Source organism: Podarcis tiliguerta, assembly GCF_965153285.1.
Source record: "Podarcis tiliguerta genome assembly, chromosome: 3".
Classification (NCBI taxonomy): Eukaryota; Metazoa; Chordata; class Lepidosauria; order Squamata; family Lacertidae; genus Podarcis; species Podarcis tiliguerta.
The window spans coordinates 20540436-20612341 of NC_139536.1; the positions used below are offsets into that span (position 1 = coordinate 20540436).

Genomic DNA, 71906 nt, shown 5'->3' on the forward strand with positions numbered 1-71906 from the left:
CCCCTTAACCCGTGGATTTGCGCCCCCTAACCCTAACCCCCAGATGTTGCGCCCGGTGCGGCCGGCCCCCCCTGCACCCCCCACGCTACGCCACTGGGTTGGAATAGATGATCCTCAGGGACCCTTCGAACTCCTATGTCATTTTTTAAAAAAACGTAATGCCCCACCTGCATTAAAGCAGTGGTAATCTCCATTCTGCCACCTCTTTCTGAGGCGTGCATGTGGTTCCCAAGTAAGGGAGGCTGACTCGGGGAGCTTCGCACACATTCTCAAGTCAAAGAGCGGGTCATCTAACCACACCTTGGATCACGCAGGCAGTACCAAGCCGCTCTGGCTGAAGGTTGTGATTTTTGCAACGAATCTGGTCCTAAAAAGACCGGGCAAGATAGCAGATAGGCGTTTCCCGTCCCTCTGCAGTCCCGGTGATGCGTACTCGTGTGAATGTAACAGGAAGCCGACGGTGCTTCGTGTTACCTCGCCCTGCTGCGGAGATAAGGCGAGCCTCGCCTGTCTCTCTAATCATACGATTGAAATGTTCAGGCTTGGTGGGTTTGCTCATTCCAGCCTCGCCCCCCGCCCCATCTCGCTCGCTCGCTCGCTCCCTCCCTCCCTCCCTGGTTGGTAATCCGGCCTTTGCATGCGGAGCACACCCCCATCCCTCTAGACCGCCTCGCCAAAACAGAGCGTAAACTCTCTAATTAGCAACGTGTTCCATCATTAAGGAGCCCTGCTGAGAATTTCTATTTAATAATGGTCTTAAATTAGTTATGATGGTAAATACTCATCGGAAAATTCAACATCTAAAACCATCTACGATCTGGAAAGGCTCCAGCCCGTAATCTCCTGGAACTCACAAACGACCCCAAAGCTGAGCATTTTTTTAAAAAAAGAAAAACCCGACACTCCCCCCCCCCCCACGCCTCGCCCCCGCTCTTTTTGCGCCAGGGATTGCGCAGACGATTCGCGCTGGATGAGCTGGGGGAAGGGGGGGGTGTTAATTAGGTTAGCCTCTAAACTGACTGCCTTGGCAAATATTTAGAAATAAACAAGAGCAGGGGGCAGAGTTGTCGAAGGGAGATGTTAAATGCGCGGAACAAAGGGCGGAGAGTGAAGGTACAGGGGTGATACCCCAAATCTTGCGAGAAACATCTTGCTTCTTGCCACTGTTTGTGGTGGGAGGAATATTTCTCCCCCTCCCGCTAAAAAAGAAACACACCAGGACGCAGTTCGTTGATCCTGGCCTTAGTCTCAGAAGCAGATCTGGGCGCGAAATCCTTTCAGCCATCTGAGCATGTGCAGAGTTTATTTTTCTCTTCCCGCCCCCGCCGTTGAAAAATATCACAGCCAGCCTATCCAATAGCACTGGGGGGGGGGCGGGGGTAGAGGGATTCAGATGAACAAAGGAACACAGGAAAGCTGCCTCTCAGACAGAGTCAGAACATTGGCCCATCTAGCTCAATATGCTTTACACGGACTGGCAGCGGCTCTCCAGGGTTCTCTCTCTGCCCCCGCCGAAATCACCGCGGATTGAACGTGGAGCGGGTGTTCTACCGCTAAAGATGGTTGTGACCCCAGGCATCTCTCTCCTTACATTCATTGAGACCTTGATTGGTCGTGGGTGTTGTGGATAAAGGGTTGCGCTTCCATAGGAAGAGACTCTGCCTCATACATTCCCTTAGCTATGAAGTCTCCGGGGCCTACTTTGTCACTGCAGTGTGTGGCCAGCCTGCCCGGGCAAAACTTTTATAACTGAACCTCCACGCAAAAATAACTCCGTTTGCATAGAAAGCGAAGGGCTTAAGCCCTACTTAGAGTAGACCCATTGAAATGAATGAACCCAATTTGGTCGTGTCCGAAATCTTCAGTGGGTCTACTCTGAGTAGGGCTAGCGCTGAATAACAGAATAAGAGCGCAGATATAACACGTGTCTACTCAAAAGTAATCTCCACCGAGTTCAATAAGACTTATTCCCCAGGAAAATGTTCTAGGGTTGCAGATTCTGTCTTCAGAGATTTGTGATCATTACCATTTGGCTGCATTTAGGCTGCGATCCTATCCACATCTCCCTGGGCGCGAACTCGATGGGTCTTACTTTTCGAGTGGAGGCACGCGTGGAGAAGCGCAACCGCTAAGGAAAATCGTGATGAAAATGCTATAAAGATAAACAAAACCTTTGCCAGGCTTAGGCGTCATCAGCGTTGAAACAATACAGAGCGCACCCAAACCCTCTGTGCATTTCTGCCCTGCAAGATGTCGACTGTGAAAATGATCGCTTTTCTTTCGGGAGATTAGGATTTCTCGTCTTTGACTTTTGAAGGCGGGCACCTTAGGGATGGCACTCTCTTTTTCACGCAGGAAATTCTGCTAGGCGTGTCGTCCCACTGCAATGAAACGCATCACCTGCCTCCACCGCGCAAGGAAGACGCCGAGTTTCTTCTGGTTCAGCTCCCAAGCCGTTTCAGAGAGGGAGGCCGTTGTGCAAGAACACTGCCCGGTGGATCGGGCGAATTACTTGCAAGCGAACACTGGAGAAGAACCTTACTGGAGGCAACGCATCATTACTAGCACAGAGGTGAGGTGGAAGCTTTGTTTACTAAAGACAAGTAAAATAAATGCGCTAAATTAGATCACTTCCCGTCCCCCGGGCAAAATTTCCACTCTGGACCAGCGATTATAACCTGCGGACTTCCAGATGTTGGTCCACGGCTCTCATGCTGGCTGGAGCTGATGAGAGGTGGAGCCCATCAACATCTGCAGGGCCACAGGTTCCCCATCCCTGGCTTCCATTCAGCCTCCTCTTGTTTATTTCATCTCCTTCCCTTCCTCCCAGGAACACCAAGCGGATCTCACAGTTCTGCCTCGCTCAATTTCTTCCCCAGAAGAACCCCATGATGTGGGTTAGGCTAGGGAAGCTGGCCCAAGCAAGGCCACCTAGTGAAGTTCATCATAGGGGTTTGAACCCCTGTCTTCTCCAGTCCTAGTCTGCTTACTATTCCACACTAGTTCTACACAAGCTTACGTCCAAGGCTGTTGATTATCCTCAAAACATCAGAGTGTTGAGTAGACACCATACAGTTAAAGCTTATAGCTTTCCCCAAAGGATCCAAAGCTTGGAGTTCCCAGCACCCTGCGCAAACGACAGCCCCCAAGTCAGATTCTTTAAGGAAAGTCAGGTATCCCGAGCCTGCTTTTAAATTTATGGTGTGTCTGACCATCGCCTCTGAAGATGGAAGTTCAATCAGCCGTGTCTAGGCCTATCCTCCAGGAGTTTGCTCCCTCTAATTTCTCCCTGACCTTTCCAGCTAGTGACCACAGTCAACCATCATGACCATAACAGCCAACACCCAATAAAATATTTGAGGGGGCCGGGACACACACACACCCCAGGTTGATGGGCATTGCCATTCATATTGTGTCATGTGATCGATTATGCACCTCTGGGCTTACCTGCCCCCTCACCCCAATATTTCATTCGGGTTGGCACCCCTGATCCTGACTACATCCGAACCCGCGAGACTTTCCTCGGAGTAGACACACCTGAGAGAGGATGGCACAACTGGGAGTTGTGGACCAGGTTGTTTCAGGACCAGCGAGTCATCACTTTGCTTTGATGCGACAGGGGCATGGAAGAAGCGACACTCGCGTGAAAGATGCAGAGATAAAACACGGAGGCAAACAAAAACCAGGGTATAAGTCATCTCCGTGGAGGTCCCAGCCGGAGTTATTTATAATAGCAGCCGAAAAGCAGTAAGCGAGACAGTTGGAAGGGAGGTGTGCGATGGAAGGGGGGGGGAAGAGAGAATATTCCGGCTTCCACCTAAACGTCTAAACGTTTCTCCTCTCTTGCACTAACCTTTCATGTTTAATGAATGAATCTGCATTGCAGTCTCTCTCTCTCTCTCTCTCCTTCCCCCCTCCCTTTCCCGGGCCGGCTAGTTTTAAATCTGCAAGCATCATATAAAGAGGCCGTGATCCCATCTGCCTATGATTCCAAATTAAAGTTCAAACGGCCGGCTTACACGCTGCTGATCCTGTATCATAGCCTCTCGCGACCCTTCAATTACTATTTAATAGAATTACAGTTTTAAATCCCAATAGTCTTAAAGAATGTTTTTTTTTTTATCACACAGACTGAAGAGAGAAAGAGAGAGAGAGAGAGAGAGAGAATGTATACAGGCACCTTCAATGTTATTGAACTATTGCAGTTGACCCAGTTTAGACTTTCAAAAGAATGTTGGGTGTTCAAACAAGATATTACAAGAGGTACTTGTAATCTTCACGTAGTGGTGTGTGGGTGGGGGGGTGTCTGTCTATATGCGCAACAAGCCTGTTAGGCACTAGTCCGCAACTCATATATAGCGGAGAAATCATGAGAGACTTCAATAAGAACGGTGCGGAGTAAATAGGTCACACACACACAGACCCCGTAGATGACAGCAAATCCTGCAAAGCAAACCAAGCATAGTCCATTTGAACCGACTGACTAAAGAGCCGATCTAGTCCCACGGATCTGAATCAGCTGAAATGCAAGTACGGCTCTTTGCCCGGATGTCGGCTTGATCTGAGAGGCCTTATTACAATGTGGGTAAGATTTGCTAGGAGAGGACCCGTCGGAACAAAAATATAATGCCCGCTATTTAAATCTGATGCATCTTCCCTCAAGAAGTTGGAAGCAGAAGCCAAGTCCCCATTTATGTTCATTTGGAAGCAAGTTCTGTGTGTTCAACATCTCCGTCGTGCGTCCGCCTACTCAGAAGGAAGTCCCATTCCTCCTCGCTCCCAGGGAAATGGGCACAGGATTGGAACCCAGATTGCCTTTCTGACCTGCCTTTCAAGGGCCTGTTTTCTGAAGGAAAAGTTGCTTTGCAAGCTGTTCTTTGTGCCAAGGCTGGTGTGGCCACTTCACCGCCATTCTTAAAATCCCATTCCTCATCCCCCGACCCCCCTGCTTGGAATACAACCCTTTAGGGCCTCTTCCTCAAAGAAAACTCATAAGAGTCTGCTGGATGAGGCCCATGGCCCATCTAGTCCAGCATCCTGTACCCACAGTGGCCAACTAGATGCCCGTGAGAAACCCACAAGCAAGATCGGAGCACAAAAGCCCTCTCCCGTCCTGTGGTCTCCAGCAACTGGTATTCCGAAGCCTTGCTCCCTCCAGATGCTTAAAGCAGCTTTCCGCACAAAGTCCAGCTCCGACTTCCTTCCAGAAGCGTTTGGATCTATGTCTGCTGGTGTTTGACTGCTGCTTTCTGGAGTTGCGCTCCCCGAGGTAACATTTGTCCTGGAATAATATTCCTCAACAACTCCTCTCTCTCTCTCTCTTCCCCAGTTAATCTGTGGGTGCTGCTGGGTTATTCCACCGCCCCAGCCGGACCCCCTTTCTACATTTGCTAACTTCTTTCTAATTGGTCTCGCGTGGGTGGGTGGACAACGCGGGTGGAGAGGAGGTGCGGAAGGCCGAGGCTTCCACGGTGCGCGTGAAGTGGGCCTCTGAGTTTGCGTTGGGCGCACGAAGTCGAGAGGGCTAAGTGAGCGCCATACATTTAAAGCACATTCTGAGGCCCACCCCCAGCATGAGGCGTAAACTAGAGTTCCCAGGATTATTGGGAGGCTGGTTTAAGGGTGTGTGAGAATGAGTGAGTGAGATATGGGTGGATGATGTGGTATTTGGGAGGGACAGGGCTGTGTGAGCTTGGGTCTACTTGCATGGTATAAGCCTTTGTGTTTGGGGTAGTCGGCTGGGGGGTGGAATACAGGGGTACCTCGGGTTAAGTACTTAATTCGTTCCGGAGGTTCGTACTTAACCTGAAACTGTTCTTAACCTGAAGCACCACTTTAGCTAATGGAGCCTCCTGCTGCTGCCGCGCCACCGGAGCACAATTTCTGTTCTCATCCTGAAGCAAAGTTCTTAACCTGAAGCAATATTTCTGGGTTAGCGGAGTCTGTAACCTGAAGCGTATGTAACCTGAGGTACCACTGTACTGATATAATGGGACAGGCGTGGGGGAGAAGGAAAAGGGGGTTCTCCTTGCTATAACGTGGGGTGTGTGTAGGAGAGAGGGGATCTATGCGTGGTGTCTGTGTGTGTGTGTGTGTGTGTGTGTGTGTGTGTGTCTGTGTTTGTGTGTGTGTGTGTGTGTGTGTGTGTGTGTGTGTTTTCCCCAGCGTTTGCTGCGGCTGCGCTTCCCCTCTCCTTCCCCACACGCTGAATCCAGGGCAGCGCAGCGCGGTGTGGAGCTCAATGAGGGCCTGCATGAATAAACACGAATAGAAAAGTTGTGCTCAGCTAACCGAGGAAATCAGAGCCATGCCAGGGCACCAACGTCCCCGTTTCTTTTCACTGCAGCAGGCCGAGGCTCTAACCTTCCTCGGCGAGGCTGGAGACGGAGGGAGCCAAAACGGGCAAGGCGAGGCCAGCTCCGTCGCAACAGCCAGATGTAATTGATCAGGCCGAGAGAGGGAGAGGATCGAAAACCGATCCTGAGCCGGAAGCGCGGCCGCCCCCCCCCCACGTCAATAGGGAGTGGATGGGGGTTGGGGTGTGTGCGCGGAGGCCGGATAGAGGCACACAAAGAGAGCTCCTAACGCGGCTGGGGGGAATTCAAGGGGGAGGGGGGCTTTCCAGGTGACACCCACGCTCGCCAAACAAAGGGCTTTACATATCTACTTGGATAGGTGTGCATACACAACGCACCGCTAGCACCTACCCGGACACCTGCATTAATCTGCCTGCTTAAATAAAGACCTTCATAAGAACAAAACAAAAAAAAGGCATCGCCCATTGAAGTGCGAAGAAAAGCTCCCATTGAGCTTGAACGATGGAGAATTTACTGTAACACTAACAAACACACACACGAATGGAGCTGGCTCGGGGGCAGACAGAAGAACTGGCCCTGAAGCGGATTCTCTCCCTCAACCTGTTGGGAAAAGCCGAAGATGGGGAAAATAATAAAGATGATGATGATGATGATGATGATGATGATGGTTTCCCTGGGCACCAGCCCGCTGTGATCCTGTTTTCTCTGCCATTAGGTCTGACCTAATCTCGGGTTTGGGTTTCTTCATCTTGACGTTATTGCTCGACACCCCCCACACACACTTCTTCAACCGTCACTCCTAAGTCAGTATTAAATGGTGAAAGAAAGAAATCCCGACCCAAACGGCAAGATGGCGGAACAGTGGTTGAAGCAGTGAAGCCCAAAGCAGGTAGTGGTTCCTGAAGTTCGCCTGAGAATATTTTTGTGTATTCTAAAATTTGAAACCATCAACCCTTTCTGAAGCGGAAAGGCGGTATGCAATGGAGAAGTAAGTTGCCAATAAATTTTCGACCAAGCACCGTCGAAAATTTCTCATACGTTCGCCTTAGGTAGACCATGTCGCCTTAAAGCCCCCACCCCATACAAAGCAGCAAGATTTTGAGTCAGTGGGGCAACATCGACTTAAATCCACATACTCATGCTTAACTTTCTTGGGCGTAGGAGAACCTTGAGCCATCTGAGAGACCAAGCGGGGAGATCGTATAGACCTGACAACCGAATCCAGCCGAAGTCTGGACTTTTAATAAAATTAAAATTAAAATCCTATCCTATGCATTTTCAATTCCACAAGTCATCTCCAAGTAAGTGCATATAGAAATCTATAGCCATAAACCGGTGTAATCAACTAGTTTGGTGGAGACATTTGATGTCAGTCCAGACATGGGCACGTGCCTTCGCGAGCGGAGCGGGTTTTTTCCCGACGCAGCAACAGAAATCACACTCCACACTGTCACACGTAGGAACCCAGACCCAAATTCCCAAGCCCGGAAACCTAGACTTCCGTCTAAGTCGTCCCCACCCCTCTCTGCAGCGCCCCCTAGTGCTTTTCTGCCGCTCTGCCCCGTCGGGGCTTTCTGGCGCTGCGCGCCTTGTCTGCCATCTGGCGCGCTAGGTCTTGTGGCTTCTCTCTTGCCTATTGATCAAACGCACTTCAGCTTCCGAGTAATTTCATCTTAATCAACAGTCCAGCTTGTCCCGGATAATAAACTAATATAGGAGAAGGGGTTTGTCGATAACGATCGGCCAAATCAAGGAGATGCGGGGAGGGGGGGAAGAGGTAAGCCCCCCAGTTTGGAGTTTTTCGATAGGCCCTATCTTCCCAGGGCAGATGGCTTTAGTTGGGGGTGGGGAGAGCAAAGCGGGGGCCGGAGAGAGAAGGGCTTTAATGCAGATTTTCATAGATTTACACCTCAATCAACCATTTAGGTTTCGAATGCAAATCCTAAAGCAACTTCGTTTATCAGCTTGGTGGGGGGAAATGCTCATTAACTTGAGCGTTGTCTGGGATCGGGGGCTAAAAAGCACCCAAATCCTCCAGGCCGCACTTGGTGGTGCTACTTCGGAGTAAGGCGCTTGTGTCTTGCAAGAAGCAGGGAAGGAAGAAAAAAGCGAGCGAGCGAAGAAAGAAGAAGACGCAGCCTAGCAACCCAGTCCTAAGTGCATTTACCTGGAAGTAAGTTACATCGATTTCAAGAGCATTTGCTTCCTTCCAGCCATCCAGCTATCCCCGAGCAAGGTTTGGACTCCAAGGCGGCCTTGCTTTGGACTAAGCCACGGTGAACACAGTGGGGCTTACTTCCGAGTAAACACGCAGAGGCTTGGGGCTCGGTGGGAAACCTTTGCGCGGCCTCTGCATCCAACGGCACAAAGCAACAAAGAAAACAGAAATTCGTTTCTGAAAGGCAACTCAAAACAACAATTCCGTCGCTTCTGAGAAAGGAGCCGGCGGCTGTAATACTGGCAAGAGGACTCCAGATGGTTGTTCTGTCTGCGGAGGGGCTCTGCTTTTAGGGCACAGAGTCACCGCCTGAACTATTATTCTTAAATAATAATTTATATCCCGCCTGATGGTGAAAACAGAATAGGCGACTCACAATAAAATGGGGAGGGAAACATTTCGCACTATCTTGCCTGGTCCTAAGACTGTTCCAGAGATGGAAATGGTTTCCGTGCGCCGAAATACATATTTTTTAAAAAAAAGGGGGGGGGGACGGCGTTAGTCTAGAAACGTAAACTCTGTTTAATAAAATTACCTCCAAACGCACCAGGGAAAATAATTCCTGGCAACAGGAGGGGTAGGTCCTAATTAAGACCCATTACGTAAACATGCTTTGATTCGCATTAACTTTCTTTGGATTCCAAATGTGCTTCGGATCAAGCACCCGGTTGGCTAAAAGGCGCCTAAACATCCATACCTGGAAGGAAGCCAGAGACTGACTTCAAGACAAACGTGGTTAGTCTCAGGCCGCAGACCCCAAACATCCGAAATAAAACGTGAGAACAGGATCTCTGCGATCCGAGGAGGACCCCTTTCACATCTTGTGATGATTTCAAGCTACTTCTCACGCAAAAAATCACGAGGCTTCCAGTAGCGAAAGCAAAATCTCAGGACGCCCCCACAAAGAAGTTTGGGGCAAGGCACTAGTCTTGCGGGTTTGACTCCCGCAAATGCCCAAATTTGTTAAAACGTTGTGGGACCCAGAAAATCGCCATCCCTTGCGACTCCCCCCCCCCCTTTGATGAGACTGCAGGGGTCGGAGCCCTTCGCCTCGCCCTCCGATTTCTCCTGGTCTTCGGGGCTACTTGAGGGACAAAGCGAGGTGCCCCCAACTTACTTCAGTGGGTTCACTCTTGGAAACGGGAGAAATAAAATCCTGTGCCTGAAATGTGGCGGCCCTGACTGGTTCGGCCAACACATTTAACACAGACCTTGCCCTTGGCTTGCGAGCTGGTATGATCTCAGCCTCCGCTTTTCCTACAACGAACATAAGAGGCGGCGAGGAGAGGAGGGTGCGGTAAGTGATCCTGACCTGACTTTAGCTCAAGTTTACCGTCTCAATTCAGAACCCAGCTAAGGGCCAGCAGCAAATCCATTTCGGCTTATTTAGTCCCCTGGAAGTGAATGCGACCCAAGGCTACACTTCCGCGCGCTTACATTGAAGTCAATGGGACGGACTTCCCAGGCATAAGGTCGCTGTTTTTCGGGCTGTTGTTCTACTTGTACTTACCTGGGAGTAAGTCCCATGGAACACAGAGAGATTTAAGCATGCGTGGATCGGGAGCCCTCCTAGCTTACGCCAATGTCTGGGGGCAGGGGGAAGCATCGTTACATCCGAGAGCTTGGATTTGACCCTATCCTGAGCACACGGACAGAATCGCTTTCCAAGGAGAAGCATTTAGGATCAAGGGGTTACTAGTCCCTGCTGCTGGTTCTAACCTGTTTGAACTGCAGGTAATTCGATTTAACCGGGAAAATGGGTATCTGTTGTGGTTTTACCAAAACAAAACAAAACAAAACAAAAAACATGCAACTCTAAACCAGTTTGATAGTGGAAGAGGACTTTGGACGAACCACTGCAAGGTGGCGATAGGCTGAAATACACCTTCATAAGCATCATGCACTTAGCGGATAGCTTCCTGTTTTAACATTTTAACATCCAGGGTCCAAATCTTTCAAGGACCAGAGTTATTCTGCCTCTCGCCTGGTTCCTCCCCCTCTCTCAATATTCCAATAAGTTTCCTGAATTGCTTTACTATTTCTGCAACATACCAGCTTTTCTGTCTTTTAGAAACCTTTCCTATCTCGGTTAAGCTCGAAATCATGATATTCCTAACAAACGGATAAGTCAATCAAAGTAAGTAGGTTTCTCTCTCCCCTTTCTCTCTGTCTTGGATAGTCCTGTTTAAAAACCACGTTTACGTAAGGCCCACATAAAACAGGGTCACGATCCAGACCAAGTCCCGTCAAAGAAAGAAGGAAGCACGTGCCTCTTCTGCTGGAAATTAGTGGGGCTTTCACGTCGGGTGGATCAAGTGCCAAGCCTGATCCCACGACCCCTTTCTTAAAAGTAAGTCCATCGGGGCTTACTCCCAAGCAAGCGGGCATAGGCTTGCAAGCCTTAATTTCGCGTGCAAGGTGGCGAGGGTCGGGGTTTCACTAGGAATGCGGTTTACATCCCACGATCAAACACGCACAAACGCTCCGCATTCTGCTTAGCAAGAAGAAGAAAATTCCCCAAATGAAAAAGTCCCATTTACACGCACACGCACTCGCTTCCCCACCCCCTTCGTCCGTTCACAACAAGCCACGGGAGCAATGTAATTCGGAAATCCCAAACGAGTTTGGAAATGGTCAAGAAAAATTCCAGGCACGTTGCTCCTTAATCCCAATCAAAGTTTCAAAATTGTATTTTCAAGTAAAAACAAGCTTAGAATTCACCTCTTCTTAATTCACGCCTGACTAACCTGCCCCGGGGCCAAGCGAAAACTTTTGAATGCGCCAAAGGTGACGCGGGACCCCTGTTCGCGAGGGCAGAGAAAGGCTCTTTTCAACACATTAACCATCTACTTAGGACTCGAGGGGAGGAGCCGACAACTGATTAGGGAAGAAGGGGTTTGTGAGGTGGCTTCGGACGGCTGCTTGGTTGTCATGTTTGCATTTAAAGCTACAGACACCCCTCATCCCCCCCCCAAACCCCCACCATCACCCCACACCCCAAAATACCCAAGCACCCTAAAGTGTCCTAAACTGCACTCTGGAGTTTACTTAAGCAAAACAAATTAAAAAGTCGTCAAACTGATTTGGGAGGCGGGGAGGGAGAAGGAAATAAACACGATGGGGAAACCGTGTTGGAAAGCCATTTCCTAATGGTGCAGAATTCAAGAGAGAAGTTCTGCCGATGATTCGAGGTCAATGCCCACTTTCCAGCCCAAGCGCCTCAGCAGAACCTCTCGACCCGTGCTTCCTCCGAAGTAAGGACCGCCAGTTAGGTCGATGCCACTTACTTGCAGGAAAATTGATTTGGTGTCACACAGTGAGGAAGAGTATCCGAGCAGCCCAGAGTTAGAAGGGAGCGCGGGCTAGGAATTATACGCACGCACATATGCCTACGTTTACGCACGCACTTCAGACCCTGCAAACCTCAGGTTATATTTTTGTCCGGAACGTGGGGCGTCCCAACGTTTTCTCACAGGTTCTTCATCAGAGAGCAACATGCCACACAGGAGAGAAAACACCAAGTAACCCCTCGCTTCGACTCACCCATCTACAGTGGTGCAGGCACCCGATTGTCTGGGTACAAACGTACATGCCCACTCTGCGCAATTTCGCACCCAGCACCTCAAGAATATTGACTAAGAAGAAAGCCTCACGGATTGCGATGGGGTTCTAGCGGGCTGCAAGCCTAACACCACTGACCAACTAGTAAGCCCCATTGTATGCATAGGACTTACTTCTAAGTAGACATGATTAGGGTTGCACTGTATAACAAGTAGCCTTGCAGGCTTGCATCCCGATCCTTAAACTTACACTCCTTTGGAAGAAATTACCATGGAAGTCAATGGAATTTATTTCCAAGTAAATTTGCATGAGGTTGCAGGTTCGGGCAGCTTTCTTAGCCCTGTGCAAACCACAGGCACACTATATGGTCGACCAAGCTAGGCTCAGGGGCTTAACCTTTGCAGCTCAGAGAAGTCCTACCGGACTTAACGGGACTTACTTCAGAGAAAGCTCTTTTTTCTTTTTTGAGAAGTTAAGGGAGCCAAAATTGGCTTAACTCCGAGTGCTTCGGCTTAACGGGCTTGCTAGCTTGCATAAAGGGGTGGAATCACTGAATCAACACGAGAAGTGATTTTTAAAAAACGAAACAGCATTGCTTTGCGGCTGTTTCTGCGTGCAGCAGAGGAAAAACACCAACGTCACTGAATAGATAAGAAAAATGGAATACTGTATTTGATTTTTTTTTTTAAGAAAGTTTGTACATATAGATAAACACGCAGTAAGGGAAACAGTGGTATAAGTGTCCTACGTGGAGTTTTAGAAGAGACCCCCAAAGCTGCTATTTAAATACTCAAAAATGCTTTTGCATAAGAGGAGGACAGTGGCACTCTAAGCCTCGTTTCGTCTACCGTTGAGGTCCCTTTTGAAAACCTAGTCCATCACCTCTTGACAACTAAGTTTGTGCAAGGAACTCAAGTCAGGGAAAATGTTTTTCTTTAAAAAAAAAAAAAGAGGAGGAGGAGGAAGAAGAAGAAGAAGACGGAGGAGGGGAAGAAGAAAGAGAAGAAGAAAGGGAAAGAAAGAAAGAAAGAAAGAAAGAAAGAAAGAAAGAAAGAAAGAAAGAAAGAAAGAAAGGCAAGGGAGAAGAAGGCAAAGGGACAGAGAGAAGAAAAGTCAAAGAGAAGAGCAAATATAATATACAAGCAATTTTCTACACATATATTACAAACTGGGGGAAATGACCGCATCATTAAGATATACATAATTCATATAAAATTTTGAAATAAAAATAAAAATCTGTTACAGTCATAACTATTCTTTTTCCACATTTATAACCAGTACCCACACAGGCAGTGACAGACGTGTAGAAAAAAAGGTGCTTACGAAGAAAATGATTGTCTGTTGAACAAAAGAATAAAAATTCTTAAAAAATAAAAATAAAATAAAAACAACGACGGAGGGGGAGAAAAGGAGGAGGCGGAGCAGGAGAGGGGGGATGCATCTAGATTAGACCATCGCTTGGACTTTGAGGGGGGGGTTGGGATTACAGATCCAGAGAGACAAAGATTGATAAAAACCCAACAAAAAAGGCGATAAACATTTGTTATTTCCCTCTTCAAAGAGTTCCTTTAAATGTTTTTCTTTTTAAAAAGCATCTCTCTCTCTCTCTCTTTGTACAAATTTGATCGGAGTTTTCCTCCCGTCCCACACCCCAGTCTTTTTTTTCCTTTTTGTTCATTTATTATAGAGAATAGCATATCCCCCCCCCTTTTCCCCAGATACAAATTGAATCATCGTCATGCAAAATGGGTGAGATGCTGTCCATGGGAAAGCGCGAACAATAAAATCAAAACGAGGAAAAGAAAAGTAGAGCTGGAACGTGCTTTCGTCCTACAAAGAATACAAATGTCACCTTTCTTTCTTCCTTTCGCCATAATAATATTTATAATAGCAAAGTATGAGCATTAGCATTATTTCTCCCCCCCGCTCCAGAATCAGCAACTGTCCAACTTCTGGTTTTGCTCCTTTATGTTTTTATTTTTTATTGTTTTTGCCTAAGTGGATGCTTTGTTTCTTATTTCAATCATTTGCTTGGTAAAGGTTTGGGTTTTTAATTCCTTTTTTTTTTAAACAACAACAACAACTCTTTTAAAGGTCTTTTTGTAATTTTCTCTCTCGTTGTTTCGCTGCTCTGCCTACGAGTGTTCTGAAAGCGGCTCGTTGTTGCTTTCTTTCCTCGGAGGCCGGGGCAGTTCGGAGAGGGGGGCGGCTGCTCTCGCTCGCTCGGGGTAGGTAGGTGGGTGGGTGGAGAAAGGGGGGGCTTATTTTTGCCTTTTTTCCTGATTGGTTTATTATTATTATTATTATTTATTTATTTCCTCCTTTAAGGGTTTGTGTTTTTTTCCTCCTTTTTTATTTGTTATTTTTTTTGTAGCATTCTGTTTTGTTTTTTGTTCCGTTATCATACATCACATTCTGAGTCGCTGGAGGTTACCGAGAGGATGGACGTGCCCGTCTCGGCTCGTTCCGTCAGGCTGGAGACGCTTGTGGTGGGGCTGGCCGCCGTGGACGGAGACTCCGCCGAGCTGTGGGTAGGGCAGCCCGGTTCTGACAAGGACCGCATGCCGCTCTGTCCGATCGCCTGGTGCTGGAGCCTGCAGGACGCGGGGTTTGGGGGTTGGGGGTTGGTGGGGAGACAAAGGAAGAGCACACAGATCCTTGCTCAGAAAGGAAAGCCACACAGAAAGGGAAAGAGGCGAGACTCCCCGAAAACCCGGCCCTCGAACGCAGCAATCCAGGCGCGTAAAAGCGCATGGCTAGGGAGGGGACCCGGATCCCGAAGGCGCTTGCCAAGAGGGCGCAACAATCCGGAGACACCTTTCCTTTTTCTCCAGCAAACCCTTCCCTCAAACAACCGCTTAGCCTGGTTCATCGAGAATCCTTCCTTCCTCCCCTCTCTCTCTCTTTCTCTCTTTTCTTTCGGCCTGATCTCAGGCCAGCCACGGGGCCCGCTGCCGCCTTCTCTTTGCTGCCCAGCGCGGCGCTGCAAGCCAGCTTCCTGCCTGCAATGGCCCTCTCTCCCTCCGCAAAAAGTGTTTCAAATCAAAGGAGAGGGGGTGGGGGGGTTGTGGTTGGGGGGGGGGAGAGTTAAAAGCAAGCAAAGGGACTTCGGAGAGAACAGGTCGCTTGGAAAGCACAGAGTAAAAGAAACGCTGTAATTATATTTTTAAAAAGAGCGGGGTGGAGAAGACAGAGGGTTTGCGTAGGAAAGCAATTGGCACGTTCAGAAATGCACACACAGAGAGAGACGCCAAGGCAGGAACATAAACGCACGAACGGGCCGCTATCGTGTCGGTTTGCAAAATATTAGTCGGCTTCAAGCTAACGCTCCCCTTACTCACACTATCTCTATCCCTGTGGCCGGTTTCACTTGCGAGGAGCGGCCATCTGTGGGCCTCGATCTAACCTCTAGCGCATTTGCCGCCGCCCCCATTGAGTGACAGTCCAGCCCTAACAACAAACGTGGACAGTCACAAACGGTGGTCTGTAGAAGCAAAGGGTGGCGCCTTCCCAGATAGCCCCCGTGAATCACTTAAATAAATGCGTACCTATATACAGACATACATACACACTTGCAACACTTAAAAAAAACACCCCATAAAATAAACAAGCACCCAAACCAACTGAGGACACTGTTTTGTGGGGAGAGGGTGTCCACAGAGCAGCATTTCCCAAGTCATCTGCATGCTCAGACTTCTCTCTCTTACACACACACACACACACACCCGCACCAGTGTATTTTCCAGCAATGCATTTATAGTTTTATTTATTTATTGTTTTTCTTGGGGCCGACGGCAGAATTCTCAGACTGCCTTTGGAAACATACAGACCGCCAAGAGACAAAGGAATCTCGGCCGCTGCTCTTTATAACAGTCAACAACTAAGTGGATTTCTATAGGGTGGGTGGCTGGGGAAACCAAGCCCAGCGAAAAAAAACAATCTGCAACCGCAGCAGAATATTCTGAATACTAACACGCAAGGCGCTGGACGATTATGAACTCTTGAGCCGTTCAGATCAAGAGAGCTGGGGGTGGGGGGCGCTGAGTAGACTGAGAAGTTGATTGCATACCCCCAAAGGCCAGTGCATTTTTTTTAAAAAAAGTGTAGGATCAGAGGCAAAAGAAAATAGCCAACAAATAAACAAAACAAACATTGTGCCGAGCCCTGAAATCCTTTGTAAAATGTTTTGAAAGACAGCCTTCGGGCAACTGGATCTTGTAAGATTTTAATCCCCCTCTTCACCTCCGCAGTGAACTGATTTTAAATATATTACATATTTCAATTGCGTTTCTGCACTTTTTATTTCCATACTGTTTACTTATTTTCCCCCCTCCCGTCCCTCCACCGCTGCCTTACAGTTCCTAGACTGACAACTCGGTGAGTCAACCCAAACCTTTAGCAACTTTCCGGCTTCTCTGTTATGAGTCGATCTATTCTCCCTCCATTGATGAAGCTGAAAGGTGTTTTTTTTATTTTTATGCTTTGTTGCTTCCCCCTCAACCCCCTGCTCTACATTTCAGATTAAACTTTACCAAAATATACATTGCTATATAAACTGGGAAAGTCCAATTGGAGGAGGTAAAGTGCCACCCTTTGTTTATATTTTCTGGATTGTTTCATGGGACCCTTAAAATTCTTTGTGATCTTATTTATTTTCAAAGCTATTATTTAAACCCCAACATTCTTAAAGCCACGTTGAGCAATAAGGAATGGCAAGAAGATTCTGCGTGGCACACCGACACAATAAAATCACGCCTGCTCACACAAACCCTTGCATATTTATTTACATACTCATAAACATACATAACTCAAACTAATGACATCCGGAAACAGAGATAGGAGAGGGCGGATAGCTTAAAAATAAATGCTTTCCCTTCATTTTATTTTGATTCCCGCACCCCCGCACCCCCACCCTCTCGCCTCTCTTTCGGCAAATGAATTTGTTTTGTTTTTTTATATAATTAAGAAGAACAATAGAGGAACAGCTGCCTTATTTTCGCTCTGTGGAAGAACGCTACGCATTATGATGTTTGTTTAAACTGTTTATAGCTTGGGCGGAGGGGAGAAAAGTTAAGTTGCCAAATACAGCTTTCACGGCACAAATGTTAAAAAAAATACATCTAATCCGCACTCCTTCTGCATTTCGCTGCGAGGACTTGTCCCTGTTGTTATTGTTGATGTAGCAATAACAATCATGGCGGTAAAAATAATAGGCAATCTATGAACAAAAAGAAAGAGGACGTGCGAAAAGGAGAATGAAATTTTTAATTAAATTAAGAGCTCCATCCAGCTAAGAGGGTTTCTCTCAGTTGGTTCCACTGAGTGTGGTGACTCGGCTGAAGATAAAGTCCCTTTATTTTGTGGTTTTTGGATCCCTAGTTAGAGTAGGCACACACGCGCACGCATACACACACAGACATACATTCTGCGTTCAGAAAACTGCAAAGCATTTTACTGAGAGACGGGGTGTCCTATTTAGAACTGTGAAGGAGAGGGACGGAGTTTGGAAAGAATGTGAAACTTTGAACGGGTGGCGGAATCGAGTTGCTTCTGTTGAGCAGCCCATTCGGGAACGGGAAGCGAGCCCTGTCTTTGGCTGTGTGAGGAGCGTAGTCTCCTTGATAGCTCCCAGGTGGGAAGGGAACCCTCTAAGGGCCTCGTTTTCCTTTTTAACAGAGCCCACTGACTTCCTTATCCCTGCTGTTGGAGCCAGCGAGCCCTCTAGGACAAGATTTCAGGTCCCCCATATCACACGCACACACACGCAGAACTGAACCCAAAGGCGATTTTTCAAAGGGTCAAGGATAGCCGCCCTTGCAAGGCGTTCTCACTCTTGGGAGACTTGCAGAAGGCGAGGCGTCCGATCTAGACAAGGCAGGCCCCGCGTGGGATGGGCATGGGTTTGTGTCCTAGCTGTGTGAGCTCCTCACACCCGCTGCCTACCCCCACCTTCAAGCCTCACCCCCCCCCCCCCACACACGCCCAGCTTCAGCCTGCTGGCACTGACCTGTTCTTGGCGGCGGCCGCCCGGTCTCTCTGCCTGCGGTTCTTGAACCAGTTGCCCACTTGCGTGGGGGTGAGGCCGGTGGCCTGCGCCAGTTCCCTTTTCTTGCTGGGGTTGGGATAGGGGTCCTGGAGGTACCACTCCCTCAGGAGGCTGCGAGTCCTCTCCTTGAAGCAGTGCGTCTTCTGCTCGCCGTCCCAGATGGTCCTGGGCAAGGGGAACTTCTTGCGCACGCGGTACTTGTCGACGGGGCCCAAAGGTCTCCCGCGGAGCTTCTCGGCTTCCTGGTAGTGCGCTTCCAGCCACATAGCCTGCAGCTTGCCGTGCGACTCCTTGGTGAACTTGTGGTTCTCCAGGATGTGGTAAAGGTCTCGAAAGTTGCCCGTGTGGAAGGCCACCACCGCCCGGGCGCGCAGGATGGATTCGTGCTTGTTGATCGCCTCGCATGCCCCCGGCGCTACCGGCAGCGACCACAAGAAGCGGCCCAGCCTCTCGATGTCGCCCGTCTCCTCCAGCGTCTCGCAGACGCTGGCCACTTGCTCCGGGGAGAAGTTGAGTGTGGGCAGCTGGAACATGGACAGTTCTTCCGGGGCTCCTCGAGAGGCGCCTCCTCCTCCGCCGCCGCCACCGGCGGATCCTCCGCTACAACCGGTGGCGGCACTGCCGCTGCTGCCACCGCCGCTGCCTCCTCCTCCTCCTCCAGGTCCGGAGCTGCTGCCACCGCTGGCCAGAAGGAGCGAGCGGTGGTGGTGGTGCGGGTCGCTGGGGAAGTTTGGCAGGAAGAAGTGGGTGGGATAGAGCTCTAGAGGGGACCTGAACACCATGGGACCCAGCCTGGCGGACGGGGAAGGGGGGTCGGAAAACGAGAGAGAGAAAGAGGAAGAGAGAGAAAGGAAAAGAGAGAGAAAGAGAGAGAGGAGCTGGATCAAAGCGAAATGAAAGGAAGACAGGAAGACGGAGAAGGCGCAGAGAAAGAAGAAGAGGAAGAGGGGAGGGACAGGGGGATCACGCACCCCACGCGCATCCACACCCGCACCCGCACGCGCAGCCACATAGAGACCCTCATCCAAACGCACACACGCACTCAGCCGCGCGCGCGCACTCCCCTCTCTCTCTCATACACGCACACAAACACGCTCACTCACTCCCACCACCTTTCACACACACTCGCACACGGGCAGGCAGGCACCGGCTCGCTCGCTCACTCACACGCACACGCGTGCCCAGGCGGGCGGGCAGGCAGGCATCCGCGCGCTGCTGCGGGCTCTCTCCACACACACACACCTCCCGACCCGGGCGCCGCTGCCGCCGCCGCCGCCGCCGAGGCGCAAAGCGATTCAGTGATTCGGCCGCGATCGCCCTAATGACAACAGCCTCATAATATCTCTCCTAAATCCACCGTGAGTGCAGCGCCGAAGCATTTTGTTTCGCTTTTCTATTGGCCCGCCGGGTGTCGTTGTGGCGTCGCCATGGCAGCGCCCTGCCAATCACTGTCAGGCCTGCCAATCATGGGGGACTACGTAAGAAAAAGGGCTCTTACCACGGCGCCCAAAGGCGAAGGGGAGGGGAGTTGGGAAGGAAGAAGCCAGCCAGCCAGCCAGCCAGCCAGCCGGGAGGAGGGGCGGGGGGGGGAGGGCGATCGGAGGAAAGCTTGTGTATGTGTGTTAATCTTTGCAACTCCTAATCTTAGCACTTCCACTTCTCTCGCTGCGTCTCTCGTCCCCCCCCCCCAACACTCCCCACCATTCCATTCCCTAAATAAAAATGGTTTTTAAATAAATTCTTTGGTGGGAGGCGGATGCGCAAGGCAGTGCGCAGCGCCTCGTTTGAATGGGATCAGCAATTACACGCGGAATATGACCGCCGCCTTTCAGGAGAACCCCCCTTTGAGCCAAAGGAAGCGAGAGGAAAGCGGGGAGAAAGTAGAGAAAACGAAGAGACCTGGGCCAACCAGCCCGCCCTGAGCTCGGTCTTCGAGAGAAAGGGCTCCGAACGGAGACCATTTACACATGATTTGCACGTAGTTGCGCTTCATTCTGCCTATCTGAGCACTAATAGCGCCGGGGAAGAAAAGCTAGATGAGATCATTAGGCCCATCCTCAGGCCGCTGACCCTGCCAGGAGCAGCATCTAAATGCAGGGGAGGCGCGGGGAGGGTGGGGTGGAGGGAGAAGGAGGAGAGGGCGAGCTTCCTATGTATTTCCTCTCTCCTTCTCCCTCTCTCTCCCCTGCCCTCCACCCCACCCCGCTCCGAGTTTCTGAGAGGCTGGCCTCACAAGACAAAACTTTGCCAAACTCGTTTTTTTCCCCTTGGATCGCCGGGATCTGGTGCTGGGAGAGTCCCAAGAAGGAACCGCGGGAAACTGAGGCCGACGGGACTGAGTTCCAAATCCGGCTGCGAACTCCCACGCGCCCTTCACCCGGGAGAAAACGCCCCACGCAGCCAGTGGAGCTCTGGTTTCCGAATGTGGCCACCACAGGCCACCCTCCGCAGTCTTGACGCGCGGGGCCACAGGAGGCTCCGATCAAGCCTCCTTCCTTTGTTTATTTGTTTGTTTGTTTGAGGATTGTGGCAGACATAATTACGCTCTGGTGAATTCTTTTTCAGGGGCCGGGTGGGTGGGCTCGGATTGCAGCCCAGAACTTCCCCCAAACTGGTCCTCATCCCCCTCCCCGCGCGCGCCCCTGGACGCTGCTCACGGATTTTCTTCCCGCAGACCTTTCGCCCTGCCCAAGCGAGTTTCGTAAACCCACCGGGGATATTGCCCTGATATAATATCCTAAGGATTGGTTGCATCTCTTCGTAGGTTTCTCACCCGTCTCAATTCTTTCTTTCTTTTTTAAAGGTCGAAGAGTAATCAAAATATTCGGGGAGGGCGGAGTCTGGTGGAAACCCCATATTTACACCTATATCTATAGGTGAAAACAAATCGCTGCATGCTTATCTCTGGCCCTGAAGCTAAGCCGGCCTTTTCCGTCCAGCCGCCTGCCTCCATTTATCCTTTAGGTGCGTTCCTTTTAAGGCGATTTTAATCGGCATCTTGAGCTGGTAACTCCTTTTGTTTGGTAGCTGCGGCTATGGAAGTGTGATTTACAGAGATTTGTACGGGTCATGGATGTCTTTCCAGCCTTACTGTGTATATTTAGACAGGACTTTGGTTGGTGTTAAAAAGTGTATATTTTGAATGGGTTCACACACAGTAGCAAAACAATGCGGACATTGTCAAGGCATGTAGAACGCGTATTGAAACGCAGCATCCAGACTTTTCCTAATCTGCCCTCAATAAAGCTGAAATAATTATCCTAAGCCGTCTTTCTAGAAGAAGAAGGGGGGGAGAGAATCATTGAGGAATTCAAAACTTTTTTTAAAAAAAAAAACCTTGGGGGGGGGGAAAGAAACTTTGCTCTGCATTCCGATGCAGATCTAGTAGTACGAGGGGAGGGCTAGGGGGGGTGAGACATGGAGCCCAAACTCCTTGCAGACATCAATGGGAGCGGAGAGGGAAGAGGTGGGGGCAGATGTACAATTAAAATGGGGAAACATCGCGTGACTTGGCTTATTCGGGGGGATAATCATCATCATAATTCGCAATGCTGCAATGAGAGAGTGAGAGAGAGAGAGAGTCTTTAACCGGACTCCCAAACTGGTCGGGATCTTTTCACTGCGCAGCCCCCATGAAATAAATGCCAAGTGGCAGATGAATAGGTCCAGTTGGAATAGCTATTGGACTGGAAGATCCTGGCTGGATTATGTATTCATCACTTCTCTAGCAAACTGTCAACGGGGGTGTGCTACGTTGGTTCATATTCCTAATGAAAACAACTCACCCTCTTAATTTTTAGTGATGTACTTAAACACTTCTGTTAACGTATTTGCCGGGAGGGGAGGGCTGGGGTGGGAGCTGAGGAATCCTTCCCTCGCCCTCCTCAGTCCCTTGCCCCAGCTCAAATTTCAGCCCTACGCGGTCGGTTTTGTGAAAGCCAGGAATTGCCCACCATCGTGTTCAGCAAAAAAAGAGGGAGGGCGTAGGGTTATACAGAGCACCTCATCATTACAAGCATTCTCTTATAGGTAAAGGATTATAGACAAGGGGGAGAAATGAGGTTAATGATTCGGGAAATGGGAAAGCGGGGCAAGACTTCTTTCTTCGCTCTGTTCGTCTTACACGATTAGGAAGAAAGCATTTGGGTAGAAAAACTACCACTAGTCTCCAAACTGTTCTTTCTTCCAACCCAGACGTTCCCTGCTCCCAAGAACCTTTCGTGCCCGTCCGTGTCTTCCAGCGGGACAGCTTCGTAACAGCTGGATCCTACACGTGTCTGCTCCGGAGTTAAGGCCCGTGGAGATCCACGGGCCTTCCTTCGGAGTAAACGGGCCTGGGCCTGGGCCGCCCTTCGAATCCTGCTTCTCTTGAGCAAAAGGTCTCCATAAACTTTAAACGTGGGGTTCACGGATGGGTTTGACATCGACGTAAGGCGTTTGGGGTTGCAGGGATAGAGATGGGGGACCCACACAGAAGTTGTATTTCTCTCTCTCGCTAACTTTCACCCAGCCCCTTTAGGCGCTTAATCGACAAACTATGGAAAAAAGACGGGGTTTATTACGCTTCTCAGCTGAGCTCCAATTCTCTCCTAGCGCAGAAACATCCTGAAAAGAATAAATGTCCATATCTTTCTCTTGAGTCTTCACGAATCGGATGGAACAAGCTTCTGCCCTCCCTAGCTGAGGCGTCCCACAAGCAGTGGGGGCTTCCTTTTCCCATACAAGAGACTAAGATGGATAAGGGGCAAAATATGAAAGGACATCTCAGCAGGTGGAAACAAGCCCGGGTCGTCTTCTTCTTCTGACTAAGACGTGTTGATTCTTAGCTCGGCCGTCCCCAAGGCGACTTTCTGCAGACAGCCCCGGACTTCTGTTTCTAACGCATCGTCAGCCATCTCCCCAATGCCGACCCCAACCTCGTTTCTGGATACCGGTGCCTTTGTGGCCCTTGCCGCGGTTATCCTCCCCAAACTCCCGAGCGCGCACACAAGCGCACGGACAAACTTTGGGCATTGTTACCGGGTATCGGGTGGGAAAGGGGGGGGGGGCGGACAGCGAGGATAGGCTTCGCCCTAAGCAGGGCGACTGGAGCTCTCCATCTCCCCTCGCCTAAGCCTGTTAGGGACACATTCTCCTGTCCTTAAACGTACAAGCAGATAATTGTTGGCGCGCTATCTTTGTACGGAGGAGGCCAGGGTGTAAATGCCTTTTAATGACTGCAGCTGCTGGCTGAAAACTGTCAATGGAATTGGCGAACACAGAGCCCCCGGAAAAGAAAGAGAGAGAGAGAGAGAGAGGAGAGGCGCTTTTTTTCCTTTTCCTTTTTTTTTTTTTTTTGCAAGCAAACTGCTGAGCCTGAGAGCCGCTGGAGTCGGAGAGCGAGCGAGCGAGCGAGCGAGAGAAAGAGACAGACAGAAAGGAAGGAGGAGGAGGAGGAGGTGAAAAGAGAAAGAGTGATCGGAGGAAAGATCCCAGCAGCCGAGCCGCCCGCTCTTCCGCCTCTTCACCCGGGCCAAAGACATCAAGCCATGCTGACCTTGAAAATCCTTTCCGGATCCTGTAAGTGGCGGTTTGTTTGGGGGGGATGATTTTTTTTAAAAAAATTCATACGCTCAGGTCCCACTGGAAAAACTCCTGCTTTTTTTTGTTTGTTCAGGGTTATGTTTTCTTTCTTTTAAAGGATCCATTCCCATCCCCGCCCCGCATCTCACTTCCGTGACCCGATGGCTTAAGAACTCGGGGATAGAGTTCGATCCCCATCTTTGCTAAGGAGCCCGGGAGGGGAGGAGAAGGGAGGGAGGGAGGGAGAGGAGAGAGGAGAGAGGTCGTAGCGGGTACAACGCCTCTGCTCGCAGCCTGCTTGTCTTTTCTTCGACAGGCTTGCTCCTTCCTTGGGGCTCTGCATTTATTTACCCGCCCCCCAATCCCTTTCACCAAAGGGCATTTTGCACCCTGATTTTGAACAGGACAGGAGGAACAGAAGTCAATTCCCCGGGAGAGATCAGCGGGGCTTGCTTCCCAAATAATGTGCTTTGGACAGGATGGTGGGGCGCGCGGAGTGGGGGTGGGGAGCCGTCTCTGACCGCTGTTCCACCTCATCACTCTTTTGGAAGGGGTTGTTTCAGCATTTAGATCCCGGAGACGATTTCCCCAGTGCTGGAACTACCTGCAGCACCTAATTTGAGGGAAGCGGGTTCCCAAGTAATTGTCTTCCTCGGAAGTCAGTCCCTTTGAATTCAATGGGGCTTCCTTCCAGGTCGTCCAGGGTCCGCGGAGGAGGCGGCGCTCCTTTTGCGCGCGTTTGCTGAAAAATCCAGGGTGCCCGTCTCTCCTTGGGCAACTCGGTGGATGCCATCCCGCGCCACCGAGAGGCAAATCCCATTTGTGTGAATGGAGCGTGATACTATAAGTGTGGATCCTGAAAGCGTCGTCTTAACACCTAGCATCTCCACCGCGCCTTGTCTTGGGACTCCAAGCGCCTTTGGTTCAAATGTAATAACTGAGGGATGGGGGGGGGGTTGTCTCTCCTTGTCTGCAGGACTCCTTTCTTTTGTGCTTCCCAGTTTATCCCTCTTTCCTGCAGCCCCCACCTTCCTTTAATCCTGATTCTGTCCGGAACGACCTACCAGGCGGGTCAGATTCTCTCCCCTGCTTTTGTGTGTGTGTTCAGATTGTGTGCTAAAGTACAATTCTGGGCTTCCTCTGGAAATTAAAAAGTGTTGGGAAGAACAGGGAAGAATTAAGAAAGGGAAACCGGGATAAAAGGAAAAGGAAAGGAGAACTCAGATCAGTCACAATTACACACACACACCCCTAGACACAACAAACAACAACAACAGGGTTTTCATTGAATTACTTAATAGCAAGCAGTGATTATGTCCTGGTACAATTATATCCTTAAAAAAAAAGAAGGCTCCCTTCCCCATTTCAGAATAAATAAGAAACGAATACATATGTTAGACGTCCTCTTAAGTTTGACCCACTCGGCAGCTGTAATTCAATCCGGTTGATGTGAAGGGTGTGCTGTGCACGCGGGTGTAAAAACCGAAGGCAAAGGACTCTGGCGGGGCGGGGGGCTAGTGGGGATAAGTTTGTATTAACTGGCTCAAAGCCCCCTCCAAAGGTTCAAGGGGAAACTTTATATATATATTTCGGTATTTCTTTTCTGCTGGTAATATCGACGTTAAGGCTGCAGCCTTAAACTCCTTTATCTAGTGGTTGAATCCAGCGAGGTTTTCTTCTAAGCAGACAAACGTGTCGGACTGTGCTGTTCAGAGTGACAAAGAAACCGAATTGGTTTCGGTTAGGAAGAGTGCAGAATGTGTGTGTATGCCTAGTTTTGAAGCCAATAAATTCTGTGCGGAGGAAAAAGTTGTTCTTCTGTTAAAAGGAATAGTTGCGTTTCTAAAGTAGCCCTCTCCAATCCTCTTGCAATGAGTTTGTTGCAGGGATTCAGAGCACTCCTTTTCAAAAAGGTCTCTCTGGTAGCAAATATTGTTTCTCTGACTCGAAAACGAACCCTCTCTCCTATAGTTTGTCCGGCTAGTTCTTTTTCCCCAGTTCCTGACAAGGGCACTCTAATTCCAGGTGGAATGCCTTTTGCTTCAAGCCTTCCGATTTCTGCACTATTTTCAACCACCCAACTTTCCCCCACAGGGACCTTGGGTTTGCTTGTCTGAAGGTTTGCACTTTCCCCCCGGTTACTCGGGATCCCGAACCATTTATGCTTCGCAATAATTCCCGCACATTTCAGAGGACTGTATCTCAAGTAACAATACCCCCTGATTAAATGCAGGTACTTAGAAATTCAGTCCCAAGTGACTAACAGTCAGGCGCTCAGACTGATCTTTTGCAAACGAGGCTACTCCAAAGTAAGTGTTGATCCTTATTTACTTGTAATTACGCCCAGGTAAGTGTATATAAAACTGTAGACTTATCCGCACCCTATGGCTTCAATTTAGAGTTAGGAGCGGCCCAATTATTTCAGTGGGACTTAAAACTGGCTTCAGGCTACAGTCCCATTATACGTGTGGGGGGGGAGCAGCATTGGTCTCAGTGGCACTTACTCCCGAGTAAACAATCCTGGGATCGAGCTTCACCTGCCCACTGGGTTATGGCCCCATGTGTTTAGGATCAGAAGGTGGTGCCCAGACCTGCGGGCAAAATCCTGGTTGTGTAAATCCCACTGAGTCCGGTGGAACTGATCTCCTAAGTCACTGTTTTTCAAACTGCAGCCATACCCTGGAAATCGTTTCCCTGCACGGTCTTGAATACCGTTAAATTTTGTTATTGAACATACACAGACGCGTGCATGCATATATCAGTGCAGGCGTAAACTTTAAAGAATAGTTACAGTTACTGGAAGACAGTACCTATTGCTTACTCCAAAGAAAACGTGCTTTAAGGGTGCTATTGTTATACGCATCCTCGGTAGTAAATATCGCCAGGTACCGCGGGGCTTTACTTCTGAGTGGCTCCGGATCAGGCCGCACCAATCGGTGCAAGGGAGATCCTTAATCTAATTTAGAAGCTGTAATTTAGCTATGTTAAGTAGAAGACACACTCGGGCTTCTTGGCAAGGGCTAACAAGCGCCAGCCAGGCCGTTGGGACTGATAGCCGCCTCGTGATTTAGCCATCAGGCAGGAGCAGAAATGTTAACGTTCCCATGCAAAAACGCAGGGGACGGTGTTAGCCGGATCCTATGCTGGGTTTTAAACAGAAAAAAAAGCCCTTCCGCGCTCAGCAAGCCCAAGGAAAGACGCACAAGGTATGGCAGGCCAGCGAAGTTTCTTCCGTCCACAGGCCTGAAAAGAAGGACGCCGAGAGAGCGCAGGCAAAGCACATGGCTGAAGTCCGATTCTTCACTTTTCTCCGGATTTCAAAACAAGAACTAAACAAGAAAAACCAGAGTACTACGATTTCCATCCAAATTGTTCTCTCTCTTTTAATTCCCAAATTCCTGGCGAGAGGAGGAGTGGGGGGGGGGGGACCCTGAATATCTTATCAATCTCTGGCAGTGACCCTCATTAGGGGGGCATCCTGCTCGAGGCCCCGCCGTTGGAAGAAGGCTGCCCAATCAGAGCGATTGCACGCCTTGTTAGTGATGGCTGTAATGAAGCTTCGCCATACACTCGAAGAAAAGCTCCCTCAATGCCGATTTACCTAATGTCAACTCGTTACTTCTAATGAATCGCATCAAAACCCGGCCCTGAATGGGAAGCGGGGAGCAGGCGCTGAACCTGCAGCCCCTCCGCCCTCGCCGCCCCGCTCTCTACTACAACCACCCTGGGCTGCCTGCTCCCACCTTATCCAACCTCATCCAACCAACGCCACCTCCTTCCTTCTGCGCCGTCGAAGAGGAACGTTTACGCAGCTCTGGGGTCTCGGGGAGGCGGGTGGGAGACGACGCTCGGTGGCCCCGATCCATCTAAAGCAATCCGTGACAGGCCCTCGCAACGACCCTGTGAGGTAGGCTCAGGCACAGAGGGCGCCTGCCCCGAAGCGCGTCATCGCTGGGCAGAGATTTGAACCCGTGTAGGCAGCGCTTGTCTCTAGCCCCGACGCCACTCCTGGCTTTTCTTTTCAGTGGGAATTCCGACCCAGGCTTATCCACATTAAATCAGAAGCGCGTTTGTTAAGTAGGTACATTGGAGTTTAAGGCAGGGCGGCCGCCAGGCCATATTGCGTCACGGGTGAGACAAGGCAGAAATACCACCCCCCCTACATTTCGAAGGGACTGATCTCCCCAACTCCCCCCCCCCCAAAAAAAGAATGAAACCACCTTCCCTGGATTGGGACCAGCACCCTTAGGGGGACGGGGCCGTCGCGCGGTGCCTGCTGCGTCGGCCAAAAAAAAAGGGACGTGGCCCCTTTAAATCCGGGGCTCCAACATTCCGTAAGGGAACTTTGCAGCAGTTAAGAGTCTTTGCGCTGCGTTTTCGCTTTTCTCCGAAGGGGCGGGCGCGCCGCCCTTTAAAATCAATTAGTATTTTTCTATTCTGGAGGTAAATTATTCAAACAAATGTTTGGAAAGACCCCGAGGGGGGAATTTGGCCATGACAAAAGGTTTGATTAGCCTGATTTCCTCCTCCCCCTCGGCTCCCCCCTTCCTCCAATACACACACCTCCCCAAAAGTAACAAAGCAACAGAGCAGCTCCATGCCACTAGAAGAGGGCAGCGCCAATTAAACGCCAGCCATTCTCTTCTTCGCCCGAAAGTACCCCCAAACTATGGTGGGAGCTCGCGGGTCTGGGTGTATGTTTGTTGGAGGGGGGGGGAGAGGATTTATGGCCTTGGATTTGCCAAAGTACAACAAGAAAATAAAGCAACTACCACAAATATCAGAAAAGCCGCGAGTGCTAATGGGGTGTGTGAGAGAGAGAGCGGGGAGAGCTCAATCCAAACAATAGCAAGCCCTAAATGCAGATTATTACATCCACCGATCCTTGTCCATTATCTGCCCTCCGTACTGTCTATATATTGATTTCCATATCCGCGTTTCATGTCTGTGAAGAGAAAGGGCGGCGGTGGTGGGGAACCAACAGAGTCCAGAGGCTGAACTGCAGTTCCCCTTTGGTCCTTGCAAGCATGGCGAGTGTGGTTTCTTTTTTTTGGGGGGGGGGGTGTTCCTTAACTTGTCCACCTGGCTCGCCCTTCCCATTTCACCTAGGCACAACCAGGCTCTGCAAACAAACCCAAGAGTGCTTTGGCAGGCAAGTTGTCCGTGTTATATATAAGCGCAGCTTGGCCTCTAAGCCGTCTCCCCAAACCTTTCCAACGCAAGAAAAGTACAATCCCGAAAGACTGGTGGAAGAACTAGACAGATTGGCCAAAAGGTAACATAAACATTTTCCGGGGGGCGGGGGATAACCGACAGCGGATCAATCAAGGCCCAGAACAAGAGTGCAGCGCTTAAACCTCCACACACCACTCCTGACACCCCGCTTAAAATCAGCTGGTTTTTTTTGTTTCCTCCACCAGAAAGCTTTACGAAAAGAGTACAGTCCCCAGCCAGAGAGAAGAGGGAAAGTGCGGATTTGAGAAGCTTTTGCAAATACGGGTTGCCCCGACGCCATAAACCCTTACTCCGAAGTAAGTCATGTTGATTTCACTAGGAGGGACACCCTTAGCGCGCACAGAATGGCGCTGTTATGTCGGAGCACCGGGGAGTCGCCATACAGTATAAATGCTACTCAATGTGCTTCGGAGTAAGGAGTTTCTGGATCGTGGCAAGTCCCGTAACTGCAAGATATTTCGAAGGAAGGTTCCAAAGTGTGGCTGGAGTATGTGTGAAATTATTCAAGATAGGTCTACACAAGCCAATATAACCGCTCTAAAGTGGCGTGGATTCTGATTTCCTCTCTGGCACCAGCCTGTCTTGGTGCCGCACTGAACTCCACGCAGACACCACGCTGTAATGTGTGAATTTCTTGGAGGGCGCCGGAATAACGCGATGAGCACGCAGGTGTGTCGCCTCTCTCCGCACCATCCCTGTATTTATTTTAATCAACAGTGCTGTGGAAGGTCAAAACTAAAGGAAAATATCTTCCAATTTGCAAGTAACCCTGCCAGCCAGGATAATGCCTCCGTTGCTTTCCATAGACCTCTCTCCTGCTACAGCACATTTAAGCAGAGACGGTCACTGTGTTACAGAATCAATTGACATCGGCTGAAGTGAGTTGTGGGTGTCACTGCGATCTTTCACAAGCACTGGAGCTTCTGGCTCAGCGGGTGAAAGCATGGCTTTGCTATCCCCATATATAAACCAGTCTTCCCACGAAACTTGGAAATAAACATTTTATTATTATGTTTAAATAATAAAACAACCGCCGCCGCTACCACCACAGCCACCCCAGGTCAGGACTCAGCCAAAGGAAAGCACTTTTCAGTCCCATTGATTTCAAAGGAAAAGGCATGAATACTGTCTAAGTTCTTCCATTGAAGTAAATGGGGATGACTCGTGATTCACTTTGGCTCACTGTCAAGGAGCGTCCAAGGTTCTTCAAAATCTTAACACTCCTAGCACATGCAAGGATTTGGGGAGAAGGAAACTGGGTGACGCATGATCAATTGATGATGATGATTTCTTCCTACAAGTGTTCAAATTCTCGCTGACGACGGCCCAGGAGTAACAGTTCCGCCCTGAACAAAATGGGCTGCCCTCTTTATCATGTAAATTGCCATTCACTTGACACCGCACACCCCCGTTTAGCGGATCAAGCTCGGTCCTGGATTACTGGGGGACTTTTGTAAGGCTCTTACTCAGGACTAAACAAATATTTGACAAAACTCCCCAAAGAGAAGGCTGATCATCTTCGGCTGCGTCAGGGAAATGACCATTCATGAAACGTAGGGGAAATTTCAGGCATAAAGATACTGCCCTAGGCAGACTTGCTGGTCAGTAAGTCAGTTCCGTATTTATGACCAGGAGTCCCTTATGCTTCAAAGTCAATATGTTGAGGATGTGGTATTAATATATATGCATTTTAAATTCAGGATCCATATGCCCACACATATTAGTTCAGTCAGGCTAGATTACTGAGAATATTATGTTAAAATAAAATAGGGGAAAAACAAGAAAAGGCGTGCTTGTGTGCGTGATTTATATCTGTACGATAGAAATTGTTGATACGTGTGCATGTCTACACACTCCAAACTCCAAAAAACTGTTCCACACAATTAAAAAAAAGCAGGCTCTAAACCGATCTGAGATGCCATTGCTTTTAGTGGTATAATTTTCTCCCGAGAAATCTGTTGAGAGCAAGGGAAGTCACGAGTCTGCTTGTGGATCCGGTGATAATCATAACAATATGACACGGATCGCACCCTGAATGTAGCAAAAGCATTGCTCTCGCTGTGCACACTGCATGCGTCTTTATCAAAGGTCCTAAACAATCACATACACACGCATTCCCAGTTAAAGGTGCATTTCTGTGACATTTCAATTCTGTCTTCTGAAACCGCTAATTGCTCTGTACTCTATTCGTTTTTTAAAAAGATGTGTACACATCATCAGCAAGGGAGTGAGAGAAAGAGCGCAGGGAAATTGGATATTTTTTTCCTTAAGGAAAGAGAACGGTGGGGAGGGGAATTTCATATATGAAGAGGAAATATCTCCAGGAATTTCTCTCTCCCTCTTACGCCTTCTAAAGCAGTCAAAGGAAAGAAAGGTATTTAAAAGTTGTGAGCCGCTGAAAGGTGCTTCAGAGAACGTTGCATCAAGAGGCGCAGCCCACAATTCCTGTTTGGATTCAACAAATAGGCTTGGGCCGGGAAGTCAGGTGCAATTTTCTTTGAGTTTCAAATGAAAAAAAAGCGCTCCCGAGACACTGATCTAGATAAACAGAGGAGGAGGCTCCGATTTCATTACAAATTAGTCGCTATGAATTCAGGAGGGGGGGGGGACGCAACCCTGATAATTCCTATCTGAGAAGAATACACGGGTTGACTGCGAAACAGGTCACGCTCGGAGAAGGACCCATTGAAAGCAATGGACTTAAGAGAGGCTGGGTTGACGGGACGTTGGTTTCAGAGGGTCTTCTTCTCTGAGCGTGACTAAATCGGCTTCAGCATGTAAATAAGGAGACAAATAGATAATCCAAATGCAGTTAGGCAGCCATAAGATACAGCAATTCGAATCTAGGGAGATGGATTTAATTAATTTATTGGGTAACCCCCTCCAACTTCCTTCCTTTCTTCCTTCCTTCCTTCCTTCCTTCCTTCCTTCCTTCCTTCCTTCCTTCCTAAAGAACCACAAAATACCATGCACGGACCCCTGGGAGGACTGAGTGTCTTTCGTGACGCTCCTGCTTCTCTGCTCTAAACTTTTTAAGGCGGGCCTCAGAGGACTAACAAACAGGCTGGGGGCGTGAAAGGCCAGGGGCTGCGAGAATCGCTCTTGACTTCTTAGCAGTCGCCGAGAAAGGAGCCGGAGCGGCTTAATATGAGGGGCTCAGTCAGCAGGGAGGAAGACAAAGTTTGGGGCTAGCGGGGGGAGAGCCAAACAAAACGCAGAATCGAGGGGTGGCGGGGAGCGGGGTGCAGGGGAGAGAGGAGGAGGAGGAGAGGACGAAAGTTGCGTTTCACACGTGCACTTTGGCTTGGCCCGTTTGACTGAGCCCTGGATGCTTGGTGGGAGAAACACAATAACAACTCCACTGCCTTCCATAGGAACCTCCTCCCCCCCCTCCCCATTTTTCCCTCCAGGGTATCCGGAAATCCATAGGAGCTTTCACCTCCATCTCCATCGATCCACCTTCTTCCTCACCCCAGATCCAAGCCAGGGAAGGGGCAGGTTGAATCTTTCCGAAGCGATCTGGCTGTTTCCTTTCTTTGCAAAAGGCCATTATCCCCCAGGGCGCACCAATAGTTATTTCAGTGTGCCTTTGCCTTGCACACATCGATGGTGGCAGGCAGCTTTTGAGGCAGACAAGAGGCACGGACCCGCGCGCGACAGAGAGATCGTACAGCAGGAGCGTGCGGGTCCATTCAGACGTTAGCAGCCCAAAGGGGCCACCATGGATGTGCTTCTGAGTAACAGGTGCTGGAAACTGCAGAAGCTGGGGTCCCAGAGCAGGGGTACCAACTTGTATTGGGGGGAGCCAGGTAAGCCCCACCCCACATAATCAATCATATGACGTGGTGCACGCATACCATTTGAATGGCAATACTCATCAACTTTTTTGGGGGGGGGGTGGCCCCCTTGGAGTTGGCTCCTATATCACAGAGGCACCCAGCTGGCTACTGTAAGAACAGGATGCTGAGCATGATCTAACAGGCTCCTCTTATGTTCTTAATCTCCAGGGACTTTTACTTTCCAGGGAAGGATGCTCAAGGCTGGAGGGTGAAGCTGGGAACCTGGGGAGACTCACTCAGAGGGCTTATCTCCTTCTTGTCTAAGTAGGTGTATGTGGGAGACTACAGACAAATTGACAAGAGCAAACAGCATTTTTTGACCACTTTCACATGTGGTCTCTTCTCATGTCTTGGTGTTCACTGTTCGCAAAACATGCAGGGATCCTTTAAGCGATTTCCCACACAATTCTAAATGTTTCAGTCCCAATGGATTTGACTGGAGTTACTCTCATGTAGAAGTGCAACCCTATGAGGCTGCTACCCTGAGACGAAGTTCCATTGAAGTCAGCACAGCTTACTTCTGAGTTGACATGCATGTTAAGTATGCTTAGACCCATACCCACGTAGTCTAATATATATACTGCATGTGTATCAATTTCCATAAACTGGCCGTGCTTATGCCCAAATTTTAATTTTACAGGTATTTGCACAGGTGTATGATTTAACATGTCCCTACATGCACACAGAATTCTTTCACATATCTATAGATTGCCTGCATGTAATAACCTTACACGTAGCTATTTAAGTAAATGTAAAATTGGATTTTGGAAGTCCAGCTGTGTAGATTTTGTATACAGCGGAACCCATATTATGTTTGCTATAACACAAGACTAGATATCAGAAATCGATATCCAGAGAAGACAGCTTGAAATAAGGAAGCTTTGCTAGACTAGTTTTAGCCTTTTAGTTTAAGTAATCCAGGATGCTCTGACACAAAGTATATTCTCCTGGTATTTCCCCCTTTAAAGCAATAACCACACAAAGTCTTGTAAAAGCTAAAAACTCACTCAGAATACTTGTTGAAGAGCAACAGAGACAGCAGCTGGGACTTCAAGAAAAGAAATAAGATGTTCCAGGTCTGAAGGCATTGTGTCTTGGAACCTTTCAGATTAGAGTTTGGCGACTCTACACCTTTACTTGGGTGAAAACCCTGTTAAGGACTTGTTAATGACTTCCTTACTTCTGAGTACCTAGGATTGGGCTGATGAGCACTATTCAAGCAGGCCTATGGTGAATGACATTTAGTTCTAAGTAACATTGGATGCACTTACACAGAAAACAGTCCCATTCAGAACAAGAGCCAAGTCTGATTATTTCACCCATATGGTCCTCCACATGTACTTGGAGGCCGGCTCCCAACAGCCCCAGCCATTACTGCAGATGGTTATGGACGATGGGTTTTGTAGTGCAGCAACAATACCTAGAGATTAACAGGTTAGCCGTCCCTGGCCTAGCCCCTTATTAAACACATATTCAGCAGTACTTGCTCCCAGCTTTTCATCCATTAATTTTCCAACATAATTTATTTCTGCTTACTGCATTTAGGTTCAAGAAGCACACCGATACCACATTTTTTTTACTGAAACCAGCAGCATCTTTTTGTCCAACAGTTGAAATCCATGCAGACCTCCTTCTTAATCTATCTCCCCTTAATGGGAAAGCCCTATTCAGGTAGGGTTGAGCTGCTTGCACAAGGAGAATCAAGGAGGGACTATCAGGGATTTTAATGAAACAGCTGGATCCAGTATCCAGTTAAATCCTACAATGGGGTTCAATGGAGCTTACTCCCAGAAAAAATTGAATAGGATTGTGGTCTTAATTTGTAAAGTGCCCCAGAGCAAGGTGTTTTTGTTGGGAAGGGTCTTTGGCCCTCATAGAATACACTATAGAAGTCAGTTTAATACTTTTGCCAGTAGATTAAGGAGATACAAGATACAAGAATAAGAAATGACAACATTCTCATGAACGCAATGCCTTTATTCAGTAGTGGCTGGTGCCCACTGAGAATGCAGTGGGGCCAAATGCAAGGAGCCCAAATAGTAGGCAGAGCCAAGCCAACTAATTCTAGTTCCCACCCCTTCCTCCTCCCTGTTGAAGGCAACTGAGCCTAAGGAAGAGGAACCTGACAGGTAGTGCCACCACCCTCTGGACTGCTTATAAGAAGGTAGATAGGTGGGAGATGGATGAGGGAAGGCAGAGGTTGTTGGGACAGTGCCTCACATGCCCTAATAGACAACTCCATTGCCTCTCTTAGATCAGCCAAAATATCACAAAACATTAGTCATGTATTTGAGTTCTCCAGACCTCTTCAGCAGACTGGATAATAAGCAAAGCAGTGGGACAGGATGCACAATCTGCGATAGGTTAGATTGTGCGATAGGTTAGATTGAGAAATAGTGACTGGCCCACGTTCACACAGTGAGCTTCATGGCTGAGTGGAAACCCTAGAACCCTGGTCACTTAGGTTCTTGTCTGTCACTTTAACCACTAAAGGTAAAAAGACCCCTGGACGGTTAAGTCCAATCAAAGGCAACTATGGCGCTCATCTCGCTTTCAGGATGAGGGAGCTGGCATTTGTCCACAGACAGCTTTCCGGGTCATGTGGCCAGCATGCCTAAACCACTTCTGGCGCAACGGAACACCGTGACGGAAACCAGAGCGCACAGAAACACTGTTTACTTTCCCGCCGCAGTGGTACCTATTTATCTACTTGCACTGGCATGCTTTCGAACTGCTAGGTTGGCAGGAGCTGGGACAGAGCAACGGGAACTCACCCTTGCAGGGATTCGAACCGCCAACCTTCCAATCGACAAGCCCAAGTTGCTCAGTGGACTTTAACCACTACACTATACTGACTCTCAGTCATATAGGTGCAGAACATTCAGTTTTCATAACACTTATTGAACTAGGACACTTAATAAGCACAGACAGAGTGCTAAATGTTGTGCAGGGCAGCAGCAATAATACATCATCTGTCCAGGCTTACCAATTGCAAGAGAAGAGGATTAAAGGAAAGAATCCTGGCCAGGAAGAAACAGATACAGAGAGAAATATATTCGAGTGACTCAGCACCTAGCAAAACCGATCACTCCTTGCCTGCCAGTGAAGACAGAGCAATAATCTAGAGTAAGCTATGCCCTGGAAATGTTGGCCTAATTGCACCATTGAAGGCTGGCTGACTGGGATACTACTCCAACATAATGGTTAGGTCAGAAAGTCTCAGTGGTGTTGTTTTTTAATTTGGATAGTGGCAGAGTTAGGACATTCCCTTTCAGAGTGAGGCACGCCCTCCCTTGGCCTGTGAGCAGGTTCACCCCTCCCCATCCCAGCTGGTTCCCAAGTCCTGTTGAGATGCAATACTCTGAGCAGAGGCAGGAAATCTCCGCATTGCCTTACATGACTTTGAGGTGGTGGGTCCATTTCTTGGCAGCTTCCAGGAAAGTGGGGAGAATAATTTTCAGGATGAAGGGTAAGCCGTAGAGAACAGTGGTGGGGAAGACACTACTACTGTGATTTGATAGCTGAATGGACTTTACCCGATCTTTTCAGACTAACGGCACAATCCCTTACTGGGAAAAGGAGCCGTTTTTTTCTTACAGCACCTGTCTAATCAGAAGGAAGCCCCATGGAGTTCAGTGATGCTCGCTCCCAGCTAAGAGAGTATAGGATTGTTGCTGCAATTCACTTATCTGGGAGCCAGCTTCATTGAACTCAGTAGGACTTCCTTCTGAGTAGGCACATAAAGGATTGCATTGTATTTCCACTGTCTCCGTGAAACCTGACTTTCAGCACCATATTTTTCATGCTTGCTTAGAACAAAGTCTCATTACATGTCCAGTGGGGGCTTAGTGCCTAGCAAGTATGCTTGGGGCAGAAGCCCTACCCTCACAATTTCTCTCCCTTTCCCCACCATTCAGTAACTCTTTCGCCTTCAAACTGTCATCTTTACCACACTGATCCCTTTTCTTATGTAGTTTGGGGAACCTGTGGCCTTCCAGATGGGTAGCTCAGTTGCTGAGAACATGGAGCTGAGGATGTCAAAGTTTCAGGCTTGATCCCCATCAGGGAAAGCTACATATTACTGCATTGCAGGGGGCTAAACTAGATGATCCTCAAGGTCCCTTCCAACTCTATGATTCTATGCTTCTATGTTAAAGGTAAAGGGACCCCTGACCATTAGGTCCAGTCGTGGCCGACTCTGGGGTTGTGGTGCTCATCTCGCTTTATTGGCCGAGGGAGCCGGCGTACAGCTTCCAGGTCACATGGCCAGCATGACTAAGCCGCTTCTGGTGAACCAGAGCAGCGCACAGAAATGCCGTTTACCTTCCCGCCGGAGCGGTACCTATTTATCTACTTGCACTTTGACGTGCTTTTGAACTGCTAGGTGGGCAGGAGCAGGGACCGAGCAATGGGAGCTCACCCCGTCACAGGGATTCGAACTGCTGACCTTCTGATCGGCAAGTCCTAGGCTCTGTGGTTTAACCCACAGCGCCACCTGCGTCCCTTTGCTTCTGTGTTACTGGACTCCAGTTCCCAGCAACTCCATACAGCAATGTCAATATCCAAGGATAGTGGGTGTACTCATCCATCAAAATGATGGATGATAGTATCCAAATATAGACGAAAACTTCCCTTTTAATCTCAAGATTGGTAAGAGCTGTTTGACATTGGTGGACTCTATTTCATTGGAGGTTTTTAAGCAGAGGTTCGATGGTCATCTGCCATGGATGCTTTAGTTGAGATTCCTGCATTTCAGGGGGGTGGATTAGATAATCCTTGGGGTCCCTTCTAACTCTACCATTCTAGGACTCTATAAGGTCACCCAATGAGCTTCATGACAAAGTTGGGCTGTGATCCCTGGCTCTCAAGATGCCCAGATCAGTTCTGTTTCAGCTGGGGATGAGGACAAGGGAGCTGAGACAAAGACTTTGATGGAAAGGGTGGGTTTTCTGGTGGGGTATAAAGGAAGAGAGACCATCAAAACAGCCAAATAGATAACAGCAAAGGACATCGGTTTCTACCTGTCTAGACAGTCAAGAGATTTCATTGTTAGTAAATAGATACTGTATGACCTAGTGATTGTCTTTAGAGATCACACCACTTGGAAGCTTAACTGAGCACTGAATCATTGTTGGAGGAGCACACTTTACACTAGATATAATCACACTGAGACTCTGAGTTTAGGAATAATAAGAAATCTAAGTTCATTAAAGGAAATGCATACTTGATAAGGAAGTTCCTGAAGTGGAGATACAAAGATCCATGCTTGCTCCTCTTTCTCAGCAGGAGACACACACAAAGATGTCTCCTCTTCCAAAGTGAAGGTAGAGAAGGAGGAAATGAAGTCAGCAACCCTACGGGCATCTGTCTAACACCTGAGAGGTGTTAAACAGGACAGTGTAGGAAACTTGGAGCTTCCTCTATTTATTCTTTCGCATGCAGACTCCAGTGCAAGTTGAGTTGCATCCCAACACTTTGAGCATAAAGGGTTTAACTCGTTGTGAATACGCTGCCATGGATTTTCATAACAAAATACATCTCAGCTATGATGAGGTCTGTGATGGGCTTCAGGAGCAGGGAACCTACTGATCCATTTACCTATACTATTTAGTCTACAGATATCATCAACCACAATGTCTCAGTCGATGTTACTTTGAACAAGCCTTCCATCCTGTCCCTAACACCCACTGAACCCTTTTAGACTTCCTTCCAAAGAGATGCTCTCAGAATTTTGATGCCAAGCTGCACAAGATCCGCGGTAAGCTCATTGGACTCACATGTGAGTCAAAAGTGCTGGGAAATGCAGCTAATGGAATAAAAAAGTGTAGAACTCGTTTGTAATCCACTCGTTAATCTCTACCCAAAAGCTCACCAACAGTACAATCCTACCCAAGTCAGCTCAGAAGGAAGTTTCATGGAGGAATGCAGCCTAGTGCTCATACCCTCCTAAACACGTTGTTTCTTGGAACTTTGAAAGTATATCATCTGCAAGTCACATTAACTTTCCAGCGAATGTTCAGAAATAGAGTTGACCAGATAGATCTTTCTTCAATGAAGAAAAATGATCATTTTAGACAAGCAGCCTGTTCCCACCAGTATATTTCTTGTGTACAATTTAAGGGTTATTAAAATATTATCCAACTCCTTCCCTTACCCACCCACCCCGCCACTTCATAGCAAGTAGCAATATTAAGCTCTGCAAATCTCCATAGCCCTGCCTTTTGCAACATACTTGGAAGTAAAAAACCCAGTCATTTGAATGAACCTTGCTCTCACCAAGACACACTTAGAATGGAAGGCTTTAAAGACCCTGATCCATGCACCCTCAACTTTAGCCGACACATTTGCATTTCCATCTACAAAGTCTAAAGGGGATAATCTTTTTAACCATACAATTTGGCTACTTGAAAGATGGAAGGAAAAGTGCTAATGCTATACAATACAATACAATACAATACAATACAATACAATACAATACAATACAATAAACTGATCCCATAAACCTCAACCATAAAAGAGAGCAAATATGTTCTAGAACTGAAACACACACACTTTCACTGTCCTTCTGGACTTCCTTTGATTGTGGGAAGTGGTAAATAAACTCAGCAGAGTAAATTAAAACTCAGATCAACTTAAATCCATGTAGCCCAGTAGCTGAAAGGGGTTGCATATAGGAAAACCAATTCGTGCCCGCTGACTCCCAACCAAGTTAAGCTGTGGTAGTCCTTCAGTGCTCACTCATGGGATCATCGCCTTGTGTAGTGAGTGGGCTTGCACATTCCTATAATCCTTGTGAGCAAAGCCGTTGGGGGTCTCATACTCCCAATAGGGTCACCCAAGGCGGTATGGTCAAAGGGGAGGATCTAGACAAAGAATGATCCAAGAAGTCCTCAGCGGCAGAACAGGTGGAAGATAACAAGTGGCGTGTTACAATGGCTGTGAAGGTGGATGAAGGCTGCAGCAGATAAGAAACTATCAATCGTTGAGATACTCATGCCATCGGAATACAGTGGTACCTCGGGTTAAGTACTTAATTCGTTCTAGAGGTCCGTTCTTAAGCTAAAACTGTTCTTAACCTGAAGCACCACTTCAGCTAATGGGGCCTCCTGCTGCTACCGCGCCACCGGAGCACAATTTCTGTTCTCATCCTGAAGCAAAGTTCTTAACCCGAGGTAATATTTCTGGGTTAGCGGAGTCTGTAACCTGAAGTGTATGTAACCTGAAGCGTATGTAACCTGAGGTACCACTGCGAAGACTGTGTGTTGATCAGCATGCACTGATCTCCACACATAAAGCAAATTCACACACAGGTGTCTTCCCAAAAGAAAAGTCCTTCGGTCACACAGTCTTTTAAAATGTAAAAATAACGTTTACTCACTCAGAATACTTGTTGAAGAGTAACAGATACAGCAGCTTTGTCCAGGCAGGCTTAAAATGGTAATCCAGTTACAAAAACATACTTTAGTCTAGTTTAAAATGGAGTCTGAGCAAATGGAGCTCAGACATGCAGATGTTCTACGTTGCTGAGATGAAGTTCAGAAAGCAGAGGGCAAAGGGCAAAGAGGAAGTGCCTAGCCAGCTGAGATTTTATGTATGTATAGTCCCTCCCCCTAACAGGGCACAGTGGGTGTGTCACTCAGAGCCCTCTCTAGGAAACTTACAGGAAAACTCTGTGAGTTTCAGCTCCTATCATGTGCTTATCTAGCAAGCATGTATTGTTGGTTTGACTGCACTGTAAATAACCCACAGTAAGCCCCTTGAATTCAATATCACTTACTTCTGAGTAGACATGGTTAGGGTTGCAGCAGGTCAGTTTGAAAGGAGATTTAAACAACAACAACATGCTTAGGATCGCATCATTGCAAGTAGAAATTGACTTTCAAGGAAGGAAGCGGGACATAGGCCCCTCCCACAGCTTCCAATACATCCCTGTCATTTCTGCCCTTGTATCCAGAATGCAGTTGCTGAAGGTCAACTAGAAAGGGTCATAGCTGTGCTTTCCCCTCTCGAAAGATTTTGCTATTTAGACAGCTACTGCTACTCAATACTAACTTACAGGATAATGGCGAGAGCCAGCACAAGCACTGAACCTGTTATTCACGAGTGAGCAGCGTCTGTCCAATACAGTTCTCATCTCTTCTCCCTGTTTGGATAGAGCGCAATCAATAGGGAGAAGGAAGGATGGACGACTCAGAGAGAGGCTCCGTGTGTGTGTGTGTGTGTGAGAGAGAGAGAGAGGGGGGGGGAGAGATGCATTTAACACTCTGGAGTTAATGTGCTTGTGCTCCGCTCCCCTCTTTAGATACTAATGTATATTAGTGCTGAGTTGGGTCCTGGACTTCTGTCCGAAACATAGCTGTCAACGTTTCACCTTTTTTAAGGGAAATTCCCTTATTCCGAATAGGATTCCTCGCGAGAAAAGGGAAAAGTTGACAGCTATGGTCCGAAAGTCCTGCTCTGATGCCACCATCGGAGGTGGAGCGGGACTTCAATTGCTCAGCCGCAGAACAACAGTTCCAGGCATGAGTGTAGCCAGGATTTTTTGGGGGGGGGGGGGCAGAACCTCAGTTAGCTAAGTATTTTTATTGATTTACTTGATTGGGTGGGGGCAGGTACCCCCCCCCTATGCCCATGGATCCAAGGCTGCAGCTATAACGAACTTTAATTCATGCCGGGAACGGAAGACATCCCCATAGCACAAAGGGTTAAACGGGACAAGGCCCGTAGTATAGCAGGTCCCACCACTTAAGGAACATGGGAAGTTGCTTTACACCGGTTGTCTATCGAGGTCAATATCGTCTACTCTGACTGGCAGCAACCCTGTGGTGGTCTCAGGCACAGGTCCTGCCCATCTCTTGATCCTGTTTAATTGGAGATGCTGAGAACTGGACCTGGAACGACCTTCAGCATGCAAGTTCTTCTGCGCTCTAGCAGTGAACCATCATCTCTTCCCAAAGCTTCAAAGATCCTGCCTATTCGTCATCTTCAACCGAGTCAAACCAGCCCAGAACTGTCTGTCCATCAACATTTGACCTTTTCTCACGAGAGACGTGCCAAAGGTAGAACCTGGGACCATGCACCGAGCTAGGACCCTACTGTAAGAAAATTGGCATATATGCGTGTACGTGTTTATTCATACGATCAAATAGCCCCAGTTCGGCGGTGGTCACTTGTGGAGAAAGCGACCCAAATACCAGTTCACCGTCCAAAGTCTTAGTCACGTGGGAAGAATCTTGTGTCTTCTCAAAGACCTACAGCAGCGTGATCCTAAGCCGGGAGGAGATGTATACTAATTTGAGTTCCTTGGAGGAAAAGGTGGGATATAAATAATGATAGGCGGACTATAAATAATAATAAGCAATAGACAAACCACCCAGATAAGTGGGGGTTTGCTTTTATTTTGGACACGAGTTCCATCGAGCTCAATGGTCCTTTCTTCCGAGCGGATAGATGTAGAATTACACTTCAGGTTCCATAGGAATGAATTATATTCACTTCCGGTTATGCAAGGATAGCACCTTCGGCGGATTTATACAGGATAAGCGCTCTGGACTCCTTGCACCAGATAAAGGGCGCTCTCGCTCTAGCCTGCACACCGCAATCAAGACACGCGTCCTAAACACACACGCGCTTACAAGGGAGTAAGCCCATTAAACACAACGAGACACACTTCCAAGGAAACGTGATTAGGATGGCAGAGCAAATCCACCGCTCTGTTGAAGTCGCCGCAAGACTTTTAAATGGAGAGGGAGGGACCATCCGTTCTCGAGGGACTTCGGGTTCTGCAACCTTTCCTCGGCCGCTGCGCTCTCCGCTCTGAAATCGAGGATACAGTTCTTTTTCGCAAGCAGGCAGGGGAGGCGCGAACAACCGGACCTTTTTAGGGTTGCGAGTCTTCTAAAAGCCCCAGCGGGAGTTCTGCCGAAATCCAAGGAGATTTAAGGCTGCAATCCTACACCCAATTACATGGGAACTTGAGTAGGATTGCAGAGTGTAGGATTACAGTGCAATCCTATACACATCTGGGCAGGAGGTGGGGGGCAGGAAACTCACTCCTGGGTGAGTAAATTAAGTGAATAAAAAGTTTGCAGCCTTACTTTGGAGTAAATGCACTTTTGAGGCTGCAATCCTAACCCCACTGAATTGGAAGTAAAAGTCATTGAATTCAATAGGAGTTACTTCTGAGTAGGCACTGCGGACCCAGGGGCACAGGGATCGCCCTGCAAACATGGATAGCCCGTAGCTGACTATCAAAGGCGTTCATTGCAAAAAACCACTTCAAGAACGTCAGAATTCGGTATGTTCAGGGCGTTGCGACGTCGAGCTTAAAACCCACCCTCTACACTTACACCTAAACTCACCATGTGGGGGTGCTTCCTTCTGCCTTGAACCGAGGGAACGCGCCTCAAAATAGCGAGCCTGCCATTTGGTTGGAGAAACAGAAGCCACTCTTTCGACGACAGGCACAAACGGATAGCTGAATTTTGTTATTCTTTAACGTGTCCCCAAATCTTGTTTTTGCTGCAACAAACTAATGTATGGTGGCCACAACTCCCGTATTCTTGTGAGTATGGCTTTCTTCGCCATCTGACTGTCCCTGTCCCTACGCGAGTGATTCAGTTTATACGCCGCCTTTCTGCATGTTGGGCGCAAGGCGGCCAACAGTAGGAATTACCGGAACATATATGGGGTGCTGACTTATACCAAGTCAGGCCAGTCTTGTCTAGACTAGCAGAGGCTGCCCAGGGTTTCAGACGTACGTCTAGCCCAAGGTGCCAGATATATAACTAATAAATTCATACGTAGCCAATCCTACGCGTCTCTTCTAGAAAGGAAATTCGGCCGAGCTCACTAGAGCTTATTCCCAAGTTATTACACGGAAGATTGTGGTTTCATTTGAGAGTGAACTCCATTCACTAACCATAGAGGGATTAACGTCGAAGTATGTTCTTAGACGGAGTAGGGGCTGTATTTTTTTGGGGGGGGGGGGCTCCTTTTCCTCTCCTATTTTAGAACGCAAAAGGACTTGAACAAAGAACACTTATTTCCTAAGTCTGAGTCTAACAGAGGAGTGCGGTGCAGTGGTTAGAGGGTCGGGTGTCGGTCTGAAGGGGCGCAGGTTCGAATCACCTAGAGATTTGGGGCCAGTCACCTGTCTCTCAACCTAACCTGTCTCCCTGGTTTGTTGTGAGGATAATGAGGGTTAGGATGGAGAACTAAGACTGCCACCCTTGATATATAAGTGCGATCAATCAACAGTGGCCATGATCCACTTGAACTTCCAGGAAGAGGATACCCTATGCAGCCCAGTCCTTATGCCTGATTAGGCTTGAGGTCCCAGATAGACTTCAGGGATGTGCGATTTACCAAACGGGAAGCTACGGACCATAGCAGACAACTGAGTCCGTTTGGGAGGAAATTGGGAAGGGGCGGGTTACTGGTTTCAGTCAAAGTGCTTGGCCTTAGCTGGGTTAGGGGCTGGCTGCTAGCTGACTCCCAAATCCTCCAGTTTAACGTATGCGGAGGAGATGTTCACCATATCTATGCCTCCTATACAAGCTGTCACTTAATCCGCTTTAAAACAATTGAGAGCCAATCCTCCTATTTAAATGGCTTGTGGATAGGGCTGCTCCCCTTGTTAATTGTCTCCTGACTTTATAGGGTGATTATTTTGACCACCCTGTGACCAAACCTGTTTAGAGAAAACGCGTGATTTCTTGGCAATATATAATTCTTTCTCTTCACCTTTCACATCCATTTAACCAATGCGCTGCGGTGGGCAGAGTGTAGGACCTGGGAAACCCAAATACCAACCCCTACTTGGCCACGAATGAAGCTCACTGGGTGATATTGGCCACTGCCTCTCAGCCCTACCTCACAGGGTTGTTGTGGGGATTAGATGAGGAAGGGGAAGCAATGTGCACCATCTTGAGCCCCTTGGAGAAAAAAGGTTGGAAATAAATGCTTTTTGAAAATACCTCCTGATCTTAAATGCGTAATTCCGAAGCGCTTCAAAGAAAGGTGTGAGAATGTGATGACATCAAAAAGCCACCTGGATTGGACCGAGGGTCGATCTGGAAGAGGGTTAGCCAACAGGGCGCCCTCCAGAGATCAGACAGATTCCAACCAATCTAGCCAGTGGTCTCGGACGTTGGGAGTTGTCCAGCAAAATCTGGAGGAATCTTGATCTAGATTCTAGTCCATTTCCAGTAGCAGCCAGCCAGAGGCCCCTGGGAAGGTCATGGATAATACTTTTTAAAACTCACGTTTCTCCTTGCTCCCCGCAGGCGATTAGTATTCAAAGATAGACAGGCTTTGAACTTGGGTGGAGTCCATCCCGCTAATAGCCCCGAGAGATCTGCATTGCATACCCGTTAAAGGCTATCTGTGCCAAAAGCTGTTACCGCCTCTTGTGGCAGGGAGTTCCGTAGGATAATTATGAGTCAGGCTAAGGAGTACATAACTTTGGTTCAGCTTAAATCTAACTGAACGTCCATTTCATAAATCCCCCCCCCCAGTTCTAGTATTATGAAATATTATTAGATTCTCTCTATCTACTTTCTCCACACCCTGCTTAATTTTAATAAACTTCCACAGCGATGTCCCTTCTTCCTAAAGCAAGAAGGAAAAGAACTCCTCGTTTATCTATTTGGGTTGACTCACTGAAAGCCAAAGACAAACGTTTGTACAGCAGGAGGGGAAGCCTTTTTTTCCATTCAGGATTTACATTTTCCAAATGAATAGAACCGTGAAACGGATCTTCCCCACTCGCATGAAAAAAACCCCAATACCACACACCTCATGCATTTAAAACCGCGCAAGCGCAATACACAGGGCACGTGAGAACGTTAGTGGGAGGCTTCGAGTGATTGACAGACAACCGGGGGTCAAGATTCAAGATGCTTTTTGCAGTTTAGGGTAATCGGGTATAGAGCTGGGCTGAAATGAATGATTGAAAGTAGGAGCAGACAAAGGAGAGGCCCGTTTACAACAGGGAGATTCTGTTTTGCAAATTCCCGTTAGCGAATATTAATGTGGTCACAGAGATTCGCGTCAACTTACAGATCAATTCTGTCTGCTCGCAAATAAACCCCATTGAACTCAATAGGGTTTGCTCTCAGATTAACGTGCATATAGAAAGACTGCTGCCGGGAATCATTATTGATAAGTTCTTTTACAGCAACTTTCTCTGTCCTCTTGAAGAAAAATGTGTATTTACGCACTTTAAGTAAACCCATCTCTGCGTGGGCTTATTTTCAATATAAAACTCTGGTAGATCCGACAAAGAACATAATTTCAAAGCAGGCCAAACCGCACTCGGGACCTGGAGTTGTGGAGAAAAGTCTGCTACCGTCTGCGTATTATTTATGCTGAAATACCAAGGGGCAGAATCTAGTTCAAATCAATGCCCTTTCCAGGCTGCAACCCTAAATAACACTTATTAGGGAATAAACCCTGTGAAAATCAGTGGGTAAATTGGTTTCGAACGAAGCTCTGAACCTCCGGCCGACTTTGATCCGGAAGATTTAATGCCTAACTTTCCCATTGAAATCCATGGGATATTGAATTATTTTAATTATTATTCTGGCAAGGCCAGGCGGAGTCTTGACTGAAACTAGGAGGTCTTGCTTCCAACCAGATGTGCATGGAACTAAGGGTTTACCTTCCCAGATGTGCAAACAGGGAATCTAGACGTGTAAAAACCCCCACCTCTGGATATAAACATGAGGGTTTAGCAAGGAAATATCCCCCTAATGTGTCGATTTTGCCGTCTTTTTTAAATTATTCAAAAATGTTTTCTAAAGCTTTTCTTAAAAAAAAAAAAAAGCAATTCCCCATTTTACTGGCAAGGTATTTCCTCTCCATCTAACTGTAATTAAATTCTTTTGAGGACGTCGGGAAAAAAGAAAAGAAAAAGCAATCAAGAGCAAAGTATTTCTAAGAACGAGAACAAAATGAGCTAGTAAACCTGAGCTGGGCAGGTTGGACTGAAAGACGTACCGTACTTTTCCAGCAAGTTTCTCCCGCCCTAGATAAAAATGTAGGGGACGGGTTTAGGGTTTATTTAAGAAGCAGGAAAGCTCAGGGAGAGCTTGAAAGTTATTCCCCATCCCCCCCCCCTTCTCTACCTTCATCCTGCATTTGACTTGCTCGCTTTATGGAGAATGGGCAACAGCTGTTACTTTAGGAAAAGTTTTCTTTAAAAAAAGAAAGAAAAAGGATTAAGGACAGGAAATAGACACAAAAGAGTTTCGTTTTAGCGGCGAAAGGCACGGCGCCCCTTTCCTGAATGAAGGTATCGAAATACATTGGGAAGGACCCCGGGCAAAACTACCCCGGGGTAGGCCTTAAGCTTAATCTCCAAGGAGCTTTTATTCGGCACAACAGGCTTAAGGATCGCTGCCCAAATGCCTCCCATTCCATTCTGCATTTGTATTCACGGCCTAAGAAAACAATGCTTTAACAACGACAAGAACAACAACAAATAATAATAATAATAATAATAATAATAATATTGCTCTGTTTGGCAAGAGGTTTTGAATGGGTTGTTTTGGGAGGCCAAGGGCACCTTAGTTTCACACTGCGAAAGTTCGCCTGTGGAAGCGAAGTTGCTCTTGCCTATCGCGTTCAGGAACCGCATTATTTATCTTCCTCATTTCAGAGTTCAAGTGGGCGCATCCCGCTGCAAAAGGCTTCATTTTTGAAGCTCGGAACTGGCAGCCTCTTTTGGCAGCGAGCCGCCCGCAAGTCCAGCCCGACATTACGATGATGCTTGCTCGCTCGGGAGTAAGCCCCACCGAATGAAGAGGAAAACGTCTCCAGGATCTGATTTCTAGGCCTCACTCAGTCCCATGGCGCACCTTTCCTTAAGTGTGCATAGAATTGAGGCCTAGCGGTCCATTCCAGCTGAGCTGGTGGGTAGAACCGGGCTGCCTGTAGGAGGAAACTAAACTGGAATAAAAAAATCAGTGGGGATTTTATTTCGAAGTAAGCCTGGAAAGGCGGTGGTACACGCGGCTTTTCTTTGGAAGGCATATCTCTGTGGATCAGAGCAGTCCATCCTGCGTGTTGTATTAATTCCTTTTAAAAACCTCATTGGCGTTCATTTGGTAGAAAAGGCAGGGTTTTTACTACTATTATTATTTGAAGCCCAAAATCTTTACGTTCCATAAACGCCATTCTGTAAAGGAGAGCAAAACAGGGACCCGAAGTTTCCCCAGCCCTAAGCGGCCTTATGGGCAGACCCCTCCGGCACCCCTGCGCACGCCGATCGGGAATTTACTCCCGAGTAAACGTAGCTGGGATTCGGATTGACTGAAGCAGCGAGAGCCGACATGCCGGGTTGATGATGAAACTGGTTTTAAGTTCTAGTCCCCGAAGCGTTGACTTGGCTCTAAGCTCCATTGACTTCCAGGGAAACGGGCTTCCCGAGTGTTACGAGGCTCAGCGGGTCACCCGGATCCGAAACATATCCATTGAAATGGATGAATGGGGCATCCTCCGACGTAATGTGTTTTGGATGAGGTGTTAGTCCTGCAGAGGTCAGCTTGGGGGAGGGAAGAGGTCTCTGTCTCCCTCTTTGTGGTTTTCCTCTTTCTTCAGCCTTCGCGGAAGAGCCGGGCTGCATCCAGCTGCCCTTTAGAAAAAGTGGAGAGAGCGGTGCAGTTAGAGGATTTCAGACTCCGGACTTAATGGGCCTCATTTTATTTTATTTGTAATTATTTCAGCATTTCTACGCCACCCGATCCACTGGGTCTCCTGGTCGCTTGGCAATTTAAAATCAATAAAATGAAAATATAAGCATCGGTGCTATAAAACAACCAGCCTCTATAAACAGAAAAGGCACTCTTTACGTTAAAAAAAGAAAAGCCCTCTCTTTTGATGAGAGCATAGCTGTCAACGTTTCCATTTTTTTAAGGGAAATTCCCGTATTCCGAATAGGATTCCTCGCAAGAAAAGGGAAAAGTAGACAGCTATGGATGAGAGCCCACGCTTTTTAGGTGGCAATGTGCATTATTACTTCGCGTACTTCGAAATGCGATTATATGTTTTCTGTGTCTTCGCTGTCACGCTGAAGAACGCGTTTTGCTTTATTTATTATAGCTATTAATTACAGATTACATTTAGAGCTCTCCTCCCCAACAAGGACCAAATGTCGGAGTGCATGGTTCTCCCCCCCCCCCCAAAAAATTGCATCTTCACAACAACCCTAGGGTGTTGTTAACGCAGAGAAATAGACCGGTGGGAACCCAAATCCTAGCCCAACTCTCTGACCACTGCACTACACACGGTCTCCGTTTTGGTCCGAAATGACTTTAACCTGATTGTGCGCCCCGCTGAATTCTAGAGGCTTTGCTTCTGTGCGGACATGGTTTAGGATCGCGCTGCGTTACTCCCACGGCGCGCTTAGCCCCACGCAAACTGGGCGTGGACGTGCAGGCTTCCTCCCGGATCCATTCCCTGTTTATTCGGGGTTCAACTCGTATAGTTTAAGGCCCCCGAGTCCATCTGCGTTAAACGGAGTAAACCATCCGAGAAGGGCGCATAGGATTGCAGACCCATGTGTGGTTGAAGTCTCTCCTCTCTTTTGCGCGCGCGCGCACACACACACATACAGGCGCGGGCGCGCGCGCACACATACACGTTTTCCATTTATTTTCCCAACTCCCGTGATTACTAAATTAATAGCAGGCACTAAGACAGATGTCAAAACGTCTCGAAAATGTTTATCTGGGAATAATTGAGAAGGTGGTGGGACGCATTATCTGATGGTGTAATGGAATATGTATGAGGAACAGCTGTTTGAAAGAGGCACCTCCCGTGGCTGCATTAAGTTTGGAGCCTCCCTCGCTTAAACAGGCCTTCCTGGAGGAAAGGCAAGCCAGGCGCCCTCCCACCACTTTGGGGACCTCGCCGTCGGACGGGAGACAGACACCGCTTGCCTCCAGCAGGGCTAGCCGAGCAGAAGCGATTCCTCCCTTGCCAACTGGGGGTCAGCGGGTTAAGGCACGGCTTCCCACGTGCACGTCTGGAGCAAAGAACCCGGGAAGACAAGGGGGGCGTAGACCCTCCAGGGAAAACCAGCGGGGCCCCACCGTTGTGGCGCCAGCGGCCTCAGGTGGGGATGCGCGCTGGGCAAGACTTGGGCAGCCAGGTTCCCGTCCACTGACCCTGACGCGATTCCTTGCAGCCGGAGCCTATCCACAGTCATTTCGAAATTAAGCCCAACTGCGTTCAAGGGGATTTAACGTCCAAGTGTTTCTCCAGCTTGCGTCCCCAGCTGTTGGACTAAAACTCCCATCAGCCTGACCACTGGTCCTGCTCGCTAGGGATGATGGGAGTTGTAGTCCAACAACAGCTGGGGACCCAAGTATGAGGTGTTGTGAGACTGGACCTCCCATGATCGCTGACCAATTGGCCATGCTTGCTGAGGCTGATGGGAACCGGAGCCCAACAACATCCCTGGCATGTAGGATGGAATCAGGGGTCCTGACTGCTAGGTCAACGTCTGTCAGAAAGGGTTGGGAAGAACTGCGGTCCACCTTCCGTGCAACTGCAACAGAGACCTTGCACTGCCTGGCTGAACCCCGATGATGCTGGAGTATCGTTATTATTATTTATTAAATTTATATACCACCCTGTATATACCCAGCGGTTCACAAAATAAAATTAAAATATAAAAACACAAAATGCATAATCAAAATATAAACAGAAACAGCTGAATAATCCCCCCAATGCATAAAACAATTTTAAAAATTAAAAAAACACAATTAAAAAGCAGTTTAATTTATGAATTATTGTGATTATAAAATTTGATAATATATTTTTTTTTAAAAATAAAAGAACCCAAAGTGTACTCTCTGCTGGGCTACAGCAATCCTTTTGTAGTCTATCACCTAGGCCTGGTGGAGAGAGGCAGGAGCAAGACCCTCAAACTCTCAGCAGGAGCAGACTACAAGTGTCTACACATGACATCTTTAAAGCACAGTGGAGGCATAGTTTTCCCCTCAAAGAATCCTGGGCATCGTAGTTTGCCAAGGGCTGCTGGGAATTGCAACTCTGTAAGGAGTAAACTACAGCGCCCATAATTTTTTGAGGGGGAAAATGTGCTTCAAACAGGCCTGCAAAAGCATTGTGTGTTTGTAACATTTTAATTGTCTGCTTTGTTTTTTTCCTTATTTGGTTTATCTATAAATTCTTTTTCTTTTTTAATCAGAGTCTTCAGAATCTCTCTTTTTTCTCTCCTCCCTCCAATTTTTTTTGGATATGCATTTTGTTGTATAAAAAAGCCTCTCATCACCGCCTTACTGGCGTCCCATACTGTCTGGAGCTCTGTTCCTTGATTTACATTTAATTCAAAATAATCTTTTAATGCTTTCTCTGCTTTTTGTAATATATTTTGATTATCTAATAGATCTTCATTTAACCTCCATCTGAAACTGGAGGTTTTCTTCTTTTTGCATTTCTAAAGTTATTGAATTACGATCAGATAACGTTCTTGGCAAAATCAGTGATTTTTAAAATTCCTATTTCCAATTCTTTAGAGACCCATATCGCATTTATTCTTGCAGTACTTTGCAACTCTGTATGGAGTAAGCCCAGAATTCTTTGAGGGGAAGAATGCATTTCTGCTGGTGTAGGTTAAAGAAAATTCAAAGCACATTCTCCATCGCTCCCAAAAAGAATTCTGGGCACTCCAAGTCACATTTAAAGCACATGCATTTCCCCCAAAGAATCCTTGGAGTCGTGGTTTGTTAAGGTTGCTGGGAATTGTAGCTCTGTAATGGGGGAAACTGCAGTTCCCAAGATTTAAATGTGGGCTTTAAATGCACACTGGATGTGGTTTAAAGGTGTGGTGTGGATCTGCCCTAAGTTCTTTGACTGTCCTTGCAGTGAGCACTCAGGGCTGATTTCCTTCAGAATGGATAGGTTTGACCTTCTTGCAGTCCATGGGACTCTCAAGAGACTCGGGATGTTCGTTCTGGCATTAATGGGCATCAACACCCACTCCACTTGCTTCAAAATGTGGCAAGCCATCCTTGCTGGGGAGTGGGGGCTCTGGACTTCTCCATCAAGGCCCTTCCTCAATAACACCTTTGTTCAGAAGCTGGTATTAGGAGACCTGGAGCCTCTGGGTTAGGCGGTTGTTCTTCCATTGGAGTGGATATTCTCCACTCCCACCCACTGAAAAAGGCAGATTGCATAGCTTCCTAGTGCTGAGAGTAGTGCAGGGGGTTGGTCTAGATGACCCTTGGGTCCCCTTTCAACTCTATGGTTCTATGGATGACCCCTTACTGGGCGAGTGACCTGTCAGAGGGCTGACAGGATACTTCGTAGGTGGAGGTTACAGAGGTGGATCACAACCACAACCACCTTGCAGTGTACTAGCCCTGCTTTCCCATAGGGATCCGGATAGGGTCCAAGGCGCACATTACACCAGATTCACTGAAAAGGTGACCTGGGGCTGAGATGACAGTGGCTACTCTTGTTTCTGTGAACAGTTCTATGGTACGCAGAAAACTGGAAAAGGCTTTGTCTGTTGAACATCTGCCTGCTGTCAGCTTTAAAAAGCATAGGAGATAAGGGAGGCTGAAGGCCATCTATATGTGTAAAGGTAAAGGGACCCCTGACCATTAGGTCCAGTCGTGGCCAACTCTGGGGTTGCGGCGCTCATCTTGCTTTATTGGCTGAGGGAGCCGGTGTACAGCTCATGTGGCCAGCATGACTAAGCTGCTTATGGCGAACCAGAGCAGTGCATGGAAACACCGTTTACCTTCCCACTGGAGCGGTACCTATTTATCTACTTGCACTTTGATGTGCTTTCGAACTGCTAGGTTGGCAGGAACTGGGAGCGAGCAACGGAAGCTCACCCCATCACGGGGATTGGAACCACCGACCTTCTGACCGCCAAGTCCTAGGCTCTGTGGTTTAACCCACAGCGCCACCCGCATCCCTATCTATATGTGTACGGAACGCAAAATAAACCGAAAGCTGGATAGGAGATATATATATATATAATCACACCTGCTTTTAAAATTTTGCTGGGCAATCAACCCAAGTTGCAAAGGGTTTCACTAAACGGGTTTTTGTGATAGTCCTGGCTTTAAAACGCATTCAGCGTGCATCCCTGCTCCCCAAAGAATCTTGGGAACTGTAGTTTGCGTTGGGAATCTTAGCTTGTGAGGAGTGAACTACAGGATGAGTGCGCGCTTTAAAGGTACGGTCTGGAAAGCGCATCTAAGACCCCAAACGGCTTCCACCTGCTCCTTCCCTCCAGCTCAACAGAAGATGGAGGAATGAAAAAGATGGACCTCTGGGTTAAAAGGGGCCGATGGCATGAATCCCGAGCCCCCAACTTTAGAAATTAACCCTTCCCCCTCCCCTACCGCCCGCCCAATTGCGCTTTTCAGTCCAGATGATCGGGGAGTGGCGACGACGTGCGTAACCCCACCGGGGCATCTAAGAACAGGATCTCAGAACAGGAGGAGCCCAGTCTTGGCTGGCGTCCAAGCAGAGAGCCCTACGCCCGACGGAGGCAGTGGGAAGCCCTCCCAGGTCCACGGGGAGGCCGTCGGTTCACCAGGGGGTTAGGCGCCTCCTCCTTCCTCCTCGACCTCCTTTGTGTGCTCCCCTTGGGGACCCTGCTTCCTTCCTCCCGGAGGACGTGCCCGGCTCTCTTCCCCTCCCTTGCGCTCCCCGCCCTTCTCACGCCAGCGCGGCCTTGTTTGTTTTTCCAGTTTCCCCCCCGACGGCCCAAAAGGAGAAAACAAGCGCGGTGGTGGCGTCACCGGCCGGCCACCTCCTCCTGCTGCCCTCGGCCCGCTCTGCGAGGGCAGCGAAAGAGAGAGAGAGCCGTCCAGGGATTGTTTGGGGAGGATGGAGGCCACGCTGCCCGCCCAAGTTCATCTAAAAGTAGACGGGCTCGACCTTTGAAGAGGGGGCAAAATAACAAGCAGAGTTCATGACCAAGCCAGGCGGTCATCTCTCACGTCTCCTCCCGGGTCTTGGGTCCTTCTCTGGCTTTCTTTAGATCGGCGGCGCTAAGATGAATTGTTTGGCTCAACCTCCAACTCACCCCCCCTCCTGTTCTTAGATGCCACCCCCCCCCCCGACGGAAAGGGACGACGGCAGCGGTAAAGGACAGCTCAAGAGTTCAGTGCGTCAATCTTCAGGAGATCAAACGCCAAAGGCAAGACGGCCACTCGCTAGCAAATCTCCCTCCCTCCCTCCCTCATCCACCTACCCACACCAGCAGGGGTGCCAACTTGAATAAAATAACGGAGGCGGGGGGGGGGGGCTGGTAAGCCCTGCACAATTGATCACATGATGCAGTGCATGCACACCATTTGAATGGCAATGCCCATCAGCTTTTTGGGGGAGTGGCCCTTTCCAATATTTTATTGGGGGAAATCTAAGCCCCCTCGGACCCTAGGAGTTGGCTCCTAGGGCTGCCGGCCAGGATGACTATGCTCTCCCTCTGCTGTCCATGGCATCATTTACTCATTCATTCTTTCATTTCTAGCCCCACTCTCCTTTGCTTTTAAGCAGAGGTCGAATGGCCGTCTGTCATGCATGATCTAGCTGAGATGCCTGCATTGCAGGGGGTTGGACTAGATGACCCGCAGAGTCTTCTAGTCCAGCTCTTAAGTTTCTACAATTCCGTCAGGAGCTCAAGCTGCTTATCTGGCTCTCCTCCTCCCCACTTTGTGCTATCAACAACCCTGTGAAGCAGGTTAGGCTGATAGAGTCACCCAGTGAGATTCATGGCTGAGTGGGGGACTAGAAACTGCCCCCCTCCAGCCCATCTCCCACATCTTGGGCCAACACTCTAACCATCACAAGACACTGGCTTTCAGTGGGCCTCTGATTCACAAGTGGGGACAGCACTGTTGTGCTCAGGTCTTGCTTTTGGGTTGGCCAATGTGAGAACAGGATTCTGGACAAGAGGTGCCATTGGACTGAGCCAGCAGGACCGTTTCGTTCCTTTGTTCTTCCTTCCTGACACAAGAAAAATAATAATGATCTCCACCCCATTCAGACACAGTCCTACCATCACCTAGGAGGCAGTCCAGGCCTGAAATAGATTTACCAGTTACAAAAATATGAACAGTTTTTATTTCGTTTCTTCTTTCTTTTCTTTTTTTGAAAGGGGGGATGTATTCCCAGAAACAACAACCAGATAGTCCTGCCAGTTCCAGGGCTGCTATCATGTTCATCTTCTCTCTTTATAGCAGCTCCTCTCCACACCCAAAGGATGTTTACCCAGGAATAATCCCACTGAGTTCAAGGGGACTCCCTTGTAAATGTGGAAGCCTATACAAACTCCCGCAGAAGCAAAGCCTTGTTGGAGACAATGTGACTTCTGAATAAAGGTGTTTAGGGTTGTCATGCACAATGCTATATTATATTGTTATTTTATTTCTTCATCTTTCAGGAAGGTGGAACTGGAGTTGTCGTTTTAACATTGCAGCATGGCGAACACTTTTTGTCAACAACCTTTAAGTATCTTTTTGATGCATTTTGAATTTTGCATTGTAAGCTGATTGGAGGCGTTTTATGCCATAAGTGAGAGACGCGGGTGGCGCTGTGGGTTAAACCATAGAGCCTAGGACTTGCCGATCAGAAGGTTGGCGGTTCGAATCCCCACGACGAGGTGAGCTCCCATTGCTTGGTCCCTGCTCCTGCCAACCTAGCAGTTCAAAAGCACGTCAAAGTGCAAGTAGATAAATAGGTACCACTCCGGCGGGAAGGTAAACGGCGTTTCCGTGTGCTGCTCTGGTTCGCCAGAAGCGGCTTAGTCATGCTGGCCACATGACCCAGAAGCTGTACGCCGGCTCCCTCAGCCAATAAAGCGAGATGAGTGTCGCAACCCCAGAGTCGGTCACGACTGGACCTAATGGTCAGGGGTCCCTTTACCTTTACCTTTATGCCATAAGTGACAAGTAAATGCAGAAAATAATAAATATTATTTAGGCTTTCTTTAAATAAGAAGCATATTAATAGGATGGCTCTTTGGGGGCAGGGAAAGATAATGCTATTTCGTTTTCTCCCTTCCTCTTCCTTGACTGTAGGAACTGAGATCTGTCTCCCCAGCCCTTAGTCCCACTTTACACATACCTCTTTGGGGTTCGGTGATGGTCAAGCTTCATTCCATGTGCTTCTGGTATGTCCCTGCCCTTAATCCATTGGGATAATAATTTCTAAATGATTCATGTTTCATCAAGTTTGAGGGCTGGGCAGCAACTGAACCTCTCCTGCCTGGATGATTAGAGGCAGATAGGACCACTTGCCTTTCCTCCATGGAAGCTTCAAATTGCAACTGCTGGCATTGTTGTCCTCAGGTCTTCCTTGCAAGCTTCCCCAAAACATCTGATTTACTACGTTGAGAACAGGAAGCTGAACTAGATGGGCCTTTGGCCTGATCCAGCTTGCCAGGTAACATCTTTATTCATTTTTAGGTACCAGGCAAAAACTCGCCTCCCTCAGGCTTTTGGCCCTTAATCTGAAGAGTTTCAAGTCCTTGTGGCCCTTTTCCAGTAGATCAGGTTCTGTAGGAGCTGCCTTTTATATGTATAGATGTGATTTTAAAGGGGTTTGTCTGTTTGGTTTAATTGGTTTTGTGTTTATACTGTGTTGTAAGTGATTTTGGGTCACTTTTGTGAGTCATGCAAAATGCTGCTGTTGCTGATAGCAATAAGAATAACAAAAAAAAAAAATCTTACTCTGTACAATTGTAATTATGTACTTTTTAATCTTTCAATAATGATAACAACAACAACAATGGCATAGAGTAGTTTTCTGGAGTTCAGATTCCTCCCCCAAATCTAATTACTGCCAGCAGAGAAGTGTCCATATTTTGACATGGAAAAACACACACAACCTAAACAAATGAACCAGCCTCAAAGGTAACCTAATCCAATCCCCTGTTGACTCAGAATATCTAGTGCTATAGTATCTGGATAGCTCTGTTCCACCACTGAACAGCTCATAATGTCAGGAATTTCTCCTTATTGCTTAGGCTAAAACCCTTTTCCTTGTCATTTGAACCCATTGGTTTGGTGTCCTACCCTCGAGAGCAACAAATATGCACTATCATCTATGAGGCAGCATTTCAAACATTTGAAGATGACGGTCATGTCACCTCTGAGTTGTCTCTTCCCCAGGTTAAGCATTTCCAACTCATTCAACCTTTATTCAGAGGACTTGGTTTTCAGGCACTTCACCATCTTTTGCTCTCTGCATAGCCAGGCTGGGTCAGGTAAGGTTATCTAATCAGCTTCATAATGAGGTGGGCCCTTGAAGCCCAGATTTCCAGTCCAGATCCAACACTAGCCATTATACCACACAGGGCATGTCCTTAGTATCAGACGCTGCTGTAACAAGTGGATGGAGATGTCCCTGTAGGCCACGCTGGATCTGCAAGCACTGATATATTCGGTTGTATCCCACTAAGTGTTGGGATTCAACTCAGCTTGCACTGCAGACTGGCAAATGGGAAGGGTATCTAGACCTTCAATCTTCCTAGACTGTCATTTTTGTGCTGATGTGTTAGAATGATACTCTAAGGTTGCTGACCTCATTTCCTGCTTCTTCATCCTCATCTTGGAAGAGGAGACATCTTTTTGGGGAATCTCGTGCTTCTGACAAAGTGCAAGCATGGCTCTTTGTATCTCCACCTCAGGAACTTTCCTATCAAGTATGTATTTCCTTTAATAAACTTAGCTCTCTTATTTTTACTACACTCTGAGTCTCAGTGTGATTATCTGAAGGATAAAGTGTGCTCCTCCAGCACAGATTCTCTGTTCCATTAAGCTTCCAAGTTAACTCCAAACACCACCAAGTCCTGCACAGAGTAGACCCATTGAAATTAATGGGCCTAAGTGTTGGGATACTGCCAGGGAGACAAAGTCCATCATGACTCCACATCGTCTCCGGACGTCCATCGATCTCCCACAGACACGCAGTATCAGCAATTAGCGACATGAGCTCCAGAAATAGCTTGCCACATTCCAGAACTGATGCACGTTCTATCAGCAGATAATGCACAGCGTAAGTTGCAGTCAGGAGAGCATTATTTATAAGTTTATTTCTGCGTTGATCAGAACAAAGAAAAACATGACTGCCTGCTTCAGAGTTCCGGCAGAGAGATAGAAGCGAAAGCAAAGACACAACATAAACATCCTGTGAAACAGGAAATACGCAAGCAGTGACACAAAGCCTGCTCCCTTTTAAGGTGGAACGGAAATATCCTAACACTAAGTTCATCATGCCCACTGATTCCAATGGGTCCATTATGAGCAACACTAACATTGGATACAACCCAGTGTGAGCTGTGAATCAGAAAACTTAGGTTTGAAACCCTTTGTGCTTTTATCTGGGGCTAAGACCCATTTAACACAGTGGGACTTCATCATCATCCTACCCAATCAACTGCAATAAGGGAATGAGGATTTTGCCCTCTAAATACAAGGAGGATGTTAGAATGTCTGAGATACATGCAACACCTCAAATACCTTGATGTGCCAGATAAACAGCAAATGCTATAGTTTTCAGTGGAAGGTAGTGCTGCTGATATCCCACATTGCCTTTTTGGAGAGGTACAAATACATGCATTATCCACAGCCCAATTAAGCAAAAGTACTTGGATTAAAGAAGATTAGTATACCCTGATCCCAGGCAGCTTGTTAACTTAGTTTATCCCTTAGGGTTTTCCCAACTTACCTTACGCAATTTTATACAGGTTTTCGGCTGGGAAAAACTCCCGCCATAATAAAACAGGAGCCTGTATGGCACTTTCCCCTCCTTCTTGCTCCAGATGTCCTGTGGCTCCACACACTGCAGGAAGCGGAGCGGTACAAAGGAACGACTTGATGGCCCTACTATTTGACAGAGCAAGACAACTGCCTATGTACCCGCTAAACTTGTCCGCTGGCCTCAGGTAGGGGGGAAGACATGGCCAGGCATGGTCTCCCTGTTTTCCACCCCACCAGTCCCAATAGGCCCCAGCCACCACCAATGCTACCTTATTACCAACTGCCAAGTCATCCGCCTTCTGTGCATGGAATTGGGAGAAGGGTAGCCATCTTGTCCTTTGCCTCAGGTGGCAAAATGCCTTGGCCACCCGCCACAAACCTCCCTTATCATTGCGCATTATCTGATTGCAGCCGCATCTTAATTTCTATTTTCTTCCCACATTGTTGGAACATATTTTCCTGTCAGCCAGATAACTCCCAAACAGCACACATTACCTGAGGAAAACACTTTAACAACCTCCATTAAGGCCGGCCTTGTTTTAGCTCTTGAAGTTTGCAACAGTTTTACATGTTACAAGACAGCCCTTTGGAAATACCAAAGCTACACACACACACACACACACACACACACACACACACACACACCATGAGCACTAGAAATGTGCCTTTAGCCAATGCCTGCACAATATGTACTGGTTGTATCTGAGTTATTATTAACATTTCCCTCCCTTTGCACCTAATCCCTTATGCCTTTTATTATAATCCCACACATTACAGTTAATCTGTAATGATACTGCTTCAGAGGGACCTGTTGCTCACAGTGATGGTAATTTGTAACCTTGGTAACAATTTAAATAATGAATCTAACAATGATGTCTACCGTATTTCTACAGTAGGAGGAGCCTAAGAATTATTGCTTCTGTAAGAGAATGAATTTAAAGAAAACATCAAAGGCGGATTCGACATTCTGAGTAGCTAGAATTTCATCATTTTTATTGGTTTTTTCCAGGATTGACATTGGATTAATGTGTGTTTAAGTGATTGGCTGGCTTCCTTTGAGTAGATTAATATATCCAAGAATATACATATAACCAACTATATATATATATATATATATATATACATATATCTATAAATTAAAATTTTAATATTTTACAAAAGTATTACTGTATATCTATAAAAGTTAGTGAACTACTATATTTCTCTCTATAAGTGTGTGTTATCTATCTATCCAAACATTTACTATTTATCTATTTCATAAACTTTATATACCACTTGATTGCAGAAAAAACTTCAAAGTAATTTTAAAAAAATGATAAAATAATAAATTCACTGCTAAAAAATTACAGCTATGATTTGAAACATACATGAAGAGAAAACCACAACAGACTAAAACAAGTTAAAACGAGTATACCTGAAGGAGCCTCTCCACCCCCATTGTTCTGCCTGGACACTGAGGGCCTTCTGGCGGTTCCCTCACTGCGAGAAGCCAGATTACAGGGAACCAGGCAGAGGGCCTTATCGGTAGTGGCACCCGCCCTGTGGAACGCCCTCCCACCAGGTGTCAAAGAGAAGAACAACTACCAGACTTTCAGAAGACATCTGAAGGCAGCCCTGTTTAGGAAAGCTTTTAATGTTTAATAGAATTTTAATATTCTGTTGGAAGCCACCCGGAGTTGCTGGGAAATCCCAGCCAGATGGGCGGGGTATATATTATTATTATTATTATTATTATTATTATTATTATTATTATTATTATTTTATGACCTGGAAGCTGTACGCCGGCTCCCTCGGCCAGTAAAGCGAGATGAGCACCACAAACCCAGAGTCAGCCACGACTGGACCTAATGGTCAGTGGTCCCTTTACCTTTATTCTGCTGCCTGAGGCAGGCTGCTTTACTCCACCTCATACATGGGTCAGCCCTGGAGAGAGAGATATGTAATACCGCCACACGGCTTCAATGAAAATATGTCTCTGCTTGTGGAGATAACTTTGGGAATGTACACCTGAGCATAAAAGGCACAGGAACAGTACAAAAACAGGCACATACTCCTGAACAACTCCCACAGAAGTACCTAATGCTGCTTAATCTTGTTCCTGTGAATGGAGTCTTTGTTTATCTTTACAAAGCCTGTGCATTATTTTAATCAACGGTAATATTTGCAAACTCCCGAGAAGAATGCCATCAAGTTGCATGTTAGGGGAAATACTGGTAAATGCATTATTGTCCCAGGTTCCCTCCCAGAGAATATTTTACCTTTACTTGGGAAATATCCCAGGCTAAGTACTACTTAGAAACCCTGATGAATGGTGCTAACACCAAATCTACCATTAGCCCTTCTGCATGAGCTTTCTCCATTATTAAAGCTAACAAAAAATTGCTCACAAGCTGAAAGCCAAATTAAATGTAATTGCTTTTATTTATCTATTGCTTTTATATCATTAAAATATTTTTAGTTACATTTTATAAAATAGCATCCACTCTGATTATTACCTGCCATATCTGTTGAGCCACTTCCTGTGTATTCAGAACCACAACATTAGCGATTATGTGGGCTGTTAGAGGGGGAGAGGTGTATTTTCTATATTGTATCTGTCAAGATATGTTACATTCCCCATTAACAAAAACATTATTCCTGTTGAAACAGCTATGAAGCGTATCTTTCATGAGCACTTTATTAATAATCAATAGTTGTCAAAAAATTAGATATACACAGATTTAAGATGCAAAGGAGTATGAGGGGAAAAAAATCCCAAGGAAACAGAACAGTTGAATTGAGGCAGAACTCTTGTCTTCCCCTCTTTTTTAAAAAATAAAACAAATTTATGGAATGAAAAACTGAGCTATTAAGTGTCTTTAAAGATGGCTTTGTTGATTTAATTATACCGTAGTTATTTTATAAATATGTTTCAAAGGAAGTGTGCCATATTGAATGCCAATGAGGCCTAAAAAATGAAAACACAAAAAGGCAATGCATACAAAATTTTAGTCATTAGTATTCCCGTTTTTATTATTATTATTATTATTACAAACCAATGGATGCTATTAACAGACAAGAATGGCTGGTTAGCTAGCATTACAGTGTTTGGCCATTTAAATTAAAAATACACAGTATGGTTTTTGTTCTGCACCCCGTTCATAGGACACTTTATTCCTCTATTTGGAAAGTGAAACATACACAATCACCATCCAACAAAGACCACTGCTACCACTAGCCAAGGATCTGGGCATAATCTGCATACAGAGAGCTCTGATGTACAGGAGGAGGTGCCTCAGTAATGTCCGTGGAGGGAGAGCCATTCATGCAAAAGCTGTATGCACCCTGCCATTGAAACAAATGACTTTACATTGGTACCTCTGGTTGCAAACGGGATCCGTTCTGGAGGCCCGTTCGCAACATGAAAAGAGCGCAACCCGCAGTGGCGTGTCTGCGCACACGAGGGTTGTGGTTCACCGCTTCTGCACATGCACATGATGTCATTTTGCGCTACTGCGCATGCGCGAGCAGCGAAACCTGGAAGTAACCCTTTCCAGTACTTCCGGGTCGCCGCGGGACGTAACCTGAAAGAACGTAACATGAAGCGGACGTAATATTGAGGTATGACTGTATAGCTAGGGAAACATGTTCTGTGCATGGCAGATCCCATACAGGTGGCAAATTGATGAATAATGGTGCATGCTCCCCTTGCTAGACAATATAACAACAAGCTAAATGTTTTATTTATATAATTTGTATACCTAACATTTCGGATGAGTCATGCATATTAAAAAACAGCAACCCAGCAAGCATAAAAATAAATGTTAACAAAGTACTTGGATAGCTCAGTTGGTTAGAGCGTGAGGGCTGATAATACCAAGGCTGCAGGTTTGATCCCTATATGGGGCAGCTGCATATTCCTGCATTGCAGGGGGTTGGACTAGATGATCTTCAGGGTCCCTTCCGACTCTACAGTTCTATGATTATAACACTTGGCCAAATGGCGTGCTGGCACTTTGGCCGCTCCTCTCCCAGTGTCTACTTAGCCTCACGGCCAACTGAAGTCCGCAATTTGCTGCCTTAGAAGAATTAAATCCCACTCAGGTTTTGCAACATCAAATGACCAAGACCTGATTAGGATACTTTTTTCTTCAGTTTTTGTGGAATCTTGTGCTCCACACTAGTTGATCTGGACTAAATACAACACCCCAGATCCCCAGGTCCTATGCTAGAAAGGAGGAAATTGCTGACCTTTTTTCTAAAAAAAAATGTAAGTTGTCCCTGAGGTCAGCCATATCTGAGGAATGGGAGGTGGCCAGTGCAAAACACTTTTTATAAGAGAATCCAGACAGATTTTGAAAATTGCAAGGGTGGTTAGCCTAATGTCTGTTCCAGAAAAACTGATGGAAGGAAATACAGTATTAAACATAAAGTAAGGAAGCATATAGGGATGAGGGTGCCGCTGTGGGTTAAACAACAGAGCCTAGGACTTGCCGATCAGAAGGTCAGTGGTTTGAATCCCTGCGATGGGGTGAGCTCCCGTTGCTCGGTCCCAGCTCCTGCCAACCTAGTAGTTCGAAAGCACGTCAAAGTGCAAGTAGATAAATAGGTACCGCTACGGCGGGAAGATAGACAGCGTTTCCGTGCGCTGCTCTGGTTCGCCAGAAGCGGCTTAGTCATGCTGGCCACAGGACCCGGAAGCTGTCTGCGGACAAATGCTGGCTCCCTTGGCCAATAAAGTGAGATGAGCACCGCAACCCCAGAGTCGGTCACGACTGGACCTAATGATCAGGGGTCCTTTACCTTTTTAAGGAAGCATATGGAACCAAAGGTCTTGCTGAAGCATAGCCAGATGACCATCACTGAACTCATTAACCAATAGCCATGCAGACAAAGATTTGTTCTTACAGAAGAGATGAAAGTATGGAGGGTGTGGTCAGATAAAAATAAAAGCATAATGATTGGTTTGTTGCACCTCCAGCCAGTAGATGGTGCTATACTATTTCCTTCCTGTTCATTTTTTCTGTATGCTGTCGACTTGTTCTGTTCCGAGATAATGCGTGTGCTGCTAGGGTGGCTTAACACAGTGATTTAATAAAGCTATTTCTTTGAGCAAGTAGGAATGAAATATAATGTTTTAACCCCACAATGCATTGCAAAGAGGTCTCCTATATTCTCTGATGCCTCTTAAGGCTATGGGGCAGGAGAGAGGTTCAAATGAAAAGCTTCATCTATCAAGTTTAACAACTTCTCTGGTGTAACTTCTGAGCACGCTCATTGCTTATTCATGTAGAAACGCGTCCGCCCAGCTTGCTGTGCTTGGTTTCCCTACTCCTCTTTGTTGGTTCATGAGGCTCTTATGGTAGCAGCAAATGGCTTCTCAAGTGACATTTGCTGACATTCAGGGGAGTGTATTTATCAGCTTTCTTCAGCTCACCTCTATACATGCAATCCATTTTATTTGTGTTCTTCATAGCAACCTCCTTTTTTCTATCCATGCCCTGAAAATGATAAATGGCGAGATGGCAAATTTCCCTAGCTACACTAAAATGTCACTGTGAAGGGGGGAAGGAAGACGGGGGGAAAAAACCCTTTAATGGACTAAGTGTAGCATTTCAGGTTGTAACTTGTCAAGACGCTGAGAAATTCTAGAGTTTCTCCTTAATCCACAGTTCTTTGGAACCACACTAGTGTAGGCAGAGAAGCTAATTACAAGTTACACCAGTCAGAGCTGGACAAGCAATAAACCAAGTGGAAAACATTTCACGGCAGCTAATTTTATATCTCAATCTCTGCATTCTCAACACTCTGCTACTCCATTCCACAACAGAGCAAATGCCCAGTGTGTTTACCTGTGCTCTAATTATATGTGTGCATATAATTTATTGGATTCTTAATTACTTTGTTTCTAATTATCACCAAACCTTTCCTTTCTTGCTTTCTTTAATTACTGTTATTCTTTCGTCTCACTGTTGCGCCTAGAGGCCTCTGCGCAAAATTGGGCCCTTTCGTGAAATGCGCCGAAAAGGCACAGTTGCCCTCAACAATGATCCTGTATTATGAATGGATTAAAGGAGGGAAGAAGACTATTATCTCTACCATACAAATCCTTCAAGCACTTTGCTTGCTGAAGAACAGTTCATTTCACTGCTGGGATGAACATTTTGAAAGTTATTGCTATTGATAATTCTGCATGCAGATCCACAGCTGGGTCAACCCAAATGTCACAAAAGAGTGTGCAAGCTTTCACATTCTCCAGAACTCTTTATCTAACTGTGTGCCAAGTTGTTTGCAGCCTGTAACTCTCTTACCTCACAGCATGCCTGCAAAATAAGTGATCAACCATTTTACAGTTGGAGAAACAGAGTGTGAGATTTATTCAATGCCACCCAGTGATTCTTGAGTTGGGACGTGACCTTTTCTCTTCTACATGCAAGTTAAACATGTCAGCTATCAATCTACACTTTTAAGCTATTATTATTATTATTATTATTATTATTATTAACAACAACAACAACAATAGTAATAATAATATTGGAATTAGAATTCATATACCACCCTATACCTGGAGGTCTCAGGGCGGTTCACAGAATAAAATCCATTAGCTTTTTTTGATGTAAACATTGCATTTTCACCCACCTCGTACAATTGAAATCAAACGGAGAGTCACAAAGGCATAAAAAATATAAAGGTATCCCTGACAGGTAAGTCCAGTCGCGATCGACTTTAGCCAGATTGTTCTCTTCCTACAATTGCAAGCACAGATTAAAAATTATAACTTCATCATTGGGAGAATGATCATTATTCTTATAGTAAGTATTGATTAACACCAAGCATGCTTAAACATGATTCCTAATTCCAATAAGTTGTGCTGACTTTTCTGAACCTGCTTCTGTTGCTTTTTGATATTGGCATAGTTAAAGTTACTTATAAAGAACTTTGTTTATTTAAAATTTGTTCACTGTTGCTGGATCTATTTTTACGAGGGAAAGGCATGATATGAAGACTCTAATAAATAAACTTTCTCCAATCTCAGCAGTAGAAATCATTCTTTCAATCCTAGAACAGCAGACAACATCTCAGATTTACATTTTTTTTAAAAACCAGCCTTGGGAACAAGTCCACAAAAACTACTAGCTCCCAGTTCTTTTGACCAGCCTGTCGTTCTCCCAAACACCTCTGGAACCAATTTGTGACATGTCAAGAAACTGGAAGGCGGTGGGGGGGGTGGGGGGTGGGCAGAGAGAGTCCTCCAGGGTACATTTTGTCTGACTAATTGACTGGAGACAATTCTTACTTGCCAAGGGTGAATATGCAAGTGGCTAGTTACAAACCTGCTTTAACCCAAAAGGATTAGCAGGAGAGTTGAATGGAAAGATGGTTAAAAATAAGAGGAAGCTGATCTGGTCCAACTTGATGATATCAAAGGATTCCAAGAATGTGTGTCTTAAGGCATTTACCAAAAAAGTAGCCTCACTGAAGCAGGGATGGGGAACGTAATGTGTCTCCAGGTATTGCTGCTGGGCCACATATTCCCTGAGATCTTCACTATGTTTGGGTACTTGAGGGCAATGGGAGCAGCAGCCCAATAAAAGCTGGAGGGTCAAAAGATGCCCACTTTGGCACTAAAGTCAAGGAGACAAGAGCAGAATAACTGGTTTGAGGATTGCAGCTCCTAGTCTTGCCTGGGGATGTATAAAACTCATAGAATAAATTGCATATTAAAAGAAAATTGTTTAAAGCAATGGATTTCAGCTAGTTTCATTTTCATTCAGAGGCTACCGAGTCATTGGAGGCTACAGTGTCAAGATTCATGTTTCTTCCACTGACAGTCACACTGCATCATGGGTCAAATATTTACTTGTTCTCACAATATGTGTATAACCGATTGGTTGCCCTGTAACATAGTTTTCATAAAATTTCAAAGAGGGTGTTTGTGTGAAAGTTCATACGATTGGATCTGACCTTTCTTGAGAAAGCTGGAGAGTCTGGAAGAAAGGCATGTGGTATGAAAAATACTGCAATATGTGGCAAGTTTGGCGAGGAAGGCTAAATAGCATAAGAATGAACTTGTCACAAAATGAAGTAATGCTCAATTATGCAACCATTACATCTTTCCTTACCCCCTTTTTAAAAATGACATTTTGCGAATTCACTGCAATAATTTGTATAGGGATTTCAATACTAGTAGATCCCTCCTCAAAATGCTCTGAAATCTGAGGTTTTCAAATTTTAGTAGAAAGTCTAGGCTTGCTTAAGGGCAAAATACAGAAGAAGAAGAAGAAGAAGAAGAAGAAGAAGAAGAAGAAGAAGAAGAAGAAGAAGAAGAAGAAGAAGAGGAGGAGGAGGAGGAGGAGGAGGAGGAGGAGGAGTTGGAGTTTGGATTTGATATCCCGCTTTATCACTACCCGAGGGAGTCTCAAAGCGGCTAACATTCTCCTTTCCCTTCCTCCCCCACAACAAACACTCTGTGAGGTGAGTGGGGCTGAGAGACTTCAGAGAAGTGTGACTAGCCCAAGGTCACCCAGCAGCTGCATGTGGAGGAGCGGAGACGTGAACCCGGTTCACCAGATTACGAGTCCACCGCTTTTAACCACTGCACCACACTGGCTCTTGAGGGTAACACTTGAGGGTAAGATTGTGCAGAATATTAGCCCATTTTAATTTTCAGTTCACAAGTAGCAAATTTCTGTCCCCCCTGAATTTGCTACTTGTGAACTGAAAATTAAAATGGGCTACATGGTGACATCACTAAGGCAAATTGAAGGCGAATTGAAGAGCAAGGGCAATGATTCCTGGGCCAGACAATAAGTGATCATGTTGTGAATAGGGTGACATTCAGCACAATGCCAGGTAGCTAATCAAATTGGCTTACATGGCAGCATCATGTATAGCAAATGAACTGAGTTATGAGCAAGAAAGGGGAATTTTAATGAACAACGGAATATTTCAATATTTTAATAAGAAGTCCCATAGCACTGTTGAAGAAAGGAGGCCTGTTCTGAGAATGTGAAAAACTTATCAGGGGTGGGAAACCTCAGCCTCACAGGTCGAACGTGGCCCTCCAGGCCTTTCTATCTGGCCTCCAGAACTCCCCTCAAGCCATACCACTTTACCAACCCTAATCCATCTGCTCCTTGAATGTTTTTGCCTGGCTGCAATGTGTCTTTGAACTGCTTTGAAATGCTGCTTGGTTGCCTAAATGGAGATTTGAGTGGCTGAGTGTATGTCAAAGCCAGCCTGCTGTAAAGATAAAATTCACATTTGTTGCTTCGTCCACAGCGACCTCCAGTGCTTCTGACCTCTGGCATGTAGACCCTGGAAGGTTGACCAGAGGGAGTCTGAACCAGAAATGGTTCCACACCATGGTTTCAGTTCAGTTCTAATTTACACCAGCAAATAGCTCTACTCAGTGCTTTTTTTCTGGGGGTACGCATACCCCTAAACATTTTGTGAACCTAAGTTGGCCTCATTGAGGGGTAGTATTTCAATATGGGTAGGGAAATGAGAGTAGCCCTAAACATTTTTAAAGAAAAAAGCACTGGCTCTACCACATCTTCGTTCTCCCCCCACCTTTGCATGCTATTTCACCTCAGAGAACTATTCCATACATTGCCAACGACATAGAACAATACAGATTTTGAAACATGTATGTTCATCTGAAGAAAAAGAGAGAGAGAAGACACTAGGTACCATTTTGTACACAGACCACAATAAACACCCTAGAGACATACGTAGTTCAAGGCATGGTTTTAAAGAGGCAGTTCTGCCTTTTCCTAATGCGTCTCTCCCCCCCCCCCTTTTACAAAAGCAAATCCTGGAGACGTCCATCTCACTCCTCTCACATGCTAAAATGTGCAAAAAGACTCCAGCTCTGAAGACAAGAAAAACAACTGTTTGGGATAAGATGATGGGTCTGTTCCCCCCAGAGCCACTGCTTTTGCTGATGCTCTTGGAATGTGGAAATGAAAAGCATGTAACATATGTACTGTTTTCCCTGCGGACTTTTAAAAAGCCGCTAGAGTCACTTTATTTGATTTCCCCATTAAGTGTCTGCCTATCGGATGCTTTGGCTGACTGGAAAGGTCAAAGAACCTCCATCCATCTTGGGTTGTCCCCTTTCTTCCTAGTACAGGGCTATTTACCAAAGCTTGTTCATAACTGAAAGAGGATTAAAAACTCAAGGTTAAAAATTCATCAAGCTGGAAAGGAGCTTGGAGAAAGTCTTAGAGCTGGAAACTCAAGCCCTGTGCAGAACTTTCAACCTTTGAACCCTCCCCTTTCAGAAGCTGGTGTTAGCCTAGCTACAGGGGGCATTATTTGGGCACTTTTCATAACTTCAGGCATGATCAGCCAGAATGAAGAACTGATCTTCCACAGCTGTCCTCTGTTGGTTTCCCTCTGAAATGGAAGGCAGAGAGGAGGAGTAGCAATTTCAGGGTGCCTCCATACTGCATGTATCTATGTACCAGTATTTATTTACTTTTTTAAAAAACAACAACAACAAACCATTTATATACTGCAGTATCATTAAAATATATAACACAGTGGTTCACAACAATATAAAAACATAAAGTCAGAAAATAAAATAAAATCAAGTTTAAAACAAGTTAAGAGCCAACAGAAATCAGAAACAAACCATTGTGGGCGGGGGGGTGTGTGCTATTAATTGACTGCTTGGGCCTGGAAGAATAGAAACGTTTTCAGCAGGCATTTAAAAGTTGGCACAGAAGGTGCTGGCTGAATGATGCTCTGCAGGACTGGGCCAATGACAAAATAGGGTCAGTTTCTGCCCACCGTAATTCTGTGAGCAGGATTCAAGCACTTACCCAGGGCCGGATTTAGGTTTGATGAGGCCCTAGGCTACTGAAGGTAATGGGGCCCTTTATATGTCCAGCTGTCCTTTTGTCAACAACTAATTGTTGCTGTTTTGTGTGTGGAATATATGCTCTCTGATGGGAGACCTCTTGGGAACCACATGTGCCACCATCTTGGATTCTATGATGTAAGAAATAAGAGCAAAATAGTAACAGCAAACTATTAGGCTGCATTAACTGAAAGTTGGTGTCCAGATCAAAATAAATTAACAGTTCCACTCTACAGTAGTACCTCAGGTTACATACGCTTCAGGTTACACACGCTTCAGGTTACAGACTCCGCTAACCCAGAAATAGTGCTTCAGGTTAAGAACTTTGCTTCAGGATGAAAACAGAAATCGTGTTCCAGCGGCGTGGCAGCAGCAGGAAGCCCCAGTAGCTAAAGTGGTGCTTCAGGTTAAGAACAGTTTCAGGTTAAGTACGGACCTCCGGAACAAATTAAGTACTTAACCTGAAGTACCACTGTATTCTGTACTGGTCAGACTGTTTCTGGAAAACTGCGTCCATGTACTTTGTATATGGCACTCTAGCAAGGTAAACATCAGTCTAGTAATGCAACACTAATTGATTTATTTTCCCCAGGCCTTTAAAAAAAGAAAAAAAGGTATGGTTTTTGCAAACTTGCTCCCAGCACTTTAAACAGTAGTTGGTCCAAATAAAAGTATCATCATATTTCCTCTTTGTTTCAGGGGGAGCGATCTCTCGCCGATTTCATTTCTGCCTCTCTCCATGTTTTGGGCAGGGAAAAGTGAACCTGCAGCTTTTAAAGCACATTCCTGGGTTGCCTACAAAAATAAAAAAAGTGTTAACTGATGCATGTTGCAAACATTTCCCTTTCCCTACATGCTCCAGTCCCTTTGAAGTCAATATGAAACCTCCATTCATAAAAGGCCTTTAGGCAAAATACTACTTTTCAATCAATGCCACAGATCTCACTAGCCACTTGCATTAAGCACAGTATATACATTTGCTCTTTTCCCCCGTGAAAGCTTATGTGTACACCTAATTCAGACTGAGTGTTTGAGGCGCTGGATAACCACAGGGACCCATCGTGCCTCCAGGCCATACTGCAGTTTCTCATTACAAATAACATGGGAAGAAGTCTGTGTATGTCTCCCTGAGTTTGGGTTTTGATGCTCTGGAATTTCTCGCAAACCAGATATTTGTTATGATTTATCTCACGTTTATTGTGGCAGATCCCTAATAGAAAAGGATGTTGGTAGGGTAAACTTTTTTTGGCTAAGTGTTTTCAGGACAGTAGCTGGTATTAGAAAGGGATTAAAAGAGCTATTTAACAAATAACCAACTGCAAAAGTGCCCAGAGAAATCAATCCACATTTCAGTTGCAGAGTGCCATTTTGAAAAGTCCGTTTTGTAAAAGTCATGATTTCAGGGGTGTAAATACTCTGCATTAGTATTATTATTACTAAACTTAATTTACTTGCCAATATATTATTATTATTATTTATTTCACTTGTTTCAGGACAAACCAGATTTTGTCCCTAGAAAATGTGCCATATGAAGAGATTGTGTATGCTTAGCAAATCTGCATATATGTTCTTATTCTGTACTGGGTAAAGACAGGGGTGCAGGTTTTTGAAATGTTGTTGTTGATCTCTCACCAGACACTAAAGTTACAGGTACAGTGAGAATCATGAGAAGTACTACACATAAATTAAGGTAAGTACCTTGAATGTTGCACTTACAAATACATTGAAGGACTTACCAAGCTGTGCGTTTTTCTTGAGGGTGAGATAACCTAAAAGAATTACTGATCTCACTCAGCAACTTTGTTGAATCAATGCCTCGCTCAAGGTGCACAGATACGTTGTGGGGTCAGTGTTAGGTGGGTGGAGATCCCACCTTTTACCTGCCTCAGGCAGATATTCTGCTCAACAACTGAGTTACTCTCAAGTGCCACCTCCCCGTTCTTCTTTAGCTCCTAGTCAGAGCCAGTACAAGAGATCGGAAGACAATATTCTCTCCACCTTGTCAAGGATCCAGAGATCACGCTAAGGGTGGCCAAATTCTGTGCGACTGCCATAAAACTTAGGGAACAAGCCGTGCTACCATAATGACTAAGGCCTTAAATGACAAGTTTAGGTTATATTTTAGTGATTAAGATTTAACGTATATATTTTTAACTGCTGCTATATATGTATTGCCCGTGATACCCAATTGCAAATTCAAATGTACAGTGGTACCTCAGGTTACATATGCTTCAGGTTACATATGCTTCAGGTTACAGACTCCGCTAACCCAGAAATATTACCTCGAGTTAAGAACTTTGCTTCAGGATAAGAACAGAAATCGTGTTCTGGTGGCACGGCGGCAGCAGGAGGCCCCCTTAGCTAAAGTGGTGCTTCAGGTTAAGAACAGTTTCAGGTTAAGAACAGACCTCCAGAACGAATTAAGTTCTTAACCCGAGGTGCCACTGTATCCGTATTTATTTTATGACTTCCCTGATATTGTATGTGAGCTGGAATTGGTCTGTGACCGAAATTAATAAATTCTATTC

General features: G+C 46.7%; 1 protein-coding gene and 1 long non-coding RNA gene across 2 annotated transcripts; one reads left to right on the forward strand and one right to left on the reverse strand.

Annotated features, from left to right (window-relative positions):
- Positions 1-12546: 12546 nt before the first annotated feature.
- Positions 12547-19489, reverse strand: SIX3 (SIX homeobox 3). Its single transcript, XM_083434362.1, has 2 exons — positions 18104-19489; positions 12547-14690 (listed from the first exon to the last, which is right to left on the reverse strand). The coding sequence occupies exons 1-2, from the start codon at positions 18922-18924 to the stop codon at positions 14498-14500; spliced, it is 1014 nt and encodes a 337-aa protein (XP_083290488.1). The 5' UTR covers positions 18925-19489; the 3' UTR covers positions 12547-14497.
- Positions 19490-23497: 4008 nt separating this feature from the next.
- LOC310674235 lies at positions 23498-57635 on the forward strand. The gene is made up of 3 exons (XR_014509462.1): positions 23498-23701; positions 55214-55281; positions 56569-57635. It is a non-coding gene; the product is annotated as an uncharacterized lncRNA (long non-coding RNA).
- The last annotated feature ends 14271 nt before the right edge of the window (positions 57636-71906 follow it).

What these genes read in the sequence shown, in the direction of transcription:
- SIX3 (XM_083434362.1), bottom strand. Translation starts at nt 18,924, where the DNA reads ATGGTGTTCAGGTCCCCTCTAGAGCTCTATCCCACCCACTTCTTCCTG. An exon ending in GCGGCCGCCGCCAAGAACAG is followed by an intron (nt 14,691 to 18,103) that starts GTCAGTGCCAGC and finishes CGCGTCCTGCAG; the next exon opens with GCTCCAGCACCAGGCGATCG.